General features: G+C 42.0%; 3 protein-coding genes and 5 long non-coding RNA genes across 11 annotated transcripts in view; 2 read left to right on the forward strand and 6 right to left on the reverse strand.

The window, feature by feature from the left end:
- Nucleotides 1–7,147: 7,147 nt before the first annotated feature.
- Nucleotides 7,148–36,402, reverse strand: LOC106600394 (zinc finger and SCAN domain-containing protein 2-like). 3 transcript variants are annotated; one of them, XM_045714774.1, is made up of 5 exons: nt 35,711–36,402; nt 15,849–16,035; nt 15,645–15,745; nt 10,812–10,926; nt 7,148–8,562 (listed from the first exon to the last, which is right to left on the reverse strand). In XM_045714774.1, exons 1-5 carry the CDS (start codon nt 35,729–35,731, stop codon nt 7,427–7,429), a joined length of 1,560 nt encoding a protein of 519 aa, XP_045570730.1. In that variant the 5' UTR covers nt 35,732–36,402; the 3' UTR covers nt 7,148–7,426. The 3 variants fall into 3 exon arrangements, with proteins under 3 accessions (XP_045570730.1, XP_014047180.1, XP_045570731.1); XM_014191705.2 differs by having other exon boundaries at nt 15,849–16,026; nt 35,702–36,402; XM_045714775.1 differs by lacking the exon at nt 35,711–36,402 and having other exon boundaries at nt 15,645–15,776; nt 15,849–16,190.
- On the forward strand, nt 15,631–19,435 carry LOC106600399 (uncharacterized). Its single transcript, XR_001327802.2, has 3 exons — nt 15,631–15,758; nt 18,719–18,851; nt 18,988–19,435. It is a non-coding gene; the product is annotated as an uncharacterized lncRNA (long non-coding RNA).
- On the reverse strand, nt 19,525–20,291 carry LOC123741631 (uncharacterized). Its single transcript, XR_006769116.1, has 3 exons — nt 19,919–20,291; nt 19,701–19,800; nt 19,525–19,576 (listed from the first exon to the last, which is right to left on the reverse strand). It is a non-coding gene; the product is annotated as an uncharacterized lncRNA (long non-coding RNA).
- Nucleotides 20,491–23,189, reverse strand: LOC123741632 (uncharacterized). The gene is made up of 3 exons (XR_006769117.1): nt 23,052–23,189; nt 22,212–22,933; nt 20,491–21,004 (listed from the first exon to the last, which is right to left on the reverse strand). It is a non-coding gene; the product is annotated as an uncharacterized lncRNA (long non-coding RNA).
- On the forward strand, nt 25,517–26,839 carry LOC106600401 (uncharacterized). Its single transcript, XR_001327805.2, has 4 exons — nt 25,517–25,714; nt 25,957–26,029; nt 26,232–26,297; nt 26,516–26,839. It is a non-coding gene; the product is annotated as an uncharacterized lncRNA (long non-coding RNA).
- A 107-nt stretch (nt 36,403–36,509) lies between the features above and the next one.
- On the reverse strand, nt 36,510–38,742 carry LOC106600400 (uncharacterized). The gene is made up of 3 exons (XR_001327803.2): nt 38,548–38,742; nt 37,028–38,307; nt 36,510–36,866 (listed from the first exon to the last, which is right to left on the reverse strand). It is a non-coding gene; the product is annotated as an uncharacterized lncRNA (long non-coding RNA).
- An 8,733-nt stretch (nt 38,743–47,475) lies between these two features.
- On the reverse strand, nt 47,476–54,014 carry LOC106600396 (zinc finger and SCAN domain-containing protein 2-like). 2 transcript variants are annotated; one of them, XM_014191710.2, is made up of 4 exons: nt 53,636–54,014; nt 49,226–49,347; nt 48,953–49,067; nt 47,476–48,763 (listed from the first exon to the last, which is right to left on the reverse strand). In XM_014191710.2, exons 2-4 carry the CDS (start codon nt 49,334–49,336, stop codon nt 47,685–47,687), a joined length of 1,305 nt encoding a protein of 434 aa, XP_014047185.1. In that variant the 5' UTR covers nt 49,337–49,347; nt 53,636–54,014; the 3' UTR covers nt 47,476–47,684. The 2 variants fall into 2 exon arrangements, with proteins under 2 accessions (XP_014047185.1, XP_014047184.1); XM_014191709.2 differs by lacking the exon at nt 53,636–54,014 and adding an exon at nt 49,436–50,174.
- A 12,878-nt stretch (nt 54,015–66,892) lies between these two features.
- LOC106600393 (zinc finger and SCAN domain-containing protein 2) overlaps nt 66,893–71,516 on the reverse strand; it is an 8,573-nt gene continuing 3,949 nt past the window's right edge. The window contains exons 2-4 of the mRNA XM_014191704.2: nt 70,275–70,375; nt 70,001–70,115; nt 66,893–68,506 (exon numbers count right to left, since the gene is read on the reverse strand). Coding sequence (XP_014047179.1) covers nt 67,368–68,506; nt 70,001–70,115; nt 70,275–70,375 — 1,355 coding nt within the window. The 3' untranslated portion in view covers nt 66,893–67,367. The remainder of the gene's footprint in view (nt 68,507–70,000; nt 70,116–70,274; nt 70,376–71,516) is intronic.

A 71,516-nucleotide genomic window follows, 5' to 3' on the forward strand; every position in this document is an offset into this window, starting at 1 on the left:
TGCAACTAGCTACTGGAACGACATGAAACAAACACTAAAACTGGACAGTCTTATCTCCATTGATGTTTTTAGTTTTGGCTGATTTTCCTTTGCGGATTTACAATCGTTACGAATTTAATTATGGGGAGTTGCAGGCCCCGGACTGAGCATAATTGTACACTCGCAAACTTGATTAAAAACGAGGGCTGAGAGTCAAACTTCCCTTGCTTGGCTAATCATTTGGACCGCCCTCCAAGATGGTGACGGGGATTCCCCCAAGGGCATAAGGCGAGGGTAAGTGGACGAGGGTGTCTCATGAGTTTGAACTGCAGCCAAGAATATCCCCTGCAATTTGACCCCACTTCATCCATGCTACTGTTCTTTGATGAAGAGTCTCTACCTGCTCATATAAAGTTAGGATTCATGTGGTACCCTGTAAGAGCTTTTGTGCACAAGCGCCCTTCAGTGTCATGAATGTAAAAGATTTGGTAATTTGTCAAGTGTGTGCAGAAGTAAAAAGATGAAGTGAAATGCTACAACTGTGGAGGTGAACAAGCACCTGCATTCCTGGAGTGCCCTGTTAGGGTGAAGGAGAATGAGGTGGTAAGGGTAAGGAGTGTCGAGCTTGTCTCCTATCTGAAGGTGGGGAAGAAATAATGGTAGTAGAAAAACGAGTTTTAATGACTCCAACCTAAGTGTATGTAAACTTCTGACTTCAACTGTAGTATTCTTTGGCTGAATGTTTTGTGAAAATACTGGTGTAATGTAATGAGTAGTGTGATCGCTAATTTGACAATTTTTTGGTTACTTTGTACATGTGTATAGGCCACTGTGTTCTTAGGGACCTTCAATGGGGCAGCAGGTAGCCTAGTGGTTAGAGCGTTGAACTAGTAACCGAAAAGTTGCAAGATCGAGTCCCTGAGCTGACAAGGTAAAAATGTCGTTCTGTCCCTGAACAAGGCAGTTAACCCACTGTCCCTAGGCCGTCATTGAAAATAAGAATTTGTTCTTTACTGACTTGCCTAGTTAATAATAAAAAAATGCTGCAGAAATGTATTGGTACCCATCCACAGATCTGTGCCTCAACACTATCCTATCTCGAACATCTACAGACAATTCCTTCGACCTCATGGTTTGGTATTTGCACTGTCAACTGTGGGACCTTATATAAACAGGTGTGTGCCTTTACAAATCATGTCCAATCAATTGAATTTACCACAGTTGGACTACAATCAAGTTGTAGAAACATCTCAAAGATGACCAATGGAAACAGGATGCACCTGAGCTCAATTTCGATTCTCATAGCAAAGGGTCTGAATACTTATGTAAATAAGGTATCCGTTTATTTTATTTTAATAAATTTGCAAACATTTTTAAAAACCTGCTTTCGCTTTGTCATTATGGGGTATTGTGTGTAAATTTGATAAGATTTTTTTTTTAATAATCCATCTTAGAATAAGGCTGTAACGTAACAAATGTGGAAAAAGGTAAGGTGTATGAATACTTTTCGAATGCACTGTGTCTACACAGTAATGGTGGCCGGCTGAAAATCAACTAGCCTAATATTTTTTTTAGAAGTTTTATGCCTATTTTAGCTAAATCTACAAATTAAAGTGATTATTACTCTGCCAATAATAAACATAAAAAGCATAATGTACACAGACTTCATGTAGCCTAGATGTGTGTAAAGGCGTTCATGGTGAGCTCTTTAATAATAAATGTACACAAACTGACACGTGACGTACAAATGTCATGTGTAGGCCAACAAGACGTGAACACTACGTCTTCATGACGTGTGCGTGTCACATGACGTGAGGTTAATGCTCTCCATTGACAGTCCATGTTGCAGCTACCACAGAAAATGGAAAGTAATCAGAGGATAGATGTTGTATGGCAGCTGTAGAAGTACCTGTGTGTACAAGATTTTACTGCAGAAGAGTTACAACATGTTTTGAACGATAGTGTCCAGTCCTCCCAGGCTGCTGGCCTGGACTTTGATAAGATACGGGCAAAGTGGTGGAATAGTGGTGAGGTTTTAATGGGTGCATGGTTAGTTGGTAGGGAATCTTTTTTCTCACAAAGTGTAACCTAATGAATTCAAACTACAGAATAGTAGGCTGATATGCAGCCAATACAGTAGGCTTCTGGACCGCCATAATACCAAAGAAGACAGTCCATGTTAATTCATGACGGTATCTTCTGGCGATAGGAAGACATTGGTGAAAGGTATCAGTGGCTTCATTCGGCTTAATTTACAGTGCCTTGCAAAAGTATTCAATCCCCTTGGGGGCATTGTTGGCGTTGTTCCTATTTTGTTGCATTACATGTAATTTAAATTAAAAAAATTATTTGGATTTCATGTAATGGACATACACAAAATAGTCCAAATTGGTGAAGTGAAATGAAAAAAAGAACTTGTTTAAAAAAAGGAAAAAAGAAAAGAAAAACGGAAAAGTGGTGCCTGCATATGTATTCACCCCCTTTGCTATGAAGCCCCTACACAAGATCTGGTGCAACCAATTACCCTCAGAAGTCACATAATTAGTTAAATAAAGTCCACGTGTGCAATCTAAGTGTCACATGATCTCAGTGTATATATACAGCTGTTCTGAAAGACCCCAGAGTCAGCAACACCACTAAGCAAGGGGCATCACCAAGCAAGCGGCACCATGAAGACCAAGGAGCTCTCCAAACAGGTCAGAGACAAAGTTGTGGAGAAGTACAGATCAGGGTTGGGTTATAAATAAATATCTGAAACTTTTAACATCCCACGGAGCACCATTAAATCCATTTTTTTTAAATGGAAAGAATATGGCACCACAACAAACCTGCCAAGAGAGGGCCGCCCACCAAAACTCACAGACCAGGCAAGGAGGGCATTAATCAGAGAGGCAACAAAGAGACCAAAGATAACCCTGAAGGAGCTGCAAACTCCACAGCGGAGATTGGAGTATCTGTCCATAGGACCACTTTAAAAACTGTACACTCCACACAGCTGGGTTTTACGGAAGAGTGGCCAGACAAAAAGGCATTGCTTAAAGAAAAAAAACAAGCAAACATGTTTGGTGTTCGCCAAAAGGCATGTGGGAGACTCCCCAAACATAAGGAAGAAGGTACTCTGGTCAGATGAGACTAAAATTGAGCTTTTTGGCCATCAAGGAAATGCTATGTCTGGCGCAAACCCAACACCTCTCATCACCCCAAGAACACCATCCCCACAGTGAAGTATGGTGGTGGCAGCATCATGCTGTGGGGATGTTTATCATTGGCAGGGACTGGGAAACTGGTCCGAATTGAAGGAATGATGGATGGCGCTAAATACAGGGAAATTCTTGAGGGAAACCTGTTTCAGTCTTCCAGAAATTTGAGACTGTGACCTTCCAGCGGGACAATGACACTAAGCATACTGCTAAAGCAACACTTGTATGGTTTAAGGGGAAACATTGAAATGTCTTGGAATGGCCTAGTCAAAGCCCAGACCTCAATCCAATTGAGAATCTATGGTATGATTTAAAGATTGCTGTACACCAGCAGACCCCATCCAACTTGAAGGAGCTGAAGCAGTTTTGCCTTGAAGAATGGGCAAAAATCCCAGTGGCTAGATGTGCCAAGCTTATAAAGACATACCCCAAGAGACTTGCAGCTGTAATTGCTGCAAAAGGTGGCTCGACAAAGTATTGACTTTGGGGGGTGAACAGTTATGCATGCTCAAGTTCTGTTTTTTGTCTTATTACTTGTTTGTTTCACAATAAAAAATATTTTGCATCTTCAAAGTGTTAGGCATGTTTTGTAAATCAAATGATACAACCCCCCCCAAAATCTATTTTAATTCCAGGTTGTAAGGCAACAAAATAGTAAAAATGCCAAGGGGGTGAATACTTTCGTAGGCCTGAATCACTCGCCATACATTTATATGGATACATGATACATCCGTTTTTAATGTCTATGGATACAGCCAATGGGCTAATGATGCGCAATTTCGCCTGGCATTGAAAATGCGCTCTCTCGTTGGGACACTGCTCAGAGGAGCTAGCCAACTACACAGCTAACACAATCACTTAAATTGAAGCTGGAAAGACCGCAAACTACATGCATTTCGTTTCGTTTGACCGGTTTTTCTATTGACATTTCTTTGTATTTTTCCTTAAAAATTATGCCGATTGTCTGAGAAATGTATTGCCGCATTCAGAACAACTGAGCTTCGACTGCGATTTTTTCTTGTTGAACAGTCATCCAACTCGGAATTCCATATCGGAATTTTAGGCATCTTTCTAGAGCTCTGACTTTCCGACATAAAGATCACCGAAGTCATGATTTGACCCAGCTGTCTTGAAAGCGCCATATCTCGTCCTGACGCGTTAATCCTCACTGGGACATTGAGAGATTTTTTTTTATTAAAACAATGTTGCAAAAGGTCAGAGATGGACAGCAAGGTTTATACAAATCTCCGCCATTGAAAACCAAACGCTAGTCTAAAAGAAAGGGGAGAAAAATGCTTTTTTACAGTGAGGATCAAGTTTATAAATTGCCTGGTTGGGCTGATGAGACAGTGGATTGCAGTGAGATGGAACAGTAAATAGGCATTTTAACGTCACAGCTGTAGTCGGTGATAATTTGTGGATTATACAATGGGTGTCTAATCCTGAATGCCGATTGGTTAAAACCGCATTCCAGTTACCACTGGCTAAAGTTACCACTGGCTAAATCTATGACGTTAAAATGCCTATTTACTCTGTTCCATCTGACTGCGCAACCCAGTCGAAATCATGAATCAGCATGCTTTTTAAGGATATATTCAAAGAACTATCAATAGATGACAAGCAAGGGATAAGAATGTTCCCAGCCAGTATGGCAATGGAACATTTACAATGACTGGGTCGCGTCCATAGACACAGAACAAAAACACTGAACAACTGGGTCGAGTCTCTGGTAACCAAACCAATAGAACGAACGACCAGCTTGCTTGGGTAGCATCCCTAGATTTGTGTCGGGACTATATCTTGTGGAAGGATGAAATAGTATGAATAAATTAATCAAAATAACATTTAATGAAAATGTCAATCATTACTTGAATATGTTGCTAACTTCTTGTATTAAAGTGATAATGCCAGAGAAGCCGGTGTTTGGAGGATATATTGGCACGGTTTCAAACACCGGCTTCTTGGGCATTATCACTTAAATAGACACCGGCTGGAATGCGGTTTCCAATCAGCATCCAGGATTGGACCCGCCGTATATATAATTCTGTATATCTCCCCTATTATTATTGGCAAATCAATGAACCAGTACATTACTCAAACTACTAATCATATAAATCCATTTCTTATCTACAGTATCTAATGATCTTTGATTCAGATGACCAGTTTTATACAGTTCCAGTGTAGTGTCAGTTTAGACAAATTACACAGGAAAAGTGTAGTTGGCCGAATGTCAAATGTAAAGTTGTATGAACATACAGTACCAGTCAAAAGTATGGACACACCTACTCATTCAAGGGTTTTTATTTTTTACATTGTAGAATAGTGAAGACATCAAATCTATGAAATAACACATATGGAATCATGTAGTAACCAAAGAAAAGTGTTGAATCAAAATATATATTTTAGATTCTTCAAAGTAGCCACCCGTTGCCTAGATGACAGCTTTGCACATTCTCTCAACCAGCTTCATGAGGTAGTCACCTGAAATGCTTTTCAATTAACAGCTGTGCCTTGTTAAAAAGTTAATTTGGGGAATTTCTTTCCTTCATAACGCATTTGAGCCAATCAGTTGTGTTGTGACAAGGTATGGGTGGTATACAGAAGATAGCCCTATTTGGTAAAATACCAAGTCTATTATTCTTTGCTCAAATAAGCAAAGAGACATGACAGTCCATCATTACTTTAAAGACATGAAGGTCAGTCAATATGGAAAATTAAGAACTTTGAACGTTTCTTCAAGTGCAGTTGCAAAATCCATCAAGCGCTATGATGAAACTAGCTCTCATGAGGACCACCACAGGAAAGGAAGACCCAGAGCTACCTCTGATGCAGAGGATAAGTTCATTGGAGTTACCAGCCTCAGAAATTGCAGCCCAAATGAATGCTTCACAGAGTTCAAGTAACAGACACATCTCAACATCAACTGTTCAGAGGAGACTGCGTGAGTCAGGCCTTCGTGGTCGAATTGCTGCAAAGAAACCACTACTAAAGAACACCAATAAGAAGTCTTGCTTGGGCCAAGAAACACGAGCAATGGACATTAGACCGGTGGAAATCTGTCCTTTGGTCTGATGAGTCCAAATTTTAGATTTTTGGTTCCAACCGCCGTGTCTTTGTGAGACGCAGAGTAGGTGAATGGATGATCTCCACATGTGTGGTTCCCACCGTGAAGCATGGAGGAGGAGGTGAGATGGTGCTTTGCTGGTGACACTGTCTGTGATTTATTTAGAATTCAAGGAACACTTAACCAGCATGGCTACCACAACATTCTGCAGCGATACGCCATCCCATCTGGTTTGCGCTTAGTGGGACTATCATTTGTTTTTCAACAGGACAATGACCCAAAACACACCTCCAGGCTGTGTAAGGGCTACTTTACCCAGAAGGAGAGTGATGGCGTGCTGCATCAGATGACCTGGCCTCCACAATCACCCGACCTCAACCCAAGTGAGATGGTTAGTGATGAGTTGGACCACAGAGTGAAGGAAAAGCAGCCAACAAGTGCTCTGCATGTGGGAACTCCTTCAAGACTGTTGGAAAAGCATTCCAGGTGAAGCTGGTTGAGAGAATGCCAAGAGTGTGCAAAGCTGTCATCAAGGCAAAATATATTTGGATTCAACACTTTTTTTGATTACTACATGATTTCATATGTGTTATTTCATCGTTTTGATGTCTTCACTATTATTCTACAATGTAGTAAAAGTAAATAAAAACCCTTGAAATGAGCAGGTGTCCAAAATATTGACTGGTACTGTACATGTAAGACGTAAGCTATTACACTGAAACATATTTGATTGCCTAGCTGAGTTGATATAACGTAAGATTTTAAGGCAGCAGAGTAACTTCAAACAATAACTCAGGAAATCAAGTTAAGGTATTAACCTGACTTGATATGAGACTGTCCCATGTGGCAAGAAATTACATCCCGGATAGACAAACACTAACAAGACAACACATACGAAAATGGCTCCTATATACAGTATGTTCATTATCTAAAAGCACAGATTGACTGTCTTTAAATGCATTCCATATAACATGTTTATGATATATTTCAATGTTTTTTATGATTGATGTTACCAGTAGTAAATCAATTGTTTGTTAAAATGAAAGTGACGAGCCGTCAACAGTCAAACATGAAAACCAGTTCACAAATCAATTGGGAGGAAAAGTGTGTCAAAATGTCTCAAAATAACTTCTACACTCATTATCACATAGAAAATGTTACCGAAAAACGATACAATTACGCTCTATTTGTTCCATTTCGTCTGAGACAATATTAAACTTGTGTGTGGATCCCCAGGGTATGCGGGTACCACATTTTGAGACACTGGATTCTCTCCTATGTGAGTTCTCTGATGTGACTTCATACTGGAGCGCTGGGTGAAGCATTTCCCACACTGTGTGCACTCGTAGGGCTTCTCCCCGCTGTGGACCACAGCATGTCTGATCAGGTTGCACTGCTTGGTGAAACTCCTGCCACACTGTTCGCAGGTGTACGGTTTCTCTCCGGTGTGACTCCGGAGGTGTACTTTGAGCTGGCTGAAACGCTGGAAGCTCTTCCCACAGAAGGTGCAGCTGAAACGCCTCTCAGTGGTGCCGCCCGACCTCCACTGAGTCCTCATCCTCTTCACCATGTTAAAACTACTGCGACTCAGGCTGTATCCAGAGAAGGTGGAGGTGGTAGCCATGTTTGACCCTGTCATGCACTCACTCATTTTCACTGTTGATTCTGAAGCCCTGTACTGATGCTGCCTTGGCTGTAGAGCTAAACTATTTCCATCATTATTTGAGTTCAGCATCTCACTGCTCTGTCCTTCTGGCATCTGCTGTCTAGTCTCATCAGCCAATGTCCTGACATGTCTTGTCATGTGTGCTGCTGCACTGAGCATGTCAGCATGTGGTTTCCCTATTGAAGAGGGAAGCGATGGCCATACATCATCTGTCATAATAGGAACAGATGGCAGCCCACTATGAGATGGGAAAATTGATATATTCTGAGAGTACTCCTCTGTGGCATGAAAGGAGAAATCTGGGTGGCCTTCACTGTGTCTACCTGGATCCACAGAGGTCCACAGCTGCCCATCAGTCTCATCCATGACAAACTGGTCAAGTCCTGCCAGGGCCGTGGTCTGGCCCAGCTCCTCCTTTTTCTCCTCCTTCACCATCACTAGCTCTAGTGAGTCCTCGTCCTCGGCTGGCCGGTGCTGCTCTGTGCTGAACACGTCTGTAAACGCAGGCCGGGGAATGCCTGGTTCCTCTGGACCATCAGAATTGGGGTAATGTTCCACTGAGTCTTCAGAAGATATGTTGGGTTGTGTGATGAAGTCCTCGTCACAGGGCCGTTGCTCAAAGGATGATGGTTGCCCAGGCTTGGATCCTGACTCTAAAGATTTGGGATAAACATAAAATAAACATTACAGAAGACCTGTAGTCCTTTCCACTCAGCCCCTATACGGGTTGAAAATGGCAGATTTTGTCATTGATAAGCAACTAAATTGGAATGCAGTGGCTGTAGAGTAACATGCTATACATGACGTCAAGAGTTCAGATTCTCCACTTCACAGCGCTGTATGGGTTTTGACCAGGGGTTGGAACCGAAATGATTTTCCAATCTTTTCGTTCTGAACGGAACCATTCTTTTTTTTTTGTTCCGTTTCACTATTCCAAACTGCAAAATAAAGTTCTGAACCGGTTTAAACTCCCAAAAAGTACCAGTTTATATCGTTCCTTTCTAAAACATCTGAAATCTTTTTTTTTTTTTTTTTTTTACATTAGCTCAACATTAAATTACTTCACCAATCAGAGCAGCTAGAGTCACTTGCTATGGAGTGGGCAAGCTATTGTTTACATGTGCAGTGGACAGACAAGTGTAGGGCATGAGATGTGACTGAAATTATGCAGGTAGGAAGAGAGGGTGGAGGAGGAGGCTTGGCTTGAAGCTCTGGGCCTAATTGGAGTAAACTAATGTACAATACTTAGGCTTCTACATACAAAGATGACCTAATGTAAAATGTTTGTTTGTTTTTAGTCCCATTCTTCAGCTACCCTCAACCCCTCCCATCGATCTCTGAACACAATCCAGTTTTGACTTCTAATTGCCATATATCTTTCAACTGTGCTGTGATGTTTCACAAAAGTTCTGAACCTTTGTTCTCATAGTTTCTACAGATTGTAAATGTAAAAAAATTTTTTTTGCCATGAGTATTATATTATTTTTCAATTGACTACGACTTTTCAAATCACCTAGCAGTGCTATTTGCAGAGTTAGCCCCAGGTAAATGTTGCAATTTTTCAGCCATTCCTGAACCTGCGACCAAAAACAAGCTACATACGTGCAATACCAAAACAAGTGAGCTAATGAAAAATCCGCAGAGCAGGGACGGTCAAGGGGTCTGAATACTTTCCGAAGGCACTGTGTGCATGTCAAAAATTTGGACACACCTACTCATTCAAGGGTTTATTTATTTTTACTATTTTCTACATTGTACAATAATAGTGAAGACATCAAAACTATGAAATAACACATATGGAATCATGTAGTAACCAAAAAAAAGTGTTAAACAAATCAAAATATATTTTATATTTGAGATTCTTTAAAGTAGCCAATCTTCGCCTTGATGACAGCTTTGCACACTGTTGGCATTCTCTCAACCAGCTTCACGAGGTAGTCACCTGGAATGCTTTGATTTGTTTAACACTTTTCTGGTTACTACAGTATTCCATGTGTTATTTCATAGTTTTGATGTCTTCACTATGATTCTACAATGTAGAACATAGTAAAAAGTAAATGAGCATGTTTGTTGTATTGTGAAGAACATTAGCTGCGGAACACACACTTGAATGCACTCATGACTCCATTCTATGCCCACCAAAATTACAATCGGTCTGAAGTGCCTTTTGAAAGCCTAACATTAAGATCGTATTTTATAACTTAGCTAGCCATTTTGGCAATAGATTAAGCTTTCAAATGATGTCACCTGACCCAGATTGCGATTTATAAAAAACTACAAGTGTGCTTGCTTCAGTTCCTCGATGGCAAAGCCAGGAAACCTCAAAAAAGCACCTTATAGTTGAAGGCTCTTTCCTTGAGTAATTAAAGTGCATTGAAATTACTTAGGAACTATGCACAGTTTGGAGAGGTGTGGCCACTTAAGACCTCTCACGCAAACCCTTGTAATTATTTTGTCTTATCTTGTACCTTCTCTAAAATGTCAATGAATTTTCAGATTTCGTTACTGACAAATGCTGTGAAAAGTACAGTAAATGTAAAATGCACATGAAGTCAACATAGTAATCTTCAGATTCAGTCTTGAGTCAGGTGAACTGTAGTGTCCTCAACTTTGGTCTGATCATTTCCCTATGATCTCCAAAGTGTTCTCTTTCAATTGCTACCATGGTCATGCATGCCTTTTTTATAGTTATTCTGTTCGAAACATTTACATTTGGCCCTATCCATATAGGCCATTTTCCATAAAGGCTGAGTGCAAGGGGTTAACAGTTGCAAAACGTGACTGTTTCAGAACTGACTATGTGTGTACATAAAACACTCAACAACAATGTAGCAATTTGGAACGTGCATACAACCACAGTCTTTTTCATAGACAGAGCAGTACCCCTTATGGTCGCACCCACCCTCTCCAGTGATCCTGAGCTCTTCCTGAGGGTCAGTCTTCCACACATCCTCTGCGGTCTCCTCATCTTTGATCAGTATGGGTTCAGTCTGTGCTCTCTGCTCCACATCTGTAGGCTGTAACAGGGGACTGAGATTATTACTCTGGACACACCATATCTAATACTTTTCATACTCATGAAATCACACAAAAGCGGTAAATTCTCCTGATATTCCAATAACCATAGTTCCTGTGCCCAAGAACGCCAAGGTAACCTGTCTAAATGACTATCACCCTGTAGCACTCACATCTGTAGCCATGAAATGCTTTGAAAGGCTGGTCATGGGTCACATCAACACCATCTAAGACACCCTGGACCCACTCCAACTAGCATACCGCCCCAACAGATCCCTAGATGATGCAATCTCTATTGTACTCCATGCTGTGTTTTCCCACTTGGACAAAAGGAAACCTATGTGAGAATGCTGTTCAATTAACTACAGCTCAGCGTTCAACATCATAGTGCACTCCAAGCTCATCAGTAAGCTAAGGACCCTGGGACTGTACACCTCGTATCCCTTTTTCCCTTTGCAACTGGATCCTGGACTTCCTGACGGACACCCCCAAGTGGTGAGAGTAGGCAACACCACATCCGCCACGCTGACCCTCAACAATGGGGCCCCTCAGGGGTGCGTGCTTAGTCCCCTCCTGTGCTCTGTTCACCCATAATTGCATGGCTGTGCACATCTCCAACATTAACTTTGCCCGACGACACGATGGTGGTAGGCCTGATCACGATGACGAGAGCCTATAGGGACGAGGTCAGAAACCTGGCAGTGTGGTGCCAGGACAACAATCTATCCCTCAAGGTCAGCAAGACAAAGGAGCTGATTGAGGACTACAGGAAATGGAGGGCTGAGCACTCCCCTACTCAGATCGATGGGGCTGAAGTGGAGCAGATCGAGAGCTTCAAGTTCCACGGTGCCCACATCACTAAGGATCTATCATGATCCAAACACACCAACAGTCATGAAGAGGGCACGACAACGCCTCTTCCCCATCAAATCCCCCCCCAAAAAACATTGAGAGCATCTTGACTGGCTGCATCACCACTTGGTATAGAAACGGCTTGGCAACGGGCTACAGAGGGTAGCGTGTACGGCCCAGTAAATCACTGGGGCCGAGCTTCCTGCCATCCAGGACCTCTATACCAGGCGGTGTCAGAGGAAGGCCCTGAAAATTGTCAAAGACTCCAGCCACCCTAGTCATAGACTGTTCTCTCTGCTACCGCACGGCAAGCGGTACTGGAGCACCAACTCTAGGTCCAAGAGGCTTCAGCTTCTACCCCCAAGCCAAAAGACTCCTGAACATCTAGTCAAATGGCTACCCAGACTACTTTTGCATTGCCCCCCCTCCACACCACTTCCACTCTCTGTTGTCATCTATGCATAGTCACTTTAATAAGGATCGGCATTCCGTCAACGGGACAGTTGTAAATCATGCAGCGCGTTATACAGTTGAAGTCGAAAGTTTACATACATTTAGGTTGGAGTCATTAGGTTTAGGTTGGAGCCACACATTTCTTGTTAACAAACTAGATTTGGCAAGTCGGTTAGGACATCTACTATGTGCATGACACAAGTCATTTTTCCAACAATTGTTTACAGACAGATTATTTCACTTATAATTCACTGTATCACAATTCCAGTGGGTCAGAAGTTTACATACACTAAGTTGACTGTGCCTTTAAACAGCTTGGAAAATTCCAGAAAATTATGTCATGGCTTTAGAAGCTTCTGATAGGTTAATTGACATCATTTGAGTCAAATGGAGGTGTACCTGTGGATGTATTTCAAAGTCTACCTTCAAACTCAATGCTTGACATCATGGGAAAATCAAAAGATATCAGCCAAAACCTCAGAAAAAATATTGTAGACCTCCACAAGTCTGGTTCATCCTTAGGAGCAATTTTCAAACGCCTGAAGGTACCACGTTCATCTGTAGAAACAATAGTACGCAAGTAAAACCATGGGACCACGCAGCCGTCATACCGCTCAGGAAGGAGTTGCGTTCTGTCTCCTAGAGATGAACGTACTTTGGTGTGAAAAGTGCAAATCAATCCCAGAACAACAGCAAAGGACCTTGTGAAGATGCTGAAGGAAACAGGTGCAAAAGTATCTATATCCACAGTAAAATGAGTCCTATATCGACATAACCTGAAAGGCCGCTCAGCAAGGTAGACGTTACTGCTCCAAAACCGCCATAAAAAAGCCAGACTACGGTTTGCAACTGCACATGGGGACAAAGATCGTACTTTCTGGAGAAATGTCCTCTGGTCTGATTAAACAAAAATAGAACTGATTGGCCATAATGACCATCGTTATGTTTGGAGGAAAAAGTTGGAGGCTTGCAAACCGAAGAACACCATCCCAATCGTGAAGCATGGGGTGGCAGCATCATGTTGTGGGGGTGCTTTGCTGCAGGAGGGACTGGTGCACTTCACAAAAGAGATGGCATCATGAAGGGAAATTATGTGGATATATTGAAGCAACATCTCAAGACATCAGTCTGGAAGTTAAAGCTTGGTCACAAATGGGTCTTCCAAATGGACAATGACCCCAAGCATACTTCCAAAGTTGCGGCAAAATGGCTTAAGGACAACAAAGTCAAGAAATTGGAGTGGCCCTCACAAAGCCCTGACCTCAATCCCAAAGAAAATTTGTGGGCAGAATTGAAAAGGGTGTGCGAGCAAGGAGGCCTACAAACCTGACTCAGTTACACCAGCTCTGTCTGGAGGAATGGGCCAAAATTCACCCAACTTATTGTGGGAAGCTTGTGGTAGGCTATCCGAAACGTTTGACCCAAGTTAAACAATTTAAAGCAATACACTCAATTAGTATTTGGTAGCATGTAAACTTCTGACCCACTGGGAATGTGATGAAAGAAATAAAAGCTGAAATAAATCATTCTCTCTACTATTATTCTGGCATTTCACATTCTTAAAATAAAGTGGTGATCCTAACTGACCTAAGACAGGGAATTTTTACTAGGATTAAATGTCAGGAATGGTGAAAAGCTGAGGTTAAATGTATTTGGCTAAGGTGTATGTAAACTTCCAACTTCAACTGTATCAAGATCGCAGATTTTAGAGTAACAACAAATGTCGGTACATAGAAGTGTCTTATATCGGCTGAAAGCTACAATTCTTGTTAATATAACTGCACTGTCCAATTTACAGTAGCTATTACTGTGAACAAATGCCATGCTATTGTTTGAGGAGAGCTCCTAAAAACAAAACACTTCAACGCGATAGGTTTGATAAATTCACCTCTGAAGGTGAAATGTGTATTTACATTCTGGGGTCCAAAGGGTCCCAAAGAGTCCCAGAGATAACATGAAGTGTTGTTTTGTTAGATAAAATCATTTTTCATATCCTTAAAAAGGTCCATATACCACACGCGATCGATTTTGTATTTCCACTCGTTCAATTTGCAAAGAAAGGAATCTGTGAAAATCTCACCGTAAACGATGTTTGAACGAGTCAAATCACGTTTGTATGTATTCCTCAGAGATCCTAGAAGGTAACAAGACTTCACTATTTTATTAGGGGTGTAATATATCCGATAGGACACCATATTTGGTCAAAGAGTAACGCCTTCATGGCACACTGATGACGCGGGCTGCCATCACTTGAAGGACTGTATCTTTGTCAAATAAGCACCAATCGGGGTCAAACAAAGCTAGCTAGACAGCCAATGAGCTGGGCTTTACTGGAGTATCCGGAAACCCAGTCTCGGTTGCAAAATATAGGGGCTAACCTTTTGCGACAGCATGCCTTTTCCTTTTGGACACAACGTATAAGAATATTCAGAGTTATGAAGTTATGAAAAATGGTTGTTTTGCAAATATTGAACTTATAATATAGCTACTAATACTTGGAAAGCTAAATCAAAGTCCAAGTATACAGATTTGACGATATTCTTGCAGAAAAATGGAATATGAATGCAAATGTCTCATTCATGATTTGCCCAAATGTACCTGGGGACTTGACACTAAAAGTATTGTTGCTCACTCATTCTTCAAGTTATCCATCTGAAACTTTGCACATACACTGCTGCCATCTTGTGGACACTATTGAAATTACAACCAGAGTGATGGCTATAACTATAACCTTTCTCTTGCATTTCAAAGATGGTGGTAGAAAAAGACCGGTTGGTTTTTTCTTTGTATTTTCCTTCTACCAGATCTATTGTGTTATATTCCCCTACATTCAATTCACATTTCCACAAGCTTCAAAGTGTTACTTTCAAATGATACCAAGAATATGCATATCCTTGCTACAGGCAGTTAGATTTGGGTGTGTCATTTAGGCGAAAAAAACAAAACTAAAAAAAAACTAAACGGGGCTATCCCTAAGTTAATAACTCTACCTACATGTACATACTACCTCAACTAACCGGTGCCCTAACAAATTGACTCTGTACCGGCACCCCCCTGTATATAATGTTATTTTTTACTGCTGCTCTTTAATTACTTGTTACTTTTATCTGTATTTTTTTGAAACTGCACTGTTGGTTAGGGGGTCCTAAGTAAGCCTTTCACTGCTACACCTGTTGTATTTGGCGCATGTGACTAATAACGTTTGATTCATTGTTACTATGATTTTACATTGTTACTATCGTTACTCATTGTGTATCTATTATTACATGTAAAAAAATATATATATATTATTTCTATATTTTCTTTCCTTTCAGTGTTAGTCCACGCCTATTTACAAAGCATGACGAATAAAATTTGATTTGAACATAACTGATCCGAGAAGCCAGGTCTAATTGTAAAAGGTGATGTATCACACCTGGGGTTGAGAGTCCTCTTCAACAGCCATCTCTCCATCTCTCCACTGTGAGTTACTCCTCTGCTTGTTCAAAACAATCTTGACTGGATATGACGATCTCTCTGATGCCATGGGGTAAAAAAAACTTCCATTCTGTCAAATATTAGGGCTAGTTACACATTTGGGTTTTGCATATGCAATCAATGCACATGAATAACACATTACCTTTTCTCCTGACTCGCGTCTTCTTCAGCTCGCCCTCCATCATTTGACACTTCCTTTTCAGTCCATCAATATCTCGCTGGCTTTGGGTAATTTCCAAACGTATAACTGCACAGCTATCATCAACCTGTTTGTTTATTTCTGCTACAGCTGCTTTAGCTAATACCTCCATAATGGATACCAACTGCGCCTGAAAATTGCAGCTGGCCATCTTGTCAGATTTGTATTCTCTGTGTGAAGCAAAAAGTCTACAATCTCCCAACTAATGTGCAAGAAACAATCCGTAAATATTGATAAATGGCAACAAATTTCAAGTGGGAGATGCGTACGCAACTGCAGTCGCACTTCCGTTCAACTCGTGACGCAAGTATTTATTACCGTAGAGACAGAATGCAACAGCCCTCCAAAAATGGTAGAAATAGTATGTACTGTAGTCTGCATGTAGGCTAGCTATATCTATTGGCAAAAAAAACGTTTTTAAATGTATTCTCCATTGTAATGCATAAAAGGCATGAAGCACTTTAGTAAAACGTAAATTAAACCATTCTTAAACTCATGGTTTATATATGATCAAATGTTGTCATTAATATTGTCATCTCCATTCTCATCAACACAACCTAATAAACCATTCTGAAAATGTGGTATAGTATTTATTAAAGGATATATCACTTGTTTGACATGGAGAACAAAGACTATAAACTAGTTTCATGTAAACTTCAAATTTCATTAAATATTTCTAGTAACTTTCATACTAGGCAACATGCATTATACCTGATTTACATTGAGGTTCTTCGCTTAGGGCTTTTAAGGCACATACAGTGGAGGGAAAAAGTATTTGATCCCCTGCTGATTTTGTACGTTTGCCCACTTACAAAGAAATGATCAGTCTATAATTTTAATGGTAGGTTTATTTGAACAGTGAGAGACAGAATAACAACAAAAAAATCCAGAAAAACACATGTCAAAAATGTTATAAAATGATTTGCATTTTAATGAGGGAAATAAGTATTTGACCCCTCTGCAAAACATGACTTAGTACTTGGTGGCAAAAACCTTGTTGGCAATCACAGAGGTCAGACATTTCTTGTAGTTGGCCACCAGGTTTGCACACATCTCAGAACGGATTTTGTCCCACTCCTCTTTGCAGATCTTCTCCAAGTCATTAAGGTTTCAAGGCTGACGTTTGGCAACTCGAACCTTCAGCTACCTCCACAGATTTTCTATGGGATTAAGGTCTGGAGACTGGCTAGGCCACTCCAGGACCTTAATGTGCTTCTTCTTGAGCCACTCCTTTGTTGCCTTGGCCGTGTGTTTTGCATCATTGTCATGCTGGAATACCCATCCATGACCCATTTTCAATGCCCTGGCTGAAGGAAGGATGTTCTCACTCAAGATTTGACGGTACATGGCCCCATCCATCGTCCCTTTGATGCGGTGAAGTTGTCCTGTCCCCTTAGCAGAAAAACACCCCAAAGCATAATGTTTCCACCTCCATGTTTGATGGTGGAGATGGTGTTCTTGGGGTCATAGGCAGCATTCCACCTCCTCCAAACACGGCGAGTTGAGTTGATGCCAAAGAGCTCCATTTTGGTCTCATCTGACCACAACACTTTCACCAGTTGTCCTCTGAATCATTCAGATGTTCACTGGCAAACTTCAGACGAGCATGTATATGTATTCTTGAGCAGGGGGACCTTGCGGGCGCTGCAGGATTTCAGTCCTTCACGGCGTAGTGTGTTACCAATTGTTTTCTTGGTGACTATGGTCCCAGCTGCCTTGAGATCGTTGACAAGATCCTCCCGTGTAGTTCTGGGCTGATTCCTCACCGTTCTCATGATCATTGCAACCCCACGAGGTGAGATCTTGCATGGAGCCCCAGGCCGAGGGATATTGACAGTTCTTTTGTGTTTCTTCCATTTGCGAATAATCGCACCAACTGTTGTCACCTTCTCACCAAGCTGCTTGGCGATGGTCTTGTAGCCCATTCCAGCCTTGTGTAGGTCTACAATCTTGTCCCTGACATCCTTGGAGAGCTCTTTGGTCTTGGCCATGGTGGAGAGTTTGGAATCTGATTGATTAATTGCTTCTGTGGACAGGTGTCTTTTTTACAGGTAACAAGCTGTGGTTAGGAGCACTCCCTTTAAGAGTGTGCTCCTAATCTCAGCTCGTCACCTGTATAAAAGACACCTGGGAGCCAGAAATCTTTTTGATTGAGAGGGGGTCAAATACTTATTTCCCTCATTAAAATGCAAATCAATTTATAACATTGACATGCGTTTTTCTGGATATTTTTGTTATTCTGTCTCTCACTGTTCAAATAAACCTACAATAAATTATAGACTGATCCTTTCTTTATCAGTGGGCAAACGTACAAAATCAGCAGGGGATCAAATACTTTTTCCCCCCACTGTACATAGGCCAGTGGAGGCAGGTGGGAGGAGCTATAGAAGGACGGGCTCATTGTAATGGCTGGAATGCAACACATGGAACTGAGTCAACCATGTGGTTTCCATATGTTTGATACCATTCCATTTATTCCATCCAGCCATTACAATGAGCCAGTCCTCCTATATCCACTGACAAAGCTACATAAGTAGAGGTATTTTATATAAAGTGTATCAGATAGTGTGTAGAAATGCATGAAATGTATGCATTCACTACTGTAAGTCGATCTGAATAAGAGCGTCTGCTAAATTACTAAAATGTAATAATGTAAATGTAAGATATTAAGTAGTCTTGATTGAGCTACATGACAGAATATACATGAACGTACAGCAGTACTAATATACTGTATCTGTGGGAGAGTACGTTAATTATGATTGCATGCATGTGTATACAATGACTGTGTACACTGAGCCGGTTATTCTCAACAGGAGAGGAAGTAGATCTGGCCCAGTTCATCGCCACACACCAGTTCACTGGAGCAGTGCGGGTTGACCTTCAAGACTAGAACAGGACCCACACACACAAACACACCCACCTGTAGAGAGATCGAGAGATATCGTGGTAAGCATAAATACATACACAAACAGTGCATTGCTGTGACTACTCATCCATTATTGATACAATTATTTGAATGTGTGGAAACTGGAGTTAGAATTTCATGCATCTGTTTCTTGGTGTTTGCTCCACATTTTGACAGTTCTGTCATGGGACGCCGAGATGATCGTGCTGTTAGTGAGTCGCAGTACACTGATCCTGTCACTGTGTGCCTAAAGAATATCCATCAAAATCATCATTGAAAAAAAGACATCAGTTTCAAAAGGTTGACATCTTACAGGTTTCCTGCTGCTCCAGGAGTTTACATTTGGTGGCTGGTAGAACCACATTTTCCCCTTGGAATCTCCCACACCAGAAACTCTAGAGACAGGACACAGAATAACAGTCCAGTTAATAAATGATTCATATAACAACTTGTTATGTGAGTGTCATTGTACTGCAGTGCAGTTATCTAGCCACCTTTTCCCCCACTAGACATGGACCAATGTCACCACATTTTTTAAATGTAACCTTTATTTAACTAGGCAAGTCAGTTAAGAACAAATTCTTATTTACAATGACGGCCTACCCCGGACGACGCTGGGCCAATTGAGAGCCGCCCTATGGGACTCCAAATCACGGCCGGATGTGATACAGCCTGGATTCAAACCAAGGACTGTAGTGACACCTCTTGCACTGAGATGCAGTGCCTTAGACCACTGCGCCACTCGGGAGCCCTGGCCCATGACATACTAAAGAAGGCAGATAGGACCATATTATCATCCACCAATATAACTTCTATCAAAACAATAATCCAAACAGCAGCAGTGAGATCATTGAAAATGATGAATGTGTCGGTGATCGTGGTAAACTCACCAAGACGCCAAGCACAACCTGTCCTTTCTTCTCGTCTACCAACCAACTGCTTTTTTCATCGTTGGCCACCATTCCAAGAATTCACGTGTCATCCTTCCAACTGCAATTTAATCAGTTATGTACATTTCAAGTCAGTATTTATCAGTCTAGATCTGGTTCACCATGTAATGTTTGTGTGTGTGTGTGTGTGTGTGTGTGTGTGTCTGCACATGCTTTACTTGATCATTTCTCTATCAGCATCAGGGTCAATGAGGACACTGATGATATTTCCATCCTCACAGGTTCCCAGCAGGATAGGGAAGTAGTACAGGTGCATCACTGTGGAAGGCACTGAGTATGTGGACACCAACAGACTAGGGGCAAAAGGATGACAGTTTACCAGCAGGCATTGCAGGAGTACTAGAACACATTATGACTAAAATGTAATCTACTATACGGCGCATTTGGAAAGTCTTCAGACCCTTCGACTTTTGCCACATTTTGTTAGGTTAGGTAGCCTTGTGGTTAGAGCGTTGGGCCAGTAACCGAAAGGTTGCTGGATCGAATCCCAGAGCTGACAAGGTAAAAACTGACTTGCCTGGTAAAAATAAAATACAGCCTTATTCTTAAAATTGATTAAATTGTTTTTTTCCTCTTCAATTAAAAAAATTGAAAAATCACATTTGCATAAGTATTCAGACCCTTTACTCAGTACATTGTTGAAGCACCTTTGGCAGCGATTACAGCCTCAAGTCGACTTAGGTATGACACAACAAGCTTGGCACACCTGTATTTGGGGAGTTTCTCCCATTCTTCTCTGCAGATCCTTTCAAGCTCTGTCAGGTTGGATGGGGAGCGTCGCTGCACAGTTATTTTCAGGTCTCTGTTCGATAGGGTTCAAGTCCGAACTCTGGCTGGGCCCCTCAAGGACATTCAGAGACTTGTCCCAAAGCCACTCCTACTTTGTGTTGGCTGTGTGCTTAGTGTCATTGTCCTGTTGGAAGGTGAATCTGAGGTCCTCTGGTTTAATTTAGTAAAGTCTTACTGGTTGAAATTGGAATTATCATCAGATAAAAACAGACAACAAAAGGACAAAGTCATAGAAACAAAGAAAATACAGTATACAGACACACTCGCCACACTGTTTGGGCCTCTGTCATAGCCAGTTATCCAGTCTCCATGACAGTGTGGCAGATGTACATACACACACACACACACCTGAGAAGGTTTGGAGCCAAAACAATGGTGAGGATCCAGGCATGCTTGTTGATGTTTGAGGAATAAGAAGCTATCTTGACAAGGTGAGCATTAGGACCTCTTGAGTTCTGAGAAACCAGGCAGAGGGGAGAAGTAGGTTTTATTCTGTAGAGTTAGTTTGAAACTATTGGCGAAAAACTACAAATGGCTAAATGTACAGTTCCCCAGGTTACAAAGATATGGTTCCAGCCATGTACAATGCCTTCAGAAAGTATTCACACCACTTGACTTTTACTGCATTTTGTTGTATTACAGCCTGAATTTAAAATTGATTCAATTGAGAATTTTTTTCTCACTGGCCTAGTAACAATACCACATAATGTCAAAGTGGAACTATGTTTATATAAATATGTACAAATTAATAAAAAATGAAAACCTGAAATGTATTGACTCAATAAGTATTCTACCCCTTTGTTATGGCAAGCCTAAATAAGTTCAGGAGTAAAAATGCTTAACAAGTCACATAATAAGTTGCATGGACTCACTGTGTGCAATAGTGCTTAACATGATTTTTTAATGACTAACTCATCTCTGTACCCCACACAGAATCTTTTTTTTTGCAGTGAATTTCCAACACAGATTCAACCACAAAGAGCAGGGAGATTTTCCAATGCATCACAAAGGGCACATATTGGTAAAAATAAAAAAGCAGGCATTTAATATCCCTTGGAGCATATTATTTACACTTCGGATGGTGTATCAATACACCCAGTCACTACAAAGATACATGCATCCTTCCTAACTCAGTTGCCGGAGAGGAAGGAAACCCCTCAAGGATTTCACCATGAGGCCAATGGTGACTTTAAAAAAGTTACAGAGTTTAATGGCTGTGTAGGGGAAAACTGAGGATGGATCAACATTGTAGTTACTCCACAATACTAACCTAATTGACAGAGTGAAAAGGAGGAAGCATGTACATGATAAAAGTATTCCAAAAAATACATCCTTTTTGCAACAAGGCACTAAAGTAATACCGCAAAAAAATGTGGCAAAGCAATTCACTTTTTGTCCTGAATACAAAGTGTTATGTTTGGGACAAATCCACATACAACACAACACTCTCCATATTTTTAAGCATAGTGGTGACTGCATCATGTTATGAGTATGCTTGTAATCATTAAGGACTGGGGAGTTTTTCCAGAAGCTAAGCACAGGCAAAATCCTAGAGGAAAACCTGGTTCAGTCTGCTTTCCACCAGATACTGGGAGATTAATTCACTTTTCAGCAGGACAATAACCTAACACACAAGGCCAAATCTACACTGGAGTTGCTTACCAAGAAGACGGTGAATGTTCATGAGTGGACGAGTTACAGTTGACTTAAATCTGCTTGAAAATCTATGGAAAGACTTGAAAATGATTGTCTAGCAATGATCATCAAACAATTTGACAGAGCTAGAAGAATTTTGAAACGAGTAATGAGCAAATATTGTACAATCCAAAACTCTTAGACACTTACCCAGAAAGACTCACAGCTGTAATTTCTGATGATTCTAACATTGAGTCAGGGGTGTGAATACTTATGTAAATGAGATAGTTCTGTATTTAATTTGCTAAACATTCTAAAAACATATTTTCACTTTGTCATTATCGGTTATTCTGTGTAGATCGTTGATAAAAAAATATATATTTCATCTATTTTGAATAAGTCAAGGGGTATAAATGGTGTCACCATAGTCTCGCACTGGCAGGAAAGTTGACTGAATAATCTGCTTTCTGCTGTTCAGGGTGAGGCATGATCTATTTCTAAAGAAGCCCATTTTTATTCTCAACTCCATGACTAACACATCAATATGCTTTTAAAAGATAACTTTTCATCAATCCAAATGCCCAGATATTTATAAGCGGGGACGTGATCAATGTGGGCACAATATGCATAAATCATCAGATACATTTTTAAGTGAATTAGAAAACATTATGTACTTGGTTTTACCTGCATTAAGTTCCAATTTCCATGCTCCTCAATGAATTCACTGTAGCTTCGCAGCACCTGGGGAACTGAGATGGAGACAAGATGACAATACTACAGAACTGACAGGGATAAACAACAGGATGCTAATATTTAATGTGTTCAGGTACAACATATTCTAACAGACTGAGGGAACATGGGACTTACTCTCCTGACAGGTTATAGCCAGGTGGTCCAACAGGTGACAGCCAAAGGGGACACCTCATTATTCCCTTCTTTCCCCGGAGTCTCCGCAGCTCTTATTTTCTCCTGTCTCAATCTCTCACATTCAGCCATGTTGTCAACTAGGTGGGTGTGTGAGTGCCTAATACACAGTGAGTGTACAAAACATTAGAAGCACCTGCTCTTTCCATGACATAGACTGACCGGGTGAATCCAGGTGAAAGCTATGATCCCCTATTGATGTCACCTGTTAAATCCACTTCAATCAGTATAAAGGAAGGGAGGGAGACAGGTTAACAAAGGATTGTTAAGCCTTAAGACATGTGTTGTGTATGTGTGCCATTCAGAGGGTGAATGGGCAAGACAAGATACAGTGGGGGAAAAAAGTATTTAGTCAGCCACCAATTGTGCAAGTTCTCCCACTTAAAAAGATGAGAGAGGCCTGTAATTTTCATCATAGGTACACTTCAACTATGACAGACAAAATGAGGAAAAAGAATCCAGAAAATCACATTGTAGGATTTTTAATGAATTTATTAGCCAATTATGGTGGAAAATAAGTATTTGGTCAATTACAAAAGTTTATCTCAATACTTTGTTATATACCCTTTGCTGGCAATGACACAGGTCAAACGTTTTCTGTAAGTCTTCACAAGGTTTTCACACACTGTTGCTGGTATTTTGGCCCATTCCTCCATGCAGATCTCCTCTAGAGCAGTGATGTTTTGGGTCTGTCGCTGGGCAACACGGACTTTCAACTCCCTCCAAAGATTTTCTATGGGGTTGAGATCTGGAGACTGGCTAGGCCACTCCAGGACCTTGAAATGCTTCTAACGAAGCCACTCCTTCGTTGCCCGGGCGGTGTGTTTGGGATCATTGTCATGCTGAAAGACCCAGCCACGTTTCATCTTCAATGACCTTGCTGATGGAAGGAGGTTTTCACTCAAAATCTCACGATACATGGCCCCATTCATTCTTTCCTTTACACGGATCAGTCGTCCTGGTCCCTTTGCAGAAAAACAGCCCCAAAGCATGATGTTTCCACCCCCATGCTTCACAGTAGGTATGGTGTTCTTTGGATGCAACTCAGCATTCTTTGTCCTCCAAACACGACGAGTTGAGTTTTTACCAAAAAGTACTATTTTGGTTTCATCTGACATTCTCCCAATCCTCTTCTGGATCATCCAAATGCTCTCTAGCAAACTTCAGACGGGCCTGGACATGTACTGGCTTAAGCAGGGGGACACGTCTGGCACTGCAGGATTTGAGTCCCTGGCCGCGTAGTGTGTTACTGATGGTAGGCTTTGTTACTTTGGTCCCAGCTCTCTGCAGGTCATTCACTAGGTCCCCCTGTGTGGTTCTGGGATTTTTGCTCACTGTTCTTGTGATCATTTTGACCCCACGGGGTGAGATCTTGCGTGGAGCCCCAGATCGAGGGAGATTATCAGTGGTCTTGTATGTCTTCCATTTCCTAATAATTGCTCCCACAGTTGATTTCTTCAAACCAAGCTGCTTACCTATTGCAGATTCAGTCTTCCCAGCCTGGTGCAGGTCTACAATTTTGTTTCTGGTGTCCTTTGACAGCTCTTTGGTCTTGGCCATAGTGGAGTTTGGAGTGTGACTGTTTGAGGTTGTGGACAGGTGTCTTTTATACTGATAACAAGTTCAAACAGGTGCCATTAATACAGGTAACGAGTGGAGGACAGAGGAGCCTCTTAAAGTAGAAGTTACAGGTCTGTGAGAGCCAGAAATCTTGCTTATTTGTAGGTGACCAAATACTTATTTTCCACCATAATTTGCAAATAAATTCATAAAAAATCCTACAATGTGATTTTCTGGATTTTTTTTTCTCATTTTGTCTGTCATAGTTGACGTGTACCTATGATGAAAATTACAGGCCTCTCTCATCTTTTTAAGTGGGAGAACTTGCACAATTGGTGGTTGACTAAATACTTTTTTCCCCCACTGTATTTAAGTGCCTTTAAACGGGGTATGGTAGTACGTGCCAGGCGCACCGGTTTGACTGTGTCAAGAACTGCATCGCTGCTGGGTTTTTCCCACTCAACGGTTTCCCTTGTGTATCAAGAATGGTCCACCACCCAAAGGACCTCCAGCCAACGGCAGGCCAGTGGTCAGAAACGGGTCACTGATGAAAGAGGACAAAGGAGGTTGAAACGAATTGTGCACAGCAACAGACAGACTACAGTTAGTCTAGTAAAACATTAGTGCCCAAAGATAAAAGATTGCACAAATCATTGTACCTTGACGTGAATGGGCAGGGGCACAACTTTCACTAGGGACGGGGGTCATGACGCCCCCCCCCCCCGAAACTGCATTTTTGTCCCCCCCAGTTTCATCATTGCACTGTGATACCAAATACGGCATCGGTGTGCTTTAGGACCATACGGACACCTTAGAGCAGTCGGGTAGGCTGTTTGGAGGTTTCAGCTGGCTAGATTTAGGACCGCACAGACACCACAGAGCGTGTGAAAGCAACGCTTCTGAAAGGCTGGCGCATAGGACCAACACGGGAGAGATGAACAGAAGCAGCTGCTGTCAGTGTGTATGTGTTGCGCTCTTTCTCAGAGTTGTAAAAGCAAGCTGAACAGAAACTGGCTACACTTTGGTTGACTGATGTAGATTGCAAGGTAATTGCTGTTTAATTAAGAGAAGAAAAAAATAAAAATTCCAGTGCTAAGCTAGTAGTGTAACTGACATGTAACGTTAGCTTACAAATGTTTCATCTCCTCTTGACTGAGGTGAATGAATTAGCTTGCTAGTAGATACCACAGCCAGTTCAACTCTAGTCTGTAGCTATCTGTCAAATAGTGATATTAGGTGGCTATTATTACTATCTAACAGCTGTTGTTTGTATGGAAATGTTTTGCAGCCTTCAACAGAAGTAAATGAACTTAGCTACCTTTCGCCAGTTGATGTACCGTTAGAGAGCTTGCCAAACTTAGGTAATGTTATTATTTTTACCTCATTCATACTAGACCTGAATCAATCAATGAAACCAGCGGCCAAAATCAATGTTATTGATTTGTCAGTTTCCCTAGCTAATTCCCTTCTTTTCACACTGACACAGTAATCAACAGCTCTTACAGGCTTCACTGTCATGGTGCAACATCAGTACACAACACTATAATCGTCATGTCTTAGCAGGATCAGATAGTGACTGGTGTCCCAGCATGGTCAGACAGTCAGGGAAGACAAGTCTACGGAGCTCAGGTGAATTTTGCAGTTTATTAACCATATCAGTGAATGATACAAAGTTCCATCTTGAGTTTATGGGTAGACCCCACAGTAGCTACAGGATGGCGGCTTAAAGCTACAGTCTGGGATCTGTGAATAATGGTCATTTCAATTATTGAACCATTGATTCTATTCTTGGATGATATAATGTATAAATGTTCACCAATGTAATTATTTGTCATGCCCCATCTTAGGAGGATCAGATGGTGACAGGTCTCAGCAGGGTCAGGCAGCCAAGAAAGACCAGTCTGTGGTGGAGCTGAAGTGAATTTTTGCAGATACGACACTTTATTATCTCTGTGCAGCAAACACTGGACAAGCCAGACGCTTCAAAGATTGAGACTATTTTAAGGCAGTGTGACAAAATTCAAAAGGCACTCGTACATCTGAGCAATCTTATTGCAGGTGCATGGCAACAGTTGAAACAGGATGAAGGAAAAAGGAAACCGCACACTGCTCTTGATAGTATCACTGATATTTAATAAGCTTACGTATCGGCCTCACGGCCTTCGTCAGAGCTTTTGTGAGTTTTCTGAAAACAGCACCCCTATGTAGACATAGCCCCACCCACATCCGTTCCACGCATGGAAAGGGGTTGGAGGCAAAGGAAAAATAAATAAGTGCTACCAAACATAACAATATGCATTTCACAAACACTACAAAAGTGTATAAATAAGACGCATTAAACACGTCCATAAAACCACAATGAGGACATTAATCATTGGGTACATCATACAAAAAACATCAGAGTAATCTTAAATAGGCACATAATTCATGTTCAAATTCACAACATAACATACATAGGCATTTCATCATTAAGTCCTTTAGGAAATAATGTCTGGAGGGTGAAAATCCAAAAACATTCTCTTTTGCTCAGAGTATTATTAATATAACCTCCCCTGTCTGATATCTTGACTTTCTCTATGCCACAAAATCTAAAGGTAGAAATGTCATGTTTTAGGTCATTAAAATGTACTGCGACTGGATAATCCCTGTCGTTTCGCCTGATTAAACTTTTATGTTCACTAATTCTCTGTTTGAGAGAGAATTAGGCAGTGTGACAAACCTGCAAAGTTGATTTCCAAATTGTATCAAGGGTTGATAGAAGCTTTTCCTGGTGACACAAAGCATGTAAAACAAAGATGTGAGGAAGACCTGGTAGAAGCTATAAATGATGATGAAGATGTGTTTGAATGCCCAGTCATGTTCATATCATCTCAGACATAAATTACTGCAGTTTAAGGGGGAAAGGGGGATACCTAGTCAGTTGTACAACTGAATGCCTTCAACTGAAATGTGTCTTCCGCATTTAACCTAACCCCTCTAATCGACATCCACGTCTTTGGCGCCCAGGGAACAGTGGGTTAACTGCCTTGCTCAGGGGCAGAATGACAGATTTTTACTTTGTCAGCTCGGGGATTCGATCCAGCAACCTTTCGGTTACTGGCCCAACGCTCTAAGACCACCCATAGTACATATTATATGTCAGTGTAACTGAATAACATGCTATTCCTCTGCTGGAGTTGTAAAACACAAAAGGGGGCATATTTGCATATGTTATTGTCTTGTGAAATCTGGCTGAATTTCGGCAGTATGTCTTATCTCAGCATGTCTACATATTCTCCCTTCTCCTTGTATTTGCTTGCTTCTAAATGTTGATACTGGAGACTGTTACCGAACAAAACTGTGTAACCATGCATCTAAAGAAATGCATTTCCATTAATTGGAAGGTTGGTTATCCTCCCACAATGTTACAATGGATGGCAGAAATCCCAAATTATGTATCACTAGATTTGATTTATTACCAGATTTAGGGTATACTGGGAAACTTTCATAAGCTCTGGATGCCTGATATGGAATAAAGTACGACAAAAGGAGTCTGAAAACATGCCAACATCAGGAGAGATACCTATTTAGGCAATCCCTAGCTGCTTGGCTGCTCAGTCGTGGCCCTAGGGGTCTGCCGTTCTGAGGGGTTGTCACTCTGGCCTTAGCATAATGAACGTTTCCTAAAGCTGAGTGAGGTGTGTTGGGGCGCTGCAGGGCGGTGGTCCCTTAAGGGCAGGACGGGGTGACCCAGCTATATTGTGTGCAAGTAAAAATAACTATACAATACTATTAGGCCTATGAGATAAATTATATGGAGGATGTGCTGTTTCTGTGTGTTAATGTATATGTAGGTGCATGTGTTTTCTTGTTTTTGTTTCCAAACCTTTCCCTTGGGAGTAAATAAAATGTTAAAAAGTGGGGAAAAGATTGTGTTGGGAGAGAGTTGAGGTATTGACTAGACTGATGGGGGTCGGGCGTGCAGGCGGCTCGGGCTGGCTGGGCGGTCTGGCTGAAATTTGATATAGAGTATGTCTTAAGACAATCAAAAGTCTTTGTACTTGAGTTAAAGGTGCACCACAATATTGATTATTGAATTAGCTTTGATCTAGTTCAGTCTTATCAATCACTTAAACAAATTTAGCAATGATCTCTTACCTAGCTTGATGACATGCTTACTTTTTGTTGTTCTAAATAGAGACGGCCACTTCTAAAACCAAAGTTGCGCCCCCTGCGAATGGTGTGTATGGCAGCCGACGACCTTGCAAAGTTCCACTTCATTCAGCAAAAAACAAGAAACTGCAGTAAAGGAACGAAAACGCTGGATACTTTAAAATTGGAAAAACATTGCCTGTCTGATTAATCCCGGTTCCCGCTGATGGGAGGACTAGATTATGGAAAAAAACAGTTGGGTACATGCATCCATCATGCTGTGTTTCAACATTGCAGGCTGGTGGTGTGGGGTGTGTTTTCATGGCACACATTAGGCCCATTTTTAAAAGTGGAGCAACGTTCGAATGCCACAGGATACCTGAAAATCATTGCCAATCAGGTGTATCCCTTCAAGGCAGCAGTGAATCCATCTGCGAATGGATTTTTCAGCAGGATAATGCCCCATGCCACAAGGCTAGAATTGTCCAGGAATGGTTCCATAAACATGACAGTGAATTCAGCTTACTGCAGTAGCACGCCCAGCAACCAGATCTCAATCCAATTGAGCATCTGTGGGAGGAGATGGAACAAGCTATTTGGAGTAGAGATCCACTACCAGCCAACTTGACACAACTGTGGGAAGCATTGGAGTCAACATGGGCCAGCATCCTTGTGGAATGCTTTTAACACCTTGTAGAGTCCATGCCCCAGAAAACTGAGGCTGTTTGGGGAAAAAGGCAGTGCAACTCAATATTAGGAAGATGTTCTTAATGTTTTGTACAGTCATTGTATTTTCTGTAGGAATTGGTCAATGGTAACGTGATCATGAGAATTTCATATACAATTACAATGTGCTGTTAACATTCTACACTTATTTTCTTCTTTACTGTGCTATGCTGTGTTATGAGCCATTCTGCAGGGTCATTCTGTCTTGTGTTGTGTTTGTGGCACTCAATTATCTTCTCAATATGCATACACCAACACAACACTTAATGTGATCACTTCAAATCAAACTGTGCATCGCTCACAATCTACAGCAATCATCACTCTCTTCACTTCCCCCTATCTTTTTTCACAAAATAAACAGGCCACACCCTTCACCCCAACACTCCCAGTACTCCCTCTGTGCCATGGTCTGGGGACACTTCAAATTGAATCACACCTAGTCTTCCTATGTTGATGGACACCCTGACACCCCAAACCATGGCTGTTCTCTGTGATCGATAGGTGCCATTTCTTCCCTGCCTCTCCTGGTCATTGTGGCCCTCTCACTGCAGCGGAAGTCCATTTAACTGTACGTTGTAACTGCATGCCTGTCGTAGAACATAAAGCCTCTGAGCCTGAACCCACCTCTCCATCCCCCTGACCACTACTATCCCACCCCTACCTAACACACTGTCACTACTATTCCTCTTGAGTTTCAGGGTTTACTTAGAGGTATAAACAAGAATAAGAAAAAGTAAGAGTCACGATTGTTCCTACCTTCACTCTGCACCGGCATAACCAAGCATCAGCAAGTGATGACGCAAGTTATCACTAAACTTCCCGTGTTGACGTCCTGAGTCTCTCCTTTTCTCTCTCTCTGTATATCTCCACTGTTATCTCTGCCTCTGTTGACTGGCAAATCAATGAACCAGTAAATCTTTCAAACTACATATTTATTTTTCTTATCGATTTAGCCATCTACGGTATCTAATGATCTTTGATTCAGATGACCAGTTTTATACAGTGCCAGTGGTGTCAGTTTAGACAATGTACAGTAAAAGTGTAATTTTCAGATGGCAAATGTAAAGTTGTATGAACATACATGTATGATGTAAGCTAATACACAAACACATATTTGATTGCCTTGTTGAGTTAAAATAACGTAACAGTTTAAGGCAGCAGAGTAACTTCAAAATAAGTTATTAACCTGATTTGATATCATACTGTCCTTTGTGGCAAGAAGTGAAATCCCAAATAGACAAACACTAACTAGACAACACATACTAAATGGTTCCTATATACACAGTGTATAAAACATTAAGAATACCTGCTCTTTCCATTACATAAGACTGACCAGGTGAAAGCTATGATACATTATTAATGTCACTTGTTTCATCCACTTCAGTCAGTGTAGATGTGGGGGTTGGGTGCAACAACATTTTAGGAAGGGGGGTACAACTCAATTCTAGGAAGGTGTTATTCACTTTTTCTAAAAGTGCAGATAGGTTTTCATGATATAATTTTTTTACCAGTTGTAAATATATAGGCTGGTAAAATCTGTGAGGAGCCGTCAACAGTCAAACATGAAAGCCATTTCACAAATCAGAAAAGTATGTCAAAATGTCTCAAAATACCTTTTGTACCACATTTTCACAGACAGTGTTACAGAAAAACTATAATTATGTTTTATTTGTTCCATCTGGCCTGAGACAATATTAAACTTGTGTGTGGATCCCCAGGGTATGCGGGTACCACATTTTGAGACACTGGATTCTCTCCTATGTGAGTTCTCTGATGTGACTTCATACTGGACCGCTGGGTGAAGCATTTCCCACACTGTGTGCACTCGTAGGGCTTCTCCCCGCTGTGGACCACAGCATGTCTGATCAGGTTATACTGCTTGGTGAAATTCCTGCCACACTGTTCGCAGGTGTACGGTTTCTCTCCGGTGGTGCCGCCCGACCTCCACTGAGTCCTCATTCTCTTCACCATGTTAAAACTACTGCGACTCAGGCTGTATCCAGAGAAGGTGGAGGTGGTGGCCATGTTTGACCCTGTCATGCACTCACTCATTCTCACTGTTGATTCTGAAGCCCTGAACTGATGCTGCCTTGGCTGTATAGCTAAACTATTTCCGTTATTATTTGAGTTCAGCCGCTCGCCGCTCTGTCCTTCTGGCATATGTTGTCTAGTCTCATCAGCCAATGTCCTGACATGTTTTTTCATGTGTGCTGCTGCACTGAACATGTTAGCATGTGGTTTCCCTATAGAAGAGTGAACCGATGGCCCTACGGATGGCAGCCCACTGTGAGATGGAAAAATTGATATATTCTGAGAGTACTCTTCTGTGGAATGAAAGGAGAAATCTGGGTGGCCATCAGGGTCAGTGTCTCTGCCTGGATCCACAGAGGTCCACAGCTGCCCATCAGTCTCATCCATGACAAACTGGTCAGGTCCTGCCAGGGCTGTGGTCTGATCCAGCACCTCCTCTTTCTCATCCTTCACCATCACTAGCTCTTGCGAGTCCTCGTCCGGGCGGTGCTGCTCTGTCCTGAACACCTTTGATTTCTCTGCAGACGTGAGCCGGGGTGTGCCTGGTTCCTCTGGACCATCAGAATTGGGGTAATGTTCCACTGAGTCTTCAGGAGATATGTTGGGTTGTGTGATGAAGTCCTCATCAAAGTGCCGTTGCTCAAAGGATGGTGGTTGCCCAGGCTTGGAACCAGACTCTAAATATTTGGGATAAACATAAAAGAAACATTACAAAAGATCTTTAACAGTTGCAAAACATGAAAGATTTCGAATTGACTGTGTGTACGCGCACTCTATATGCCAACCCAGAACAAAAAACACCAACTAGCAATTTGCAACGTGTATACCACCACACCCACACAGTCTTCCATAGACAGACAGAGCAGTACCCCTTATGGTCGCACCCACCCTCTCCAGTGATCCTGAGCTCTTCCTGAGGGTCAGTCTTCCAAACATCCTCTGCTGTCTCTTCATCTTTGATCAGTATGGGTTCAGTCTCTGCTCTCTGCTCCACGTCTGTAGGCTGTAACAGAGGACTTAGATTATTACTCTGGACACACCATATCTAACCCTTTTCATATTGCAGTGACCTTGGTTTGTAAGTAGGCTCTTTTCATGTCCAGAAATTAAGTTGGATAGCTACCTGTTATTCTTATCCGATTTATTTGGCATAGGCTACAGCCAGAAAGTAGCTTCTATAGTTTCTGGGTCAATAAACCATTCAATTTGAGAACAGTTGTGAACATTCTCTCATTTATAATCGATCAAGGTCATTACATTGGTGTAAATTACACCATGACATTCTGGGGTCTCTATTGAGTGTAAAAATAAATTAAAAAAATATTATGGGAGTAATAATATTTTCTTTATGGCACTAATAATAACGAAATCATTTAAACTGTAAATATGGGCCTCCTGAGTGGTGCAGCAGTCTAAGACACTGCATCGCAGTGCTTGAGGCATCACTACAGACCCGGGTTCGATCGTAGGCTGTGTCACAGCCGACCGGGAGAACCATGAGGAGGAGCACAATTGGCCCAGTGTTGTCTGGGTTAGGGGAAGGTTAGCGACTCCTTTTGGCAGGCCGGGCACCTGCAAGCTGACTGCGATCGCCAGTTGGACGGTGTTTCCTCTGACACATTGGTGCTGCTGGCTTCTGGGTTAAGCGAGAATTGTGTCAAGAAGCAGTGCGGCTTGGCGGGGTCGTGTTTCGGAGGACGCATGGCTCTCGACCTTCGCCTCTCCCGAGTCTGAAGGGGAGTTGCAACGATGGGACAAGACTAACTACCAATTGGATATCCCAAAAAGAGATTAAAAAAATATATATATATTAATTACCTTTTAATGTGGCATGAACATAACCAGTCATTCTATTTTTCATCTGATTGTCAAACAAATCACTTAAAAAAGTAGTCTACCTGTGCATGTTCATCCACTCCAAAATAATTCCAGCAGCTAAACATCATGTATACTTGCGCCATTTGATGAATGGAAATAGATATGTTACAAAACACCAAAAAGTTTGCCTAATGTATTATATTGAATGTAGGCTAATGTACCTGTTCTGCGTGTGTTCATGTGCGTAAAATTGCCTTGGCTGAGAGGGTAGGGTGCAAGTAAAGGCCGTGTACCCACCTTTTTCTGAAAAATACTTTGAAAGTATATTAAAAACTTTTACCATGACCGACAATCAGCGTTTACCCACCAATTATTTTGACACTACCGGTAGGCTTATTTGAAGTTCATAGTAATAGAGCCTAAGTCAGTTGACCGTGTGTGTTAGAGTAAAGGACTTCACGCTGCTTGCTTAGCGAGTAACGTTACCACTTCCTCACAAACGATTCAGCCCATACCTGGCGCGAACTCAGGACCCCTGCCTCACAAACATACGACTGTCCTCCCTCAAACATCTTAGACGATCACGCCACCTCAAAAGCTAGCTAATGAGGCGAGCAAGCGGGACACTTCAGGCTGAGGAATAACTTTCACACATCCCCCATGTGCTACATGAGCGTGACCAACACATTTTTTCCCGTGCCAGTTTCAGCCTAATTTCAGCTGTGTCATGAGTTTTCAGGCTACAAAAAAAGTGACATTTGTCAGCAGGACGCACCAATTAATGTAGGCCTAATCAATGGCAATCATGTAATGAGTTTAATCAAAACATGTTTTACACCCTAGTTCATAAGTTGTCCATAATTTATGCTTGGAGTCTTCACAGATCGTGTGACATAAAACACTACATTTCATTCCTTACATTAATGACAGTTATTTGTCATTATAAAGCATTTAGACTAACAATTGAAATAGAATATTGAACGTAAACCCTGTACCTATCATGGATCTTGTGAAACTATGTAAGTGTAACTATGCCAATGTAACATTTCATTATGTTTCACCATGAAAACAGTTCCCATGGGGACACAAATCCAAAATAATGTAGGCCTATGCCATTGGAAAATGTAGCGCTTCTAACCAAACGTTAACCTCTTCTAACCAAAAGAGTCACCTTATAGGCCTACTTTCATTAACGTATAGCCTACTTTTTGGATGGATTGGATGCACATTGGTGTGTAGCTGTAGGCCAGTTGTCTAGTGCTATAAACCACCATCAGCTGATCCAGGAAAGAAACCAAATATTGATAGAAAATAAAGCTAAATAAATTCTCTACTACTTCGGGCCACGGATGGCACGGAGAACACCCACACACACCTGAAAAACAAAACAATGCGCGCTCTAAATAGCTGACTATCAAAAGCAAACCATGACTAATCAACAGATAAATCTAAAGCATTGGAATAAAGGCTATCGATCAAGGACACATGGCAAACAAATGGCGAAAATACAAAAGCAAAATCTATACATAAAGGAGCTCATATTTCATATGTACCACTACATTTTAAACAAATAGAATGGTTAAATTAGCATAATTTTTTTGAGACCCTCACAAAGTTTGACTTTTGTTGCATTTATGGGAGCCAACATCTTATTCAGGGGAGCTGAGCACTCCCTGGCTCCCCCCAATTAGCACCTTGGTAGTTACCCTGGTTTATAAAAGCGGATCTCAACTCTGCCACTGGAGCATAGCTTTGTGGCACAGTCGATTGGTTCGCAGAGCTTCTGGCCAGAAGGTCGAGGGTTCGAGCTATACTCCCTGCCTGTTTCATTGCAATACTAATGAATCACACAAAAACTTCAAACATTCCAATAACAGAATTGATCCATGAGGTCATCAGGTCTTTGTAAAAAGTGATGCATCACACCTGGGGTTGAGAGTCCTCTCCAACAGCCATATCTCCGTCTCTCCACTGTGAGCTATTCCTCTGCTTGTTCAAAACAATCTTGACTGGATATGAAGATTTCTCAGATGCCATTGGGTAAAAAGCTGGAAAATAATTGTATTCAGTCAAATATTAGGGCTATTCACACATTTGGGCTTTGAATATGCAATCAATTTAACATGAATAACACATCTACTACCTTTTCTCCTGACTCGTCCTCGCGTCTTCTTCAGCTCGCCCTCCATCATTTGACACTTCCTTTTCAGTCCATCAATATCTCGCTGGCTTTGGGTAATTTCCAAACGTATAACTGCACAGCTATCATCAACCTGTTTGTTTATTTCTGCTACAGCTGCTTTAGCTAATACCTCCATAATGGATACCAACTGCGCCTGAAAATTGCAGCTTGCCATCTTGTCCAACCCAAATTACAGATTTGTATTCTCTGTGTTAAGTAAAACAACAATCCGTAGATTATGATAAATGGCAACGTTTCAAGTGGGAGATGCGTGCGCAATTGCAATCGTACTTCCGTTCAACTCGTGACGTGAGTATCTATTACCGTAAATATGAGAATGCAATAGCCCTTCAACATTTGGTAGAATTAGCACCTTCCAGGCAAATACCAGTGTATATTCTAGTCTGCCTGTAGTGTAGCCATATCTATTGACAAACAAGTTTTACGATCTGAATAAAGCATGTCTCTTTTTAGTCAATAGATATGGCTACATGTATGGGAGGGAGAGTGCAGTGCAATGCAGTGGCTCACATGGTTATTATGCATGAAAGGCTATAGATGCCTTTTATGACGCACTGTGGTAAAATGTAAAATACAAAAACACTTTCTTCAACCATTCTCAAATACTAATGATTTATATATGATCAAATATTGTCATGTCCATTCTCATCGACACAACCTAATAAAACCATTCTGAAAATGTGATATGGTATTTATTAAATATCTCTCTCATCATCACTCAATGCCTAGGTTTATCTCTAATGTACTTACATCCTACCATGCCTTTGTCTGTACATTATGCCTTGAATCTATTCTATCGCGCCCAGAAACCTGCTCCTTTTACTCTCTGTTCCGAACGTACTAGACGACCAGTTCTTATAGCCTGTAGGCGTACCCTTATACTACTCCTCCTCTGTTCTTCTGGTGATGTAGAGGTTAATCCAGGACCTGCAGTGCCTAGCTCCACTCCTATTCCCCAGGTGCTCTCATTTGTTGACCTCTGTAACCGTAAAAGCCTTGGTTTCATGCCGCATGTTAACATTAGAAGCCTCCTCCCTAAGTTAGCTTTATTCACTGCTCTTGCACACTCTGCCAACCCGGATGTCTTAGCCGTGTCTGAATCCTGGCTTAGTAGTACTGATATATCTGTGTGAGATTAAGTTAATTATGATTGAATGTGTTATGGAGCAGTGTGTATACAACGACTGTGTGTACACTGGGTGGTATTTCTATCCAAGAGAGGAAGTAGAGCTGGCTCAGTTCATCGCCACACACCAGTTCACTGGAGCAGTGCAGGTTCACCTCCAAGACTACAGCAGTACCCACACACACAAACACATGTAGAGAGAGAGATAGTGTAAGCATACATTCAAACATACATACACAAACAGTGCATTGCTGTGACTACTCATCCATTCTTGATAAAAAGTATTTGAGTGTGTGGAAACTGAAGAGTTAGAATTTCATGCACCTGTTTCTTGATGCTTGTGTCCCATATTTTGACAGTTCTCTCATGGGACGCCGAGATGATCGTGCTGTTGGCGAATCACAGTACACTAATCCTGTCATTGTGTGGCTAGGGAATATCCATCAAAATCATCATCATCAGCCCTCCCGAGTGGTGCAGTGGTCTAAGACACTGCATCGCAGTGCTAGCTGTGCCACTAGAGATCCTGGTTCGAGTCCAGGCCCTGTCACAGCCGGCCGTGACCGGGAGACACATGGGGCGGCGCACAATTGGCCCAGCGTCGTCGGGTTTAGGGAAGGATATGGCCGGCCAGGACGTCCTTGTCCCATTGCACTCTAGCAACTCCTGTGGCGGGCCGGGCGCATGCATGCTGACACGGTCGCCAGGTGTAGTGTTTCCTCCGACACATTGGTGCAGCTTGGTTCTGGGTTAAGTGGGCATTGTGTTTCGGAGGATGCACGGCTCTCGACCTTCACCTCTCCCGAGTCCATACGGGAGTTACAGCAATGGGACAAGACTAACTACCAATTGGGGAGAAAAAGGGGTAAACAAAATAATTTTAAAAAATGTAAAAAGATTCAATCATCATCAATATCGAAATATCTAACAGGTTTCCTGCTGCTCCAGGACGTTTGGTGGCTGGTTGAACCACATGTTTCTCCCACACCAGCAACTCTAGAGACAGGACACAGAATAACAGTCCAGTTAATAAATTATTCACATAACAACTTGTTATGTGAGTGTCATTGTACTTCAGTGCAGTTATCTAGCCACCTTTTCCCCCACTAGACTGCTCCATTTCTAGCTCAATGATGAAGACAGATCAGTATTTGGGCCCATGACATACTAGGGAAGGCAGATATGACCATATTATCATTCACATATTTTTGCTACAGTGTGCACTAATGAACATGACCCTTGTCTTTGGCAGACATAGACTAGGGAGGAAAATACCATGCATCTGAATCAGGAAACAGCTGGGGCACGTGGGTGAGGATGAATTTCACCATGATGGACTGGACCCTCATCTCCATAAAGACTGCTGTACTGTTAAACCCTGACGCCTCAATATCTTTTGACCTGCAAACAGCCTCAGAGGGTTAAACAACGTTGAACAATGCAAACACACTGTTTTAACTATCTCTATCTAGTTAATGTCTTTCTCTCTCATGTAGATAAATGCACTTGAGAAGGTTTGGAGCCAAAACAATGGCGAGGTTCCGGGCATGCATGTTGGTGTGTGAGGAATAAGAAGCCATCTTGATAAGGTGACACATGAGGAACTGCAGAGTCCAGAGAAACCAGGGTGAGGGAGAAGGGGCAAAGAGAGAGGGAAATGGGTTTAATTTTGTAGATGTAGCTTGAAAACAGTTGAAACTATTGGAGAAAAACAACACATGGCACAATTGTTTTATCCCAATTTATAAACAGATGGTTCCATCCATATAATATATGGAAACCTTGCAAACATTTACTATTTCTATATAAAAGTAGGAGAAATTACTGAATAGGCGGAGGTTTACCTGTAATGGGGAACTGGTAACTCCTTCAGCACATCCTTGATCTTCACTAGCCTCTCCTCCTCCAGCTGAATCACCACAGCTTCCTAGTGGGAAAGAGGTTGATATAAAAAGCAATATGCCATATTTATGCTGGGTCTCGTTCAGTAGGTATGAAATGGGAGAAAATACTGACATTTTGAACCTCTACTACATGAACTTGTCCAATAGAAACACCACTTCTCATTTTCCATGTCTCCTTTTTGCTCCTACTGAATGGAATTACAGTATCTGAATTACTATCAAGAAATGTACTAAGACAGGTAGGGGAGAGTGGGGTAAGTTGAGCCATCTTTGTTTCTAGGGAAAAATGTATCATTTGACCAAATATTTTGGAAGAGGTTATCATTTCATGGTCTGTAAAGGAAGAAACCACATGGAAAAAGTGGCAATCAAGTTAGGTCCAAAAAACGGATTTTCACCAAGTCAAATGAATGTATTGTGTTATTGTCACATCCTGACCTTAGAAAGCTGTTATTTTCTATGGTAGAGTAGGTCAGTGCGTGACAGGGGGGTTTTCTAGTTTAGTATTCTATGTTGTTAAGTTCTAGTTTTGTATTTCTATGTTGGGTTTTGTTTGGGATGATCTCCAATTAGAGGCAGCTGGTCCTCGTTGTCTCTAATTGGAGATCATACTTAAGTAGGGTTTTTTTCCACTTGGGTTTGTGGGAGATTGTTTCTGAGTTAGTGTATGTTTCTACTCTGCGTCACGGTTTGTTCGTTAAGTTTATTGTGTATGTATTGCAAAGTTTCACAGTGAAAATAAAATGTGGAACGACACACGCTGCACTTTGGTCCGCTTCTCCTTACGACAGCCATAGATTTCATGATGCTTGTATCTAAATCAAAGCAGATCATTTTTGTGTTCTATACATCAGTTGGGCTCTCTCTAAGCTTCAATATAAGGTCCTAAACCTAGCACAAAAGTGCATCCTTGTAGCTGTGTGGGCTAATATAGTTAAAATGTTTGCCTTGGGGTAAGTTGAGCCAATGGTAGAGCAAATGGCAAGTTGAGGAAAGTGTTTTCTTCTTAACATAGGGCCTAGCCTATGCTAAAAGTGTAAAAAAAAAAGTAAAGTGTTAAGTCTGTGTTAGATGCTTAAAATGATTCAAAGTAAAAAAAAAAGCTATTGTGATTGATTGTGTTGAATTGTGTTTGGGAAATAAATATAAACATGGTTTTATAAAGATATTGGTAATATTTAACTCAGTAAAGACATTTGAAGGCACCTTGTCCCGCCGCTCAACTTACCCCATAAGTAAGTTGGCCAGGAGACCACTTTTTTTGGACAAGCTTTTGATTATTTCCAGGGATACATAACATTCAGAAATATGCAGTGAGTGTACAAAACATTAGGAGCACCTACCTAATATTGAGTTGCACCTCCTTTTTCCCTCAGGACAGCCTCAATTCATCAGGGCATGGACTACAAGGTGTCGAAAGTGTTCCACAGGGACAGGTTCCACAGGTTTTGTCAAGTTGGCTGGAATGCCTTTGGGTGGTGGATACACACGGGAAACTGTTGAGCATGAAAAACCCAGCAGCGTTGCAGTTCTTGACACACTCAAACAGGTGCACCTACTACCATACCCCGTTAAAAGGCACTTAAATATTTTGTCTTGCCCATTCACCCTCTAAATGATACACAATCCATGTCTCAATTGTCTCAAGGCTTAAAAATCATTATTTAACCTGTCTCCTCCCCTTTATCTACACTGATTGAAGTTGATTTAACAGGTGACATCAATAAGGGATCATAGCTTTTACCTGGTCAGTCTATGTCATGGTCAGTCTGTCATGTTCATAATGTTTTGTGCACTCAGTGCATGTACATATCTTTGTTAGAAAGAATACTATATTTCCCTTGATGGAGTGATGCTAAATGTAAAAAATTGCTCAACTTACCCGACTCTCCCCTACTCACAGCATATTTGTCATACAGCTGGTATGAGAGGAGAAGATTGGGCAACTGAAGTAGGCCTTGCAGAGAGAGCTGACAGGGTGACTGTCCTGCAAATCTGGGGTCCACTCACTGTCAAACTCCCCCCTTTGGAAACAAACACATTACACTGCTGTACTTGACCACACACACACTCACGCTCGCACACACACATACGAGGGACAAACACACACACGCTTACCTTAGTTTCTGTGTGTTGGATGACACCCCAGATAGCCTGTAGATCCCATTTACAACCCCATGCTTTTCAATGAATTCACTGCAGCTTCGCAGCACCTGAGGAACTGAGAGACAGACAAGATGATAATACTATGGAACTGACAGTGATGAACAACAGGATGCTAATATTTAACTTATTCAGATACAACATATTCTAACAGACTGAGGGAACTTGGGATTTACTCTCCTGACAGGTTATAGCCAGGTGGTCCAAAAGATCCCTTCTTTTCTCCAGAGTCTCCGCATCTCTTATTTTCTCCTGCCTCAACTTCTCACATTCAGCCCTGTTGTCAACTATGTGTGTATGTGTGTGTTTAATATTAGTATTTTCTGTATGAATTGGTCAATTGTAACCAGTTGCGATTTTAGCATGTAAATCTTGGTGGCGCAAAAAAAAAAATATTTGGGGAACGCATGCCAGCAAAGCAAATATACAACACAACACTAAACAATACATTAATTACACTATTACGGTGAATCCTTACCACTGCTACACAAGACACCTGCTGTCTGGCAGCGAAACAGTTAATTCAGCCTCATTTACTGCCTTTAAAAAAAACATGGCTGACTTGCTTAAACAAATGTGGTTTCTACATTACTATGGCATAATTTCGAATAAGACAATGAGCGAGCTAGGACGGACGTAGTCAATATAACTATTTATTCAGCACCTTTGAAATGTACAGCAACATAATTCAGAACATGGGCCTTTCTTACAGTATTCTCCCTGTACACCAAGTCAGAACCGTAGGATAAATAAAGGGGGCATATAAGCGTACAATGAAAGCGCTTGCAATATTTTATTATGACATTTCTCTAAAACAGGCTATATGCTACATGTGCACCACCAAGTCAGAAGAGTAGGCTAAGCTATAAGGGGGAAAGGGACCACATTATTAGGGTGAGGCACATGGGCTACTAACAGCTTACTACACAACGTACACTTAGTATACATTTCTTAGCTACAGTATACATAGCTCTGAGGGGTCTTTGGCCTGGTTTGCTAACTACTTCTCTCAAAGAGTGAGTGTATAAAGTCAGAACATCTGCTGTTTCAGCCACTGCCTGTCTCTAAGGGTGTACCCCAAGGCTCGATCCTAGGCCCCACGCTCTTCTCAATTTACATCAACAACATAGCTCAGGCAGTAGGAAGCTCTCCCACCCATTTGTATGCAGATGATACAGTCTTGTACTCAGCTGGCCCCTCCCAGGATTTTGTGCTAAACGCTCTACAACAAAGATTTCTTAGTGTCCAACAAGCTTTCTCTACCCTTAACCTTGTTCTGAACACCTACAAAACAAATGTCATATAGTTTGGAAAGAAGAGTGCCCCTCACCCCACAGGTGTGACTACTATCTCTGAGGGTTTAGAGCTTGAGGTAATCACCTCATACAAGTACTTGGGAGCATGGCTAGACGGTATACTGTCCTTCTCTCAGCACATAAAGCTGCAGGCTAAAGTTAAATCTAGACTTGGTTTTCTCTATGGTAATCACTCCTCTTTCACCCAAGGTGCCAAACTAACCCTGATTCAGATGACTATCCTACCCATGCTAGATTATGGATACGTAATATATAGATCGGCAGGTAAGGGTGCTCTCGAGCGACTAGATGTTCTTTACCATTCGGTTATCAGATTTGCCACCAATGCTCCTTATAGGACACATCACTGCACTCTATATTCTTCTGTAAACTGTTCATCTCTGTATACCCGTTGCAAGATCCACTGGTTGATGCTTATTTATAAAACCCTCTTAGGCCTCACTTTCCCCCTATCTGAGATATCTACTGCAGCCCTCATCCTCCACATTCAACACCCATTCTGACAGTCACATTCTGTTGAAGGTCCCCAAAGCACACACATCCCTGGGTCGTTCGTATTTTCAGTTCACTGCAGCTAGCGACTGGAACGAGCTGCAACAAACACTCAAACTAGACAGTCATCTCAATCTCTTCATTCAAAGACTCAATCATGGACACTCTTACTGACAGCAGTGGCTGCTTTGTGTGATGTATTGTTGTCTCTACCTTCTTGCCTTTGTGCTGTTGTCTGTGCCCAATAATGTTTGTACACTGTTTTGTGCTGCTACCTTGTTGTGCTGCTGCCATGTTGTGTTGCTAGCATGTTGTTGTCATGTGGTGTTGCTACAATGCTGTGTTATGTATTGCTGCCATGCCATGTTGTTGTCTTAGGTCTCTCTTTATGTAGTGTTGTGTTGTCTCTCTTGTCGTGATGTGTGTTTTGTCCTATATTTTTATTTTTAATCCCAGTCCTCGTCCCCGCAGGAGGGATTTTACCTTTTGGTAGGCCGTCATTGTAAATAAGAATTTGTTCTTACCTGACTTGCCTAGTTAAATAAAGATCAAATAAAAAATGTAAATAAATCTCCCTGGCATATTACATAATTTATGCAGCAGAGTCTAGCATTTTCTGGATTTATGGTTCCTTCAAGACAACTGGGAACTCGGAAAAAAACAAGGTTGAATCATGACGTCCGTGATCTTCAGGTCAGAGCTCTAGAAAGAGGCCGAGTTCCTGACTTGGAATTCTGAGTTGGATGACCGTTCAAAATCTATTTCCCAGTCGGAGCTCATTTTTTCCAGAGTTCCCAGGTGTCTTGAACTCACTGAAGTCAGAGATTTCCCAGTTCCGAGTTTTCAGTTATTCTGAACACGGCAGAAGTAATGCTGAATTGACAGCATGGCCAGGGTATTCAACCTTTTCTGGCCCATTTTGTTGAATGTTTATCCTTTTAAGCTTGGAAAAGAGACCCTTAAACCGAGACTTGGACCACACACCCACTCCACTGAAATACAGGCTAGTGATTGCTTTGCAACGCTTGCAGTTAGCCACTGATTCCTTCCAAACCACTTATCGTTGAATTTGCAATTTCCAATTTGTTGTGTAATGTTTATGTCCAATGGCCGATGAGCACCGATACGTTTTATCTATAATTTCACTTCATCATTTCTCTTCATATGACAAGGTTTGAAAAGGATTTGCCAGTAGATTGTCGACTTGATTAATGATGATGACTGCTAGCTTGCAAGCTAAGATTTTTAAAGTATGATGTTGACATCAGTCCAATCAAAGCTATGGTAGATATGTGATTTGACGTAATTTTTATTTGTGGCCAATGACCTTGAGAATTTTTGGATGGGCACTTCTAATGTAACTCAATGGCAGCACGCAAGGGGCTTGAATTTTCTAGCTCTACCCATAGACTTTGCGGTGACATAGTGTCCCCATGAGTGACAGAACACTGAGCCAATCACAGCGCAACACTCCGTATTTTCCGCTGGCTGCCCCACCGCCACAAAAAGCACTGAGCTAGGCTGAAACACCTTCATTTTGGAGCTGCCTTACTCAAGAAAGCAAAAAAGAGAACATGTTTGTATGCTGCTTTACTAACTCAATGAATTATACAGTTGAAGTCGGAAGTTTACATACACTTAGGTTGGAGTCATTAAAACTCATTTTTCAACCACTCCACAAATTTCTTGTTAACAAACTATAGTTTTGGCAAGTCGGTTAGGACATCTACTTTGTGCATGACACAAGTAATTTTTCTGTATCACAACTCCAGTGGGTCAGAAGTTTACATACACTAAGTTGGCTGTGCCTTTAAACAGCTTGGAAAATTCCAGAAAATGTCATGACTTTAGAAGGTTCTGATAGGCTAACTGACATAATTTGAGTCAATTGGAGGTGTACCTGTGGATGTATTTCAAGGCCTACCTTCAAACTCAGTGCCTCTTTGCTTAACATCATGGGAAAATCAAAAGATATCAGCCAAGACCTCAGAAAAGAATTGTAGACCTCCACAAGTCTGGTTCATCATTGGGAGCAATTTCCAAACGCCCGAAGGTACCACGTTCATCTGTACAAACAATAGTACGCAAGTATAAACACCATGGGACCATGCAGCCGTCATACCGCTCAGGAAGGAGACACGTTCTGTCTCCTAGAGATGAAAGTACTTTGGTGTGAAAAGTGCAAATCAGTCCCAGAACAACAGCAAAGAACCTGTGAAGATGCTGGAGGAAACAGGTACGAAAGTATCTATATCCACAGTAAAACGAGTCCTATATCGACATAACCTGAAAGGCCGCTCAGCGAGGAAGAAGCCACTGCTCCAAAACCTGCCATAAAAAAGACAGACTACGGTTTGCAACTGCACATGGGGACAAAGATCGTACTTTTTGAAGAAATGTCCTCTGGTCTGATGAAACAAAAATATAACTGTTTGGCCATAATGACCATCATTATGTTTTTAGGAAAAAGGGGGAGCCTTTCAAGCTGAAGAACACCATCCCAACTGTGAAGCACGCGTGTGGCAGCATCATGTTGTGGGGGTGCTTTGCTGCAGGAGGGACTGGTGCACTTCACAAAATAGATGGCATCACGAGGAAGGAAAATTATGTGGATATATTGAAGCAGCATCTCAAGACATCAGTCAGGAAGTTAAAGCTTGGTCGCAAATGGGTCTTCCAAATAGAAAATGACCCCAAGTATACTTCCAAAGTTGTGGCAAAATGGCTTAAGGACAACAAAGTCAAGGTATTGGCGTGGCCATCACAAAGCCCTGACCTCAATCCTATAGAAAATTTGTGGGCAGAACTGAAAAAGTGTGTGCGAGCAAGGAGGCCTACAAACCTGCATCAGTTACACCAGCTCTGTCAGGAGGAATGGGCCAAAATTCACCCAACTTATTGTGGGAAGCTTGTTGAAATTGAAACAATTTAAGGGCACTGTAACCAAGTACTAATTGAGTGTATGTAAACTTCTGACCCACTGGGAATGTGATGAAAGAAATTAAAGCTGAAATAAATCACTCTCTACTAGTATTCTGACATTTCACATTCTTAAAATAAAGTGGTGATCCTAACTGGCAAGGACTTTTGACAAGGACTTTTTACTCGGATTAAATGTCAGGAATTGTGAAAAACTGAGTTTAAATGCATTTGGCTAAGGTGTGTGTAAACTTCCGACTTCAACTGTATATATTTTCTTTGCATATTTTGCAAACTGATATGTGACACGTATTAATGCCAAAATAAAATGCAAAACAGGCAACAACAACAATGGTAACGTGACCATGAAGATTTCATAAACATTTACAAAGCGCCATTAATATTCGACGCTGTTTTGTTTTCTTCATTGCATTTAATTGTGCTTTATTGTTTCACTCTGTGAAGTGCTTCACTTTACTGTGTTATACTGAGCTGTGTTTTGAGCCATTCTGCTGGATCATACTGTTTTGTGTTGTTTGTGGCACTCTGTAAAGTAAGAAAACAGCCAAATCATCTTCTCAATATGTGTACACCAATACAACACTTAATGTGAACACTTAAAATCTAAATGTGCATCGCTCACATTGTACAGCATACATCTCTCTTCACTTCACCTGATGTATTTTTTCCCACAAAATAAACAGGCCACCCCTTTCACCCCAACACTCCTAGTCTCCCTCTCAATGCCGTGGTCTGAGGACACGTTTTTTTTGGGGGGGGGGTTTCGATAAACGCCGAAAATAAGGTCTGTGGTAACACAGGTGTAGGAGCTCTTAAACGTTTTGTGCTGAGATAATCTTCTGCTAACGTCAGGTTTTGTGAATTTTGAAGCATTTACAGAATGTCATCAGAACAAACACATGAAACACATAAAGGCTTCATAATACACAAAGGTCATGTTAACTGACTGACATTATTTAATAAAAAATATAAGCCTGTGTTATTGGCGTTTATCCAAATTCCCCATAGGCTTTGAACAACGAGCCATAGCTAACTCCTTTCCGTTTTTTAGGACTACAAGCTATCGAGCTCTACTGTGGCGCGCTCACTGCGGCGGAAGTCAATTGAACCGCACGTTGTGACTGCAGGCCGGTTGTAGAAGATGAAGCCTCTGAACCTGACCCCACCTCTCCATCCCCGACCCCTACCTTCCCACCCCTAACACACTGTCACAGTTACCCCTCTCGAGTTTCAGGGTGACTTAAGAGGTAAAAACAAGAATAAGAAAGAGTAAGAGAGGTAAGACTAATCCTACCTTCACTTTGCACCGGCACATCCAAGAAGCAGCAACCTACCGACTCTGTTGATTGGCAAATCAGTGAAACAGTAAATCACTCAAACTAATCATATAATCTATTTAGCTATCTACAGCAGGGATGGGCGGCTCGCCTTTTGTAGGCGCACGGATCCATTTCCAAAAACTAAAAAAATATATGCACGTAAGGCCCCAAAAAGGCTAGGGCTGGCATTGATTGCATGTGTGGGTATGGATGTGGGTACTTAGACACGCGAGCCACTGCGGCCCCTCATGATAAATTCACATTTGTTGTGGCCCCCATCAAACTTGTCCATCCTTGATCTATACAATCTAATGTTCTTTGATTCAGATTACCAGTTTTATCCAGTACCGGTGCAGTGTCAGTTTAGACAACGTACACAGTAAAAGCGTAGTTTGCAGATGTCAAATGTAAAGCTGTATGAGCATGTATAGCCTATTACACTGAAACAAATATGTCATTGCCTAGTTTTGAGTTGACATAACTAAACATTTTAAGGCAGCAGAGTAACGTGAAAACATAACTGGGGAAATCAAGTTAAGTTAAGACGTAATATGACATCCCAGCTAGTGTTGGTCTAACTACATAAAACACATACTAAAAGGATCCTCTAAATTATTTATCTAAAAGCACAGACTGCATTTTTCATGAAATCATTTTTAATGAATATAACATGTTTATAATTTTGTTGGGCAGAAACACATTACCAGTTGTAAATAGGTTGTTAAAATGAAAGTGAGGAGCCATCAACAGACAAAGCATTTCACAAATCAATTGGGAGAAAAATATTGTAAAATGTCTCTATACCTTCTGTAACACGTTTTCACATAGAACGTATGCAATTATGTCCCTATTTGTTCCACCTGGTCTGAGACAACATAACACTTGTGTGTGGATCCAAGGGGTATCGGGGTACAACATTTTGAGAGACTGGACTCTCTCCTATGTGAGTTCTCTGATGTGAATTCATACTGGACCGCCGGGTGAAGCATTTCCCACACTGTGTGCACTCGTATGGCTTCTCCCCGCTGTGGACCACAGCATGTCTGATCAGGTTCCACTGCTTGGTGAAACTCCTGCCACACTGTTCGCAGGTGTGCGGTTTCTCTCTGAAACGCTTCTCGGTGGTGCCGCCCGACCTCCACCGAGTCCTCATCCTCTTCACCATGTTAAAACTACTGCGACTCAGGCTGTATCCAGAGAAGGTGGAGGTGGTGGCCATGTTTGACCCGGTCATGCACTCACTCATTCTCACTGTTGATTCTGAAGCCCTGTACTGATGCTGCCTTGGCTGTAGAGCTAAACTATTTCCATCATTATTTGAGTTCAGCATCTCACTGCTCTGTTCTTCCAGCATCTGTTGTCTTGTCTCATCAGCCAATGTCCTGACATGTCTTTTCATGTGTGCTGCTGCACTGAACATGTTAGCATGTGGTTTCCGTATAGAGTGAAGCGATGGCCCTACATCATCTGTCATAGTAGGAACGGATGGCAGCCCACAATGAGATGGGAAAAAAGAGATATTCTGAGAGTACTCTTCTGAGGCATGAAATGAGAAAATTGGGTGGCCATCAGGGTCAGTGTCTCTGCCTGGATCCACAGAGGTCCACAGCTGCCCATCAGTCTCATCCATGACAAACTGGTCAGGTCCTGCCAGGGTTGTGGTCTGATCCAGCTCCTCCTCTTTCTCATCCTTCACCATCACTAGCTCTTGTGAGTCCTCATCCTCGGCTGGCTGGTGTTGCTCTGTGCTGAACACCTTTGATTTCTCTGCAGAAGTGAGCCGGGGTGTGCCTGGTTCCTCTGGACCATCAGAATTGGGGCAATGTTCCACTGAGTCTTCAGGAGATATGTTGGGTTGTGTGATGAAGTCCACATCAAAGTGCCGTTGCTCAAAGGATGGTGGTTGCCCAGGCTTGGAACCAGACTCTAAAGATTTAGGATAAAATAAACATTACAAAAGACCCTTAACAGTTGCAAAACATGACTGCTTTAGAACTGACTGTGAGTGTATGTGCCCTAGGTTTAGCTGAACTGACGCCAATGAACACGTATACCACCACACCCACACAGTCTTCCATAGACAGACAGAGCAGTACCCCTTATGGTCGCACCCACCCTCTCCAGTGATCCTGAGCTCTTCCTGAGGGTCAGTCTTCCAAATGTCCTCTGCTGTCTCCTCATCTTTGATCAGTATGGGTTCAGTCTCCGCTCTCTGCTCCACATATGTAGGCTGTAACAGGGGACTGAGGTTATTACTCTGGACACACCATATTTAACACTTTTCATACCCATGAATCACACAAAAGCTGTAAATTCTCCTGAAAATCCCAAAACAGAATTGATCCAAGAGGTCAGGTCTCTGTAATTGTAAAAGGTGATGTATCACACCTTGGGTTGAGAGTCCTCTTCAACAGCCATCTCTCCATCTCTCCACTGTGAGTTACTCCTCTGCTTGTTCAAAACAATCTTGGCTGGATATGAAGATCTTGCTGATGTCATGGGGTAAAAAACTGGAAATAATTGTATTGAGTCATATTAGGGCTAGTCAAACATTTGGGTTTTGTATATGCAATCAATTTATCATGAATAACACACTACCTTTTCTCCTGACTCGTGTATTCTTCAGCTCGCCCTCCATCATTTGACACTTCCTTTTCAGTATATCAATATCTCGCTGGCTTTGGGTCATTTCCAAACGTATAACGGCACAGCTATCATCAACTCGTTTGTTTATTTCTGCTACAGCTGCTTTAGCTAATACCTCCATAATGGATATCAACTGCGCCTGAAAATTGCAGCTGGCCATCTTGTTCAGTCCAAATTACAGAATTTGTATTCTCTGTGTGAAGTAAAGTCTCCAATTTCCAAGCTAATGTGCAACAAACAATCCGTAGATGTTGACAAATTGCAACAATACTGCTTGTGGGAGATGCGTGCGCAATTACAATCGCGCTTCCCTTCAACACGTGACATAAATATGTACTACCGTAAATATAAGACTGCAACAGCCCTTCAAAATGGGTATAATTATCACTGGCCTGACCAGGTAGAGAGTGCAACGAGATTCATGTAAACTTAAAATAAACTTAATTGAATTATATATTTCAAGTAACTAATGCATACTACATTAACTATAGCTGATTAACATTAAGAGGTTATTCTCTTGGGGTTTTTAAGGCACATACATAAACACTGAGCTCACAAAACATTAGGATGCCTGCTCTTTCCATGTAATAGCTTTCATCTGGATAGTCTAAGACCCATTATTGATGCCACCTGTTTAATCCACTTCAATCAGTGTAGATGAAGGGAAGAAGACAAGTTAAAGAAGGATTTTTAAGCCTTGAGACATGGATTATGTATGTGTGCCATTCATATGGTGAATGGGCAAAACAAAATATTTAAGTGCCTTTAAACAGGGTATGGTAGTAGGTGCCAGGTGCACTGATTTTGAGTGTGTAAAGAACTGCAAAGCTGCTCGGTTTGTCACGCTCTACCGTTTCCCGTGCGTATCAAGAATGAGCCACCACCCAAAGGATATCCAGTCAACTTGACACAACTGTGGCAAGCATTGGAGTCAATAAATCAAATCAAATGGGCCAGCGTCCCTTTGGAATGCATTTGACACCTTATAGAGTCCATGCCCCGATGAATTGAGGCTGTTCTAAGGGCTAAAGGGGGGGTGCAACTCAATATTAGGAACGTGTTGATCATGATCTCCATAATAATTGGGGCCTCAATAAAAAAAAAGTGCATGTGTGGGGGCCTCAAGGGGAAAAAAAATGGCAGGTGTTGCGGCCTCTGGGAAAATAACTGTCTGGTATGTTGCTGGTAAACTCACCAAGAAGCCACCAAGCACAACCTGTCCTTTCTTAACGCCCAGCAGTCAAGTGCTTTTTTCATCATTGGCCAACATCCCAAGAATGTGTGTCATCCTTCGAACTGCAATTTAATCAGTTATGTACATTTCAAGTCAGTATTTATTCGTCTAGACCTGGTGTACCAAGTAATAATGTGTGTGTACCATGTGTTGTTTGTCCAGGGCCGGCCCGCCCATTAGGCAGGATTAGGCGGCCGCCTTTGGCGTCAGATTGACGAGGGCTGCATTTTCCTCACATAATTCTGCCCAAAAACAATGACAATTTCTTCCAACCAGTGGCATATGGGCTTTTCAGGTGAGTGCTAATGCATTCCTTTGATAAGCAGTGGCACTTTGTCAAAGGCAGGGGAGCAAAATATTTGTGTTGTCTATTCTCAGCACGTCTCCAGAGTGCTGTTGGAGAGACGCAATGCTACGGCGCTCCACCAACATTCTGTCAAAAAAATAATAATCTAACATAAATACTGTAGCAGATATAGCTTAAAGAGTATGTGAACTTTTATGTAACCTTCAGGCTGGAGAGAAAATTAATGACAATGTAATGAGACGGACACTTTTTTACATCATGCACGTTTCTCAGCTCAAATAGCCTAACCTAAATGGAGCCCAATCAAATAAAAAATGCAATGATATGTTAAAACCTCTTTGGGATCGATGTCCTTCCACAGGACTGTTGAGCTAACACAGGATAATGCGATTAGTATGAGGTTGTAAGTAACAAGAATATTTCCCAGGACATAGACATATCTGATATTGGCAGAAAGCTTAAATTCTTGTTAATGTAACTGCACTGTCCAATTTACAGTAGCTATTAAAGTGAAATAATACCATGCTATTGTTTGAGGAGAGTGCACAATTTTGAACATGAAAAGTTATTAATAAACAAATTAGGCACATTTGAGCAGTCTTGATACAAAATGTTGAACAGAAACGCAATGGTTCATTGGATCAGTCTAAAACTTTGCACATACACTGCTGCCATCTGTTGGCCAAAATCTAAATTGCACCTGGGCTGGAATAATACATTATGGCCTTTTTCTTCCATTTCAAAATGATGGTACAAAAAAATAGAAAATAACGGTTGTTTTTTTCTTTGTATTATCTTTTACCAGATCTATTGTGTTATATTCTCACATTTCCACAAACTTTAAAGTGTTTCCTTTCAACTGGTACCAAGAATATGCATCTCCTTGCTTCAGGAGCAACAGGCAGTTAGATTTGGGTATGTCAAAATTGAAAAATAGTGGCGGTCCTTAAGAGGTTATTAACAAACACCTGCCTGTTTTATAAATGGTAGGCCTACTACATGGATGGGCATTCATAAAAATCCATTGCAGGCCTTACACTGTAAGCTACACCCCAGTAAGACGTCTATATGTGTTTCAGATTTGGCCCGGTCTGGACCGGACTTGATTTGGTACAAACATACACTATATATACAAAAGTATGTGGACGCGCCTTAAAATTAGTGGATTTGGCTATTTCAGCCATACCCATTGCTGACAGGTGTATAAAATCTAGCACACCGCCATCCAATCTCCATAGACAAACATTGGCAGTAGAATGGCCTTACTGAAGAGATCAGTGACTTTCAACGTGGCACTGTCATAGGATGCCACCTTTCCAACAAGTCAGTTTGTCAAATTTCTGCCCCGCCAGAGCTGCCCCAGTCAACTGAACTGTTTGTCGGGAGCTTCATGAAATGTGTTTCCATGGCCGAGCAGCCAGTCACAAGCCTAAGAACACCATGCACAATGCCAAGCGTCGGCTGAAGTGATGTGAAGCTCGCCGCCATTGGACTCTGGAGCAGTGGAAACGCATTCTCTGAAATTATGAATCAGGCTTCACCATCTGGCATTCAGAGACGAATCTGGGTTTGGCAGATGCTAGGAGAACGCTACCTGCCACAATGCATAGTGCCAAATGTAAAGTTTAGTGGAGGAGAAATAATGGTCTGGTGCTGTTTTTCATGGTTCGGGCTATGCCCCTTAGTTCCAGTGAAAGGAAATCTTAAAGCTACAGCATGCAATGACATTAGATGATTCTGTGCTTCAAACTTTGTGGAAGGCCCTTTCCTGTTTCAGCATGACAATGTCCCCGTGCACAAAATGAGGTCAATACAGAAATGGTTTGTTGAGATCGGTGTGGAAGAACTTGATTGGCCTGCACAGAGCCCTGACCTCAACCCCATCGAACACCTTTGGGATGAATTGGAAAGTCGACTGCAAGCCAGACCTAACCGCCCAACATCAGTGCCTGACCTCACTAATGCTCGTGGCTGAATGGAAGCAAGTCCCTGCAGCAATGTTCCAACATCTAGTGGAAAGCCTTCCCAGAAGAGTGGAGGCTGTTATAGCAGCAAAGGGGTATTAATGCCCATGATTTTGGAATGAGATGTTGGACAAGCAGGTGTCCACATAATTTTGATCATGTAGTGTAGATGTCTATAAATGACGTCTTTTCAACTTTAATTCAGAACAGAAAATAAACCAGATTTAAACGTTTAGAAAATACATCTTATCAATATCTGGAAAAATGTATTTTCAACGTCCGGAAAATGTATTTGACCTTTCATTCAGAACCTAAAATGAAGCTAACTTCAATGTCTGGAAAATTCAACCTTATTTTGCTTACTGGGACTATTCTAGTTTTGCAGGGGTATAGTAGGGCGAAACATTTTTTGTTTCACATAAGACCGGGCCTTTGTGTGTTTGCATATGCTTTTTTCATCGATGGCCACCAACCCAATAATTCTTATGTCAACCTTCCAACTGCAATTGAATCAATTATGTAAATTTCAAGTCAGTATTTATCAGTCTAGATCTGGTGTACCACATAATAATGTGTGTGCGCCTGCTTGTGCTTTCCTTGTTAATTTCCCTATCAGTGTCAACAAGGACACAGATTATATTTCTAACCTCACAGGTTCCCAGCAGGATAGTAGTCGTACAGGTGCATCACTGGGGAAGGCACTGAGTATGTAGACACCTTCAACAGACTAGGGACAAAAGGATCACAGTCTTCATTAGCAGGCATTGCAGGAGTACACATGATGACTAAAATGTAATCTATGTACCAATGTTGTAGTACTCGAGACCGGTCTCGGTCCACAGACCACATATTGAGTGTCTCTGTGTCGGATACATTTGTACTTGGTCTTGACTAGGTCTCGGACAGTGAGGACTCGTAATTTCTTCCGGAGACCAACGGAGTAAAAAACTCATAATTATCAGCTTCAATTCAGTCAGTGCATAAAACTGCTTCGCCAGGCCAAATATATACACTCCTTTCTTGAAACATGTATATCTTAACAGTCTTTATATCTATTATAGACATGTTTCCGCAGTGGTGAACCTATAGGTCTTCAGTGTGACAGGTTAGTACAGTGGTGAACCTATAGGTCTTCAGTGTGTGACAGGTTAGTACAGTGGTGAACCTATAGGCCTTCAGTGTGTGACAGGTTAGTACAGTGGTGAACCTATAGGTCTTCAGTGTGTGACAGGTCAATACAGTGGTGAACCTATAGGTCTTCAGTGTGACAGGTTAGTACAGTGGTGAACCTATAGGCCTTCAGCGTGTGACAGGTTTGTGATTCTGAAAGGACAGCAACCGTAATACCGATATCATCTGCAGGAATATCATCTGCAGGCAGCAAGAGTGTGCAGCTCTCAGCTGGTTTTGGCATGGCGCAGCTCACAGAAGAATGACATCGGTAGCCGGTAAAGTTGGAAAGACGTTTCAACTTAGTTAGCATTGACTAGTAAATATCCTAAGGCAACAATGGGTATGCAAAAAGGTTTAGTCGGAAGTGTTAGTTAGCAGGCTATTTGTGATGTGCAATTGTTATCATGCACTGTTTGCATCAGGGGCGTATGCATGAATGGGCCTGGGTGGACACAGGCTCACCCACTGGGGAGCCAGGCCCGGACAGGCCCACCCAATCAGATTGATGTGGTTTAAGAATTGTTGTGGACTTAGATCATCAAATTAGTGGGGTTTTTTTATTAAAAAAGGTGTGATTCTGAGAGTGAAAAGGTGAAAAATATTTAGGAAAGCGTATCAAAAACCACAGGGAAACAGGACTTTTTACACAGGGTGTCTTTACTTCGCTGGGCAGGCCATTTGGGAACTTTTTGACAAAATTAGACTATACCACCTTCTTCAGTCACCACTACAGCACTGTATGGAAAGACAGCAGTCACAAACAGCATGATGTTTAGGATAAGCAGTCCATAAACTTGGACATAATACGCCAGTAGGTCCCAATCAGAAGAATGCAAAAACACAACCATTAAGGATTTCCCAATCGAAATGTACAACTATTACTTCCCATTGGAAATAAATTCACGTTTAGCACACAAAGTAACCGGTGACCTAAAGTTTAAAGTGGAACTGACAGCGTTTTAACTACTTTGCAGATATGAAACAAACTGACAATCATAATATCAGTCGAAAAGATCAAATTCCCAGTTTCTGCTACTATTCCCAGTTAGCTAGCAAGAACTTGAACGACTGTTATTCCGTTCAGCATCTCTCTTGCATTCGCAAATTCAATCTGGCTATCTACTCCGATTTCAGAGCACTCATCGAAGTGTGCCATCTAAGTGTGCCAGAACATTAGAACTGATGAATTTACGAAACGCGCAACACCTGCTGAATATGACCGGTGTCAGTAAACGTATGCAAAAAAAGTAATCGTTAGTCAAGAATGCTCTAGATTACATGTAAACAGCCTAACCAGCTCTGCTACGGTGAGTAAAATGGTCAGAGTGAGGTATTCTCTCATTTGTGTCTGGAAGTAGCTAACTAGCAGGCTAGCCAACTTTAGCCAGTTAGTTTGGGTGCTTATAGAAGGACGAGGAGGCTACATTTCCCCATCGTTTATCAGTGCAATTTTGAGGGCCAACTAACGTTCTCCTTTCAGGTGTATTTTGTGGCTTTTGGCTAATGCGTTCTAATGATCTAAATTTGCGCTGCTGCAACTGCCTGTAAACACACAGTCCAGTTCAAAGTGAACGATGACAGGCCCGTGTGTTAAATGGCTTGTTTGTATAAAAGCCTACTGTAGCTCTGATTGGCTATAGAGCACCGGTCCTGGACAAGAGAGGTGTTTTTATTCAGTTTTATTTACTGCAGTGTCTATTAATTGTCCAAACACATGGCCGCTTTCCTTCTCTATATTGCTATAGAATTTTCACAAATGCCCTAGTACACATAATTCCCAAACATTCTAAGAATTTATGAAAATGTGAAAATTACCATATCAAACTGTCAGAAAATGTTTTGAAAGTGTGATATTCTTCCTGAGAGTGTATATGAACAGATTTTAATAAGATTTCATGATGCAAAATGCTGCCATTTCCACTTTAAATGTAGCATTGTTTCACACACAAGTTATTTTCGTAGAGGTGACTAACAGAAAGTGCGTTGCAATAAAAAACACAGTTCCACTCACCAGATGATGATCATTTGAAACTTAACTTCTTGATAAAGTTATTCTTGAAAAGGGAGAAGCTAACAAATTAGCAACAACATCCTCTTTGATAACACCAGCTGCAGCCACTGAAAAACTAGCCGACAAGAAAACTACTGCTTGCTATTGCGCAGTGACCTGTTGGCCTTAAAGAAGCCAGAAGTTTCCATGGGTTTTTGTAAAAACGGTCCCACCGATTAAGTCTAAATGGGATTGGTTGATTACACTGTCACTCCAAAATGTTGCCTTAATACAGTTGAATGGCAGATGTCTTTATCTACAGTAGCTTCTGATGGCCTAGCCAAAGGCTGACTTATTATAATAATTATTTTATAAACCTTAGCCCTTCTCTGAAGGCATATAAGGCCCATTGTTCCCCACTGTGTTTGGGTTAGTAATAATTTGTAAAGTAGCTGTCACGACTTCCGCCGAAGTCGGTTCCTCTCCTTGTTCGGGCGGCGTTGGGCGGTTGACGTCACCGGTCTTCTAGCCATCGCCGATCCACCTTTAATTTTCCATTTGTTTTGTCTTGTCTTGTTTTCCCGCACACCTGGTTTACATTCCCTCATCACTTGACGTGTATATTACCCTCTGTTCCTCCCATGTCTGTGTGTGGAATTGTTTGTTGTAAGTGTTTTGTGTATTTAGACTGGTTTGCGACAGGTTATTTCAACCCATATTTTGCTGTTCGCATGGAACATTTTCTGGGATCGTTCATTTAATCTAGCTAACATTAGACACCTAGCTAGAATTTATAATATATCATGTGTTTTGCAAATTCGTTACATATTCTACGTTTGTGTTCCTAGCTCCAACAGGGCAGTAATATCTAACAATACACACAAATGTAAAAAGTAAAAGAATGGAATTAAGAAATATTGAAATATTAGGACGAGCAATGTCGGAGTCCGGAGTATAAATAAATATATAAACAGTGCCTTCGGAAAGTATTCAGACCCCTTGACTTTTTCCACATTTAGTTATGTTACAGCTTAATTCTCAAATTGATTAAAAAAAATAATAATAATTCTCATCTACACACAATACCCCATAATGACAAATCAATAAAACATTTTTTTTTACATTTTTGTTCATTTATTAAAAGAAAGAAAAACAGAAATATAACATTTACATAAGTATTCAGACCCTTTACTCAGTATTTTGTCAAAACACCTTTGGCAGCGATTACAGCATCGAGTCTTCTTGGGTATGATACTATAAGCTTAGCACACCTGTATTTGGGAAGTTTCTCCCATTCTCCTCTGCAGATCCTCTCAAGCTCTGTCAGGTTGGATGGGGAGCATTGTGGCACAGCTATGTCCAGGTCTCTCAGAAATGTTTGATCGGGGTTCAAATCCGGGCTCTGGCTTGGCCTCTCAAGGACATTCAGAGACTTGTCCCGAAGCCACTCCTGCATTGTCTTGGCTGTCTGCTTAGGGTCGTTGTCCTGTTGGAAGGTGAACCTTTGCCCAAGTCTGAGGTCCTGAGCGTTCTGGAGCAGGTTTTCATCAAGGCTCTCTCTGTACTTTGCTCCGTTCATCTTTGCCTCGATCCTGACTAGTCTCCCAGTCCCTGTTGCTGAAAAATATCCCCCACAGCATGATGCTGCCACCACCATGCGTCACCGTAGGGATGGTGCCAGGTTTCCTCCAGACGTGACTCTTGGCATTCAGGCCAAAGAGTTCAATCTTCGTTTCATCATACCAGAGACTCTTGTTTCTCATGGTCTGAGATTCTTTAGGTGCCTTTTGGCAAACAAGCGGGCTGTCAGGTGCCTTTTACTGAGGAGTGGCTTCCATCTGGCCACTCTACAATAAAGGCTGGATAGGTGGAGTGCTGCAGAGATGGTTGTCCATCTCCACAGAGGAACTCTAGAGCTCTGTCAGAGTGACCATCAGGTTCTTGGTAACCTCCCTGACCAAGGCCCTTCTCCCCCGATTGCTCAGTTTAGCCGGGTGGCCAGCTCTAGGTAGAGTCTTGGTGGTTCCAAACTTCTTCCAATTAAGAATGATGGAGGCTACTGTGTTCTTGGGGACCTTCAATGCTGCAGAAATGTTTTGGTACCCTTCCCCAGATCTGTGCCTCGACACAATCCTGTCTCGGAGCTTTACGGACAATTCCTTCGACCTCATGACTTGGTTTTTGCTCTGACATGCACCGTCAACTGTGGGACCTTATATAGACAGGTGTGTGCCTTTCCAAATCATGTCCAATCAATTGAACTTACCACAGGTGGACTCCAATCAAGTTGTAGAAACATCTCAAGGATGATCAATGGAAACAGGATGCACCTGAGCTCAATTTCGTGTCTCATAGCAAAGGGTCTGAATACTAATGTAAATCAAGTATTTATGTTTTTTATTTTAAATACATTTTCCCACATTTCTAAAAACCTTATCCTTATGGTGTATTGTGTGTAGACTGAGGAGGAAAACATTTTATTTCATCAATTTTAGAATAAAGCTGTATCGTAACACATTTTGGAAAAAGTCAAGGGGTGTGAATACTGTGGTGGTTAATTTCTTTACTATCAAATGAGAGACAAACTTATCACACAAGTCAGAGTTATACTTAAACTAAATATTTAATCACTTATTAATATGGAAGCTGGTCAATACAACATACACATATAAAGTGAATCGATTGAGTGCTCTACGATAATGATGGCTAGTCGACGACTCACGATCAAATGATTTGTTGAGAGCCCCGAGACAAAAGTACAAATGTATTTCACGGCCAAGATACACCCCTTTCAACCTACATGACGAACAACAGATATATAGAATGGGTCACAAGGTTACGATTTGCAGGAAAGATACCTATAATACATAGCAGAGAGTATCTGCTGGGTCAACAGTTTTCATTGTATAGAGACCAGTGTCTGGCCCCGTATAGAACAGAAACATTAACTCATGCCCTGGAATGCTCTTTAGGTTTTATCACCCAAAAGACATCATAAATCTCCTGTCAGTGTTATCTCCCAGAGGCCCATCCTCAGCAGAACACACACACACACACACAATTGTTAACAGAATACTATATTCTGTTGCATAACAAAACCATTTGATGCAATAAAAGTATTATAACATAATCTTGCAATTTTTCCACCATAATACTTTACAAATGCACTGTAAATAGGATAGGCCTTGACTAGAATATAGTACAGTATATTCAGTACATATGAAGTTGGTAAAACAGTATGTGAACATTATTAAAGTGACCAGTGTTCCATGACTATGTGCATAGCGCAGCAGCCTCTAAGGTGCATGGTAGAGTAACTGGGTGGTAGCCGGTTAGTGACAGTGTCTAAAGTTCAGAGTAGGGTATTGGGCGGAGGCCGGCTAATGGTGACTATTGAACAGTCTGATGGCCTTGAGATAGAAGCAGTTCTATCAGCCTCTCGGTCCCAGCTTTGATGCACCTGTACTGACCTTGTCTTCTGGATGGTGGCGTGGTGAACAGGCCGTGGCTCAGGTCCTTCATGATCTTCTTGCCCTTCCTGTGACACCGGGTGCTGTAGATGTCCTGGAGGGTAGGCAGTGTGCCCCCGGTGATGCGTTGGGCAGACCACACCACCCTCTGGAAAGCCCTGCAGTTGCGGACGGTGCAGTTGCTGTACCAGGCGGTGATACAGCCCGACAGGATGCTTTCAATGGTGCATCTGTAAAAGTTTGTGAGGGTTTTGGAGCCAAGACAAATTTCTTCAGCCTCCTAAAGTTGTAGAGACACTGTTGTGCCTTCTTCACCACACTGTCTGTGTGGGTGGACCATTTCAGATTGTCAGTAATGTGTACGCAGAGGAACTTGAAGCTTTTCACGTTCTCCAATGCGGCCCGTTGATGTGGATGCACGTCCCCTCACTGTCAAACATACCGGTTTGAAAACAAACAAATTACATTTCACTGCTGTACTCGACTACTTGACCACACACTCACAGATGCACGCAAACACCACAAACTTACCTTAGTTTCTGTGTGTTGGATGACACCCGTCATGACTCTATCCTGAGTGAGGATCAAAGGTGCCAGATCAGCTTGGAAAATGGCTGACAGATATCCAGACCCCCCTTCTCTCCCACAGGAAAGGTTACGGGGGAGTTGTGCCGGTTTTGACACCTTAACACCCGGTCATAAATCGTGTGCCGCAAAAGGGTCTTTCCTGACCTGCAGTATTGGGAAAGGAATGTGCTTAGTGTAGAGAGAGACTTTTGGTCGCCAAAACCATTTTGCCCAGAAAGTGAATATGGGAACAATATTTATATGTCATATTGTTTATTATTTTGTGATGTCATTAAGAATGGTATAATGAAATATCTGTAACTCGGAAAGGGTATGCATTCTATTTATCAAGATTACATCCAAATGTTGTATAAAATATATGATTAAGAATGAGAGTATTTTGGTTAAGATAAAAATGTGATTTTAGTCTTCTAACCTGTTAGGGACAGACGTTCCGCTAGCGGAACGCCTCACCAATATCCAATGGTAGAGCGTGGCGCGAAATACAAATACCTCAAAAATGCTATAACTTCAATTTCTCAAACATATGACTATTTGAAACCTTTTTAAAGACAAGACTCTCCTTTATCTAACCACATTGTCCGATTTCAAAAAGGCTTTACAGCGAAAGCAAAACATTAGATTATGTCAGGAGAGTACCCTCCCAAAAATAATCACACAGCCATTTTCAAAGCAAGCATATATGTCACAAAAACCAAAACCACAGCTAAATGCAGCACTAACCTTTGATGATCTTCATCAGATGACACTCCTAGGACATTATGTTATACAATACATGCATGTTTTGTTCAATCAAGTTCATATTTATATCAAAAAACAGCTTTTTACATTAGCATGTGATGTTCAGAACTAGCATACCCACCGCAAACTTCCGGTGAATTTACTAAATTACTCACGATAAACGTTGACAAAAAAACAATTATTTTAAGAATTATAGATACAGAACTCCTTTATGCAATCGCGGTGTCAGATTTTAAAATAGCTTTTCGGTGAAAGCACATTTTGCAATATTCTGAGTACATAGCCCGGCCTTCATGGCTAGCTAATTTGACACCCACCAAGTTCGGCCCTCACCAAACTCAGATTTACTATAAGAAAAATTGGATTACCTTTGCTGTTCTTCATCAGAATGCACTCCCAGGACTTCTACTTCAACAACAAAATGTTGTTTTGGTTCGAAATAATCCATAGTTATAGCTCCGTTTTGTTTGTGCGTTCAGGTCAGTATCCGAAGGGTGACGCGCGGGCGCATTTCGTGACATTTTTTTGTTGTTGAAATATTCCATTACCGTACTTCGAAGCATGTCAAACGCTGTTTAAAATAAATTTTCATGCTATTTTTCTCGTAAAATAGCGATAATATTCCAACCGGGCGACGTTATATTCATTCATAGACTGAAAGAAAAACATGGAGTCGTCTCGTGCACTCCATTGTCATTGTTCCCTGCCTGACCACTCACAAAAACTCCTGCTTTTTTTCGCCCAGAGACTGCAGAGACGTCATTCCGCTTTCTGGCGCCTTCTGAGAGCCAATGGAAGCCTTAGAAAATGTCACGTTACAGCAGAGATGCTGTATTTTTGATAGAGATGCCCTAGAAGGAGAACAAATTGTCAGACAGGGCACTTCCTGTACGGAATCTTCTCAGGTTTTGGCCTGCCATATGAGCTCTGTTATACTCACAGACACCATTCAAACAGTTTTAGAAACTCTGTGGTTTACTAATTATATGCATATTCTAGTTTCTGGGCAGGAGTAGTAACCAGATTAAATCGAGGTACGTTTTTTATCCGGCCGTGAAAATACTGCCCCCTATCCCAAACAGGCTAAATGAGATAATTGTTGGTCATAACTTTTTCCCAGTTAGTAACCACGCCCAAGTGAGCACAAACATTGTGTCGGCGTGATGGAATGCCCCTTTTTACCTGAGGATAAAAGCCTTGGTAACGAAATTTACAAGCAGACCAGCCGACATAAAGCGCAAGCTCAACGTTACAAATGGTTGAACCTCTACAGACCAGGAAACGTGAGACGTTAGTCCATACGTTTGAAATGGTGAGAAACTCTGAAACTCTCAATCTCAACACAGGAAGATGAACTCACTAGACCTAATATCAGTCATGTAAAGTAGTCTAGAACATTTTACTAAAGACCCGAAGTGGGAAGAGGAATCCCCTCTCAGACAACTGTTGGTACATCTGAAGTATCTATTCTAACAAACACTCCAAGACCAGCCGAGTCTCACACCGATGTGGGATAGGACACTCAAACCCTTTTTGAGAAAGTAGTTCAACAGAGACAACGATCAAGGACAGCTACGGGTAAATATTGTTCATTGTTTCACTCAGTGATATGCATTTCTTCACTTTGCTATACTAAGCTGTGTTTTAACCCATTCTGCTGTGTCATGCTGCCTTGTGTTGTGTTTGTGGCACTCTGAAAAGTAGAATCGTCTCAATATGGGTACACCAACAGAACACTTAACGTGATCCCTTAAAATCAAACTATGCACCGCGCACAGTCTACAGCATGCATCACTCTCTTCACTTTCCCCCAATGTCTTTTTTCACAAAATAAACAGGCCACAGCCTTCACCCCAGTACTCCCTTTGTGCCATGGTCTGGGGACACTTCAAATTCAATCAAGCCTAGTCTTCCTATGTTGATGAACACCCTGACATCCCAAACCATGGCTCTGGCTGTTCTCTGTGACCGAGGCCCTCTCTTCCCTGCCGCTCATAGCTCTCTCACTGCAGCAGAAGTCAATTGAACTGTACTTTGTGACTGCAGGCATGTGGTAGAACATAAAGCCTTTTGAGCCTGACCCCTACCATCCCACATCTAACACACTGTCACTAATACTCTTCTCCAGTGTCGGGGTGACTTACAGGTAAAAACAAGAATAAGAAAGAGTAAGAGAGTTAAGACTGTTCCTACATTCACTCTGCACAGGCACAGCCAAGCAGCAGCAAGCAATGATGCAAGAAACCACTAAACTTCACCTGTTGACTTCCTGAGTCTCTCCTTTTTTCTCACATTCTCTTTCTGTACATCTCCACCGTTATCTTCACCTCTATTGACTGGCAAATCAATTAACCAGTAAATCACTCAAACAACCAGTGTATTTAGATATCTAGATATCTACAGTACCATTCTCATCAACGGGGCTGTAGCGGGGCAGGTTGAGAGCTTCAAGTTCCTTGGTGTCCACATCACCAACAAACTAGAATGGTCCAAACACACCAAGACAGTCGTGAAGAGGGCACGTCAAAGCCTATTCCCCCTAAGGAAACTAAAAAGATGTTGCATGGGTCCTGAGATCCTCAAATGGTTCTAAGGCTGCAACATCGAGAGCATCCTGACTGGTTGCATCACTGCCTGGTACGGCAATTGCTCGGCCTCCGACCGCAAGGCACTACAGAGGGTAGTGCATATGGCTCAGTACATCACTGGGGCTAAGCAGCCTGCCATCCAGGACCTTTACATCAGGCGGTGTCAGAGGAAGGCCCTAAAAATTGTCAAAAACCCCAGCCACCCCAGTCATAGACTGTTCTCTCTACTACCGCATGGCAAGCAGTACTGGAGTGCCAAGTCTAGGACAAAAAGGCTTCTCAACAGTTTTTACCCCCAAGCCATAAGACTCCTGAACAGGTAATCAAATGGCTACCCAGACTATTTGCATTGTGTGCCCCCCCACCCAAACCCCTCTTTTACGCTGCTGCTACTCTCAGTTAATCATATATGCATAGTCACTTTAACTATACATTCATGTACATACTACCTCAATTGGCCCGACCAACCAGTGCCCCCGCACATTGGCTAACCGGGCTATCTGCATTGTGTCCCGTCACCCACCAACCTCTCTTTTTACGCTACTGCTACTCTCTGTTTATTATATATGCATAGTCACTTTAACCATATCTGCATGTACATACTACCTCAATCAGCCTGACTAACCGGTGCCAGTATGTAGACTCCCTACTGTTATAGCCTCGCTACTGGTATTTTTCACTGTCTTTATACTGTTGTTTTTATTTCTTTACTTACCTATTGTTCACCTAATACCTTTTTTGCACTGTTGGTTAGAGCCTGTAAGTAAGCATTTCACTGTAAGGTCTACACCTGTTGTATTTGGCGCACGAGACAAATAAACTTTGATTTGATCTTATGATCTTAGATTCAGATTATCAGTTTTATACAGTACCGGTGTATAGTCAGGTTAGACAATGTACACAGTAAAAAAGTGTTGTTTCTAGACGTCAAATGTAAAGCTGTATGAGCATGTATAGCCTATTATACTGAAACAAATATTGAATTGCCAAGTTTTGAGTTGACATAACATTTTAAGGCAGCAGAGTAACGTGAAAATATAACTTGGGAAATCATGTTGAGTTATTAACCTGACCCGATATGACACTGTCCCTTATGGCATGAAGTGACATTACATTTACATTGCATTTAAGTCATTTAGCAGTCGCTCTTATCCAGAGCGACTTACAAATTGGTGCATTCACCTTATGATATCCAGTGGAACAACCACTTTACAATAGTGCATCTAAATCTTTTAAGGGGGGGGTTAGAAGGATTACTTTATCCTATCCTAGGTATTCCTTAAAGAGGTGGGGTTTCAGGTGTCTCCGGAAGGTGGTGATTGACTCCGCTGTTCTGGCGTCGTGAGGGAGCTTGTTCCACCATTGGGGTGCCAGAGCAGCAAACAGTTTTGACTGGGCTGAGCGGGAACTGTGCTTCCTCAGAGGTAGGGAGGCGAGCAGGCCAGAGGTGGATGAACGCAGTGCCATTGTTTGGGTGTAGGGCCTGATCAGAGCCTGAAGGTACGGAGGTGCCGTTCCCCTCACAGCTCCGTAGGCAAGCACCATGGTCTTGTAGCAGATGCGAGCTTCAACTGGAAGCCAGTGGAGAGAGCGGAGGAGCGGGGTGACGTGAGAGAACTTGGGAAGGTTGAACACCAGACGGGCTGCGGCGTTCTGGATGAGTTGTAGGGGTTTAATGGCACAGGCAGGGAGCCCAGCCAACAGCGAGTTGCAGTAATCTAGACGGGAGATGACAAGTGCCTGGATTAGGACCTGCGCCGCTTCCTGTGTGAGGCAGGGTCGTACTCTGCGAATGTTGTAGAGCATGAACCTAAAAGATCAGGTCACCGCCTTGATGTTAGTGGAGAACGACAGGGTGTTGTCCAGGGTCATGCCAAGGTTCTTAGCACTCTGGGAGGAGGACACAATGGAGTTGTCAACCGTGATGGCGAGATCATGGAACGGGCAGTCCTTCCCCGGGAGGAAGAGCAGCTCCGTCTTGCCGAGGTTCAGCTTGAGGTGGTGATCCGTCATCCACACTGATATGTCTGCCAGACATGCAGAGATGCGATTCGCCACCTGGTTATCAGAAGGGGGAAAGGAGAAGATTAATTGTGTGTCGTCTGCATAGCAATGATAGGAGAGACCATGTGAGGATATGACAGAGCCAAGTGACTTGGTGTATAGCGAGAATAGGAGAGGGCCTAGAACAGAGCCCCGGGGGACACCAGTGGTGAGAGCACGTGGTGCGGCGACAGATTCTCGCCACGCCACCTGGTAGGAGCGACCTGTCAGGTAGGACGCAATCCAAGCATGGGCTGCGCCGGAGATGCCCAACTCGGGGAGGGTGGAGAGGAGGATCTGATGGTTCACAGTATCAAAGGCAGCCGATAGGTCTAGAAGGATGAGAGCAGAGGAGAGAGAGTTAGCTTTAGCAGTGCGGAGAGCCTCCGTGACACAGAGAAGAGCAGTCTCAGTTGAATGACCAGTCTTGAAACCTGACTGATTTGGATCAAGAAGGTCATTCTGAGAGAGATAGCAGGAGAGCTGGCCAAGGACGGCACGTTCAAGAGTTTTGGAGAGAAAAGAAAGAAGGGATACTGGTCTGTAGTTGTTGACATCGGAGGGATCGAGTGTAGGTTTTTTCAGAAGGGGTGCAACTCTCGCTCTCTTGAGGACGGAAGGGACGTAGCCAGCGGTCAAGGATGAGTTGATGAGCGAGGTGAGGTAAGGGAGAAGGTCTCCGGAAATGGTCTGGAGAAGAGAGGAGGGAATAGGGTCAAGCGGGAAGGTTGTTGGGCGGCCGGCCGTCACAAGACGCGAGATTTCATCTGGAGAGAGAGGGGAGAAAGAGGTCAAAGCACAGGGTAGGGCAGTGTGAGCAGGACCAGCGGTGTCGTTTGACTTAGCAAACGAGGATCGGATGTCGTCGACCTTCTTTTCAAAATGGTTGACGAAGTCATCCGCAGAGAGGGAGGAGGGGGGGGGGGGGGGTGGAGGGGGAGGAGGATTCAGGAGGGAGGAGAAGGTGGCAAAGAGCATCCTAGGGTTAGAGGCAGATGCTTGGAATTTAAAGTGGTAGAAAGTGGCTTTAGCAGCAGAGACAGAAGAGGAAAATGTAGAGAGGAGGGAGTGAAAGGATGCCAGGTCCGCAGGGAGGCGAGTTTTCCTGCCCGGAGCCCTGTTCTGTGAGCTCGCAATGAGTCGTCGAGCCACGGAGCAGGAGGGGAGGACCGAGCCGGCCTGGAGGATAGGGGACATAGAGAGTCAAAGGATGCCCAGAACTGTGAGAGGTGAGACATTCCTGAGAGACAAACACTAACTAAAAAATACATACTTAATGGCTCCTATAAAAGATTGATCTAAAAGCGCAGATTGAGTCTTTCATTAAAACAAGTTTATTGAATATAGCATGTTTTTTATGATTTTGTGGTACAAAACACAAATAGGTTGTCTAACAGTCAGAAAATACACTATCATATATTATTTTTGATCTGTGCGCTTTTGGATTAATCAATTCATTTTCTGACTGATTACAATTTGCATTTGGTGTCCTGAGGTTTCTTATGTTCTATTTTAACATAATAAATGCAATCATTTAGGGATTTATTATGGAACATTTATACAATTGAAACATCAACGGTCAAAATGACCGTCATGGCCATTCTAGTAGTTATGGAATTCCGGCACTCTGTGAGTGTTAAAATGAAAGTGAGGAGCCATCAACAGTTAAACATGAAAACCATTTCACAAATAAATTGGGAGGAAAAGCTTGTCAAAATGTCTCAAAATACATTCTGTACCACATTTTCACATAGAAAGTGTTATAGAAACATAATGCAATTATGTTTTATTTGTTCCATCTGGTCTGAGACATTAAACTTGTGTGTGGATCCCCAGGGTATGCAGGTACAACATATTGAGATAATGGATTCTCTCCTATGTGAGTTCTCTGATGTGACTTCATACTGGAGCGCTGGGTGAAGCATTTCCCACACTGTGTGCACTCGTAGGGCTTCTCCCCGCTGTGGACCACAGCATGTCTGATCAGGTTGCACTGCTTGGTGAAACTCCTGCCACACTGTTCGCAGGTGTACGGTTTCTCTCCGGTGTGACTCCGGAGGTGTTCTTTGAGCTGGCTGAAACGCTGGAAGCTCTTCCCACAGAAGGTGCAGCTGAAACGCCTCTCAGTGGTGCCGCCCGACCTCCACTGAGTCCTCATTCTCTTCACCTTGTTAAAACTACTGCGACTCAGGCTGTATCCAGAGAAGGTGGAGGTGGTGGCCATGTTTGACCCGGTCATGCACTCACTCATTCTCACTGTTGCTTCTGAAGCCCTGTACTGATGCTGCCTTGGCTGTAGAGCTAAACTATTTCCGTCATTATTTGAGTTCAGCCTCTCGCCGCTCTGTCCTTCTGGCATCTGTTGTCTAGTCTCATCAGCCAATGTCCTGACATGTCTTTTCATGTGTGCTGCTGCACTGAACATGTTAGCGTGTGGTTTCCCTATAGAAGAGTGAACCGATGGTCCTACATCATCTGTCATAGTAGGAAGGGATGGCAGCCCACTGTGAGATGGGAAAATTGAGATATTCTGAGAGTACTCTTCTGTGGAATGAAAGGAGAAATCTGGGTGGCCATCAGGGTCAGTTTCTCGGCTTGGATCCACAGATGTCCACCGCTGCCCATCAGTCTCATCCATGACAAACTGGTCAGGTCCTGCCAGGGCTGTGGTCTGATCCAGCACCTCCTCTTTCTCATCCTTCACCATCACTAGCTCTTGTGAGTCCTCGTCCTCGGCTGGGCGGTGGTGCTCTGTGCTGAACACCTCTGTAGATGCGAGCCGGGGTGTGCCTGGTTCCTCTGGACCATCAGAATTGGGGTAATGTTCCACTGAGTCTTCAGGAGATATGTTGGGTTGTGTGATGAAGTCCTCATCAAAGTGCCGTTGCTCAAAGGATGGTGGTTGCCCAGGCTTGGAACCAGACTCTAAAGATATGGGATAAACATGAAAAAAAAACATTCAAAAAGACACTTAACCCTTTACACTTGTGGGATTTGGCCTATATGAATAGGGCTAAATGTAAACGTTTTTTACAAAGAAATATGAAATGCATAAGCGTGGTAGCACTTGAAAGGGAGCAGTTTAGAGATTATGGGGAAATTATTAGACTAAAGTTGAGGATACAACAGTTCACCTGACACAAGACTGAATCCAAACATTACACTGTTGATTTTATGTGCATTTTACATTTACTGTACTTTTTGCTGCATTTGTTGATAAAAAAATCAGAAAATGTTCTGGATACATTCAGTAACATAATAAGAATATTCCTGGAAATGTAGGGTAGGTGCAACATAAGACAGAAAATTGACAAGGGTTTGACTGAGAGGACTAACTGTTGTCTCGATGTGGCCATACTCCTCTCCAAAGTCTACATAGTTCCTAAGTCATTTCAATGCACTTTTATGACTCAAAGAAGAGTCTTCAACTATAAGGTGCTTTGAGGAACTAGAACAAGCACACGTGTAGCTGTTTTGTTTATAACACAGCCCTACATCCCCGCCTTCACACAATTCATGTTGTTGTTTTCGTAATTCAAAACCTGCCCATTTTAAATTACAATCTGGGTCAGCTGGGCATCATTTGAAAGTTTGTTATATTGCCAACATGATCAGCTAAGTTATAAAATACAATCTTACAGTGTTAGCCTTTCACAAGGGAATTCAGAGCAACAGACCGTAATTTTGGTGGGCATAGAAAGGAGTAATGAGTGCATTCAGGTGACGAATTTTCTTCACAATAGACAAAAAAAGAAAATAGGCTCATTCTGTTCAGAACAACCCATGGTATGACGCCATGTCATCTTGTAACTGTACATCAAACAGTGATCATAGATGATGACACTGTATATGACGTGGGTTTTATGATACGGAAATGTGAAGTGCACATTTGAACTCAGGCGTTTGGCTTGCTTGTATCAATGTGGTATGTATTATAATCCTCTGTCTCATCTTTCAAAATGCATTGAGTCCTCTTAATTTACAGCATTTCACTCACTCAGACAACAACAAATGTGAAAAATTCTGCCAATTAGCGGGAGGGATAGGGGCAACAACTTGTCGCGTGCGGTGTTCATGTTCAGAACGGCTGTCAGTCAAAACACATACAGCACTGTGAAGCGGCGCAGAGCCTGAAATCTGACGTCATTTATAGCATGTTACTGTACAGCCACTATGTTCCAATTTAGGCACTTTTCAGTGCCCAAATCTGCCATTTTCAACCCGTATAGAGGTACGAGTGTAAAGGGCTACCAGCAGCAAACCATGACTGCTTTGGAATGGACTGTGTGTGTATATGTTCTCCATATGCCAGAACATAAAATGCCCAACACCAACATAGCAATTTGCAATGTGCATAACACTACACCCACACAGTCTTCCATAGACAGACAGAGCAGTACCCCTTATGGTCGCACCCACCCTCTCCAGTGATCCTGAGCTCTTCCTGAGGGTCAGTCTTCCAAATGTCCTCTGCTGTCTCCTCATCTTTGATCAGTATGGGTTCAGTCTCCACTCTCTGCTCCACATATGTAGGCTGTAACAGGGGACTGAGGTTATTACTTTGAACGCACCATATCTAACCCTTTTTGATATTAATGAATCACACAAAAGCTGTAAATTCTCCTGATATTCCAATAACAGAATTGATCCAAGAGGTCAGGTCTCTGTAATTGTAAAAGGTGATGCATCACACCTGGGGTTGACTGTCCTCTCCAACAGCCATCTCTTCATCTCTCCACTGTGAGCAAATCCTCTGCTTGTTCAAAACAATCTTGACTGGATATGAAGATCTCTCTGATGCCATGGGGTAATAAAATAAAATTGTATTCGGTTAAATATCAGGGCTATTCACACATTTGGGTTTTGCATAGGCAATCAAATGATCTAGCTCCACCTTGTTACAGCAGTGATATGTGAATGCTTCTATAGAGCCGTTACACATTAGCTAATATAAAGCACAGCAGCCACATTTTGAACTAAGCTGTTCTTGGCGACACTTCGTTCTCAATTCGGGAGAAAAGTCTATCTTAAAGATGTTCCTGTCCAATTGCAGATGGTTCTCCAAAAAACAGAAAAATATTAAATACATATTTTACACTGAATTTCAGCTGCCAGACACATGTAGAAGTAGATGACAGAGTGTCACATACAATGATACAGTATGTATTAACCCTAGAGGATTGACAGGGGGCTCTGTTGAAGCCACCACACACCATTTTGGTACTCCTCCTCTAGTATAAAAAATTTTATATTTTGGAAGCTATAGAAAGGCCTATTGCACTGTTTATATCTCAATATTAAATCATTTCTGGGTAACAATGAAGTACTTTATTGTAATTGTTTTCTCATTAAAAAAAAATCTTAGCTAAGAGCAATTTCTCAAGCAAGAATTTTGCTAGGACTGTCAGAGTAGTCTGAGTAGGGAGGAGAAAACTGAAAACTAGCTGATTTTGGCAGAGGTTTGGAACTTTCTTATTGGTCTAACTAATTTACTGCCTGGTGATGCCACCAAGCAGGCCAAAACGCCATCCTGCCAAAACAGGCTGAAATTTCAGGCGGTCTTTTCGAATGGGTCTTACACTATAACAGCATTATCATAATTTTCACAGTATTATTCCAACCTCAGTGTGGAAATATATATAGATCACAGGAAAATCAAGTTTTGGACTGCGCTGTGTCTTTAATGTCTACATTAGCTTTGACAATTATATTCTATTTCAGACATCTTAATGCAGGGATCATCAACTAGATTCAGCCGCAGGCCAATTTGTTATTGAGCAGATGGTCGGGGGGCCAGAAAATATATATACATTTTTAATGTTGACAGCAAACTGACCGCAAGAAGCCTAAACAGATATAATATTTGACTAAAACATAATAATTTCAAACCTTGATTACATTTTGGAAAATTGTCCCGCATAGGGTGCCTTCTTTC

Source organism: Salmo salar, chromosome ssa03 (genome assembly GCF_905237065.1).
Source record: "Salmo salar chromosome ssa03, Ssal_v3.1, whole genome shotgun sequence".
Lineage (NCBI taxonomy): Eukaryota > Metazoa > Chordata > Actinopteri > Salmoniformes > Salmonidae > Salmo > Salmo salar.

Excerpts from the sequence above, each read along its gene's own strand:
- LOC106600394 (XM_045714774.1), bottom strand. The coding sequence starts at position 35,731 with ATGGCAAGCTGCAATTTTCAG. Across the intron at positions 15,746-15,848 it reads GACGCGAGTCAGGAGAAAAG|AGAGATCGTCATATCCAGTC; the intron begins GTAATGTGTTAT and ends CCATGGCATCAG. Across the intron at positions 8,563-10,811 it reads GCTCAGGATCACTGGAGAGG|AGTCAGGATCCAAGCCTGGG; the intron begins GTGGGTGCGACC and ends CCAAATCTTTAG.
- LOC106600396 (XM_014191709.2), bottom strand. The coding sequence starts at position 49,643 with ATGGCCAGCTGCAATTTTCAGGCGCAGTTGATATCCATTATGGAGGTA. Across the intron at positions 49,348-49,435 it reads TACACGAGTCAGGAGAAAAG|TTTTTTACCCCATGACATCA; the intron begins GTAGTGTGTTAT and ends AATTATTTCCAG. Across the intron at positions 49,068-49,225 it reads AAGAGGACTCTCAACCCAAG|CCTACATATGTGGAGCAGAG; the intron begins GTGTGATACATC and ends CCCCTGTTACAG.